This window comes from Lithobates pipiens, unplaced genomic scaffold, assembly GCF_037356315.1.
Source record: "Lithobates pipiens isolate NorthernLeopardFrog02 unplaced genomic scaffold, aLitPip1_a1.2 Scaffold_8, whole genome shotgun sequence".
NCBI lineage: Eukaryota > Metazoa > Chordata > Amphibia > Anura > Ranidae > Lithobates > Lithobates pipiens.
Genome location: NW_027507903.1, coordinates 214412073 through 214484161, shown reverse-complemented (window position 1 = coordinate 214484161; position 72089 = coordinate 214412073). Strand labels below are relative to the sequence as shown.

Sequence of the window (72089 nt, the reverse complement as noted above, 5' to 3'; positions counted from 1 at the left end):
AAAGTGGCATGCTTGTGTAATAGCTGTCCAGGTACAAGTGACACCACTTTCCAAATAAAGGTGACAACAAGTCCCAAACAATCTTGCCAGCACTCCCTATGTAGTCTAGGCAGTTGGGGGGCTCCACAGTGCTGTCTTTCCCATTAAACCCTAAAACTATATGTATAGCCTGTTGCCCTGTCACAGAGCTTATACAACTTGACCCCATAACTGGCACACTTGCTGGGGAGATACTGTTTGAAAGACAAGCGGGCAGAAAATGTAATCAGGGATTCATCAACGCAGACAACTTGACCAGGAATAAACAAGGCTGCGAATTGATGAAGTGGTTAACAAGGGTCCAATTTTGTGGAGCCAAATTTTGATTTTGATTAAAATGCATGAACCGCAAGATCTGCTCGTATCTAGTCCTGGCAATGGAAGCAGAGAACATGGGCATATGATGAATTGGGTCAGTGGACCAAAATGACAGCAACCTACTCTTTTTAGTAATGCCCATTAGGAGAGATAGGCCCAGAAAGGTCTTAAATTTGAAAACTGTAATACATTTCAATTCTCTAGCAAGGGTCAAATGGGGATTAGCGGCAATGAATTGACTAGCATACAAATTGCTTTGGCCCAACAGTAAATAAAAATTAATTGACGTAAAATCAACTGTTTCCACCTGAATTCCAGGTTGGCCAGTGAATGGGGGGGGGGGGGTACGGGTGCTGCAGAAGTGGTGGGCTCCCAATCAGGATTGGCATATGCAACGGGAAGGGCACTATGGGCTCTACGGGCCTGTGTTTGAACTCTTGGTGGCTACGGGGCACTACTTGTGCTAGCCACCGCACCAGCTTTAACTGCACTTATGGGACTTGTCACTTCACCAAGCGTTACTGCAGTGCTGGGGTCAGGTGTGAGTATGGAGATTGAGACGCTAAGAGTGCTCCCCTTGTGGCTAAGCACAGCGCACCCCTAGAGTTGACTTGCTTGTAGTCAGATGAGCTGGTCACGAAGGGATGACTGTAGCAGGCTGGCAGCAATAGCTATACTTGCAGTGCTTGGTAAGAGAGGAAACCAGGAGCAAGGCCAGAGGTCATACAGGGTAAATCAGTCCAGAAGCATAAACGGGCAAGCCAAAATGTCAAACACAGGAGACAGGAACAGAAGCAAAGTCCAGATGCAAGCTCGAGGTCAAGCCAGGATATCAGGGAGCAAGGTCAAGGCAAGCCAGGTCGATAACGGGTAGTTGACAGATCAGGATACAGGAATCACAAGGAACACAGAGAAGCTGAAATAATCCAGCAATGTCCTGTCTTTAATGGCTGGTTTAAATAGGTTAGTTGGTGCCATCATCTATCACGCCACTTTCGCATGCACCGATCTGTGGCACGCACCTAGTCTGTGGGCGCCCATGTTGGATTTGGGCAACATTGCCAGTCCTGCGACTGCGCCATGTCCCTGACAGCTGGTTTGTCTATGACCAGGATGTAGTAGTAAATAAAGAAAAAGCTGCGCTGAAACCTACAAAGTATATGTGATAAACTATATACTTATATATATATAAATAAAATAAATACTACAAATTCAACTGCAGCATATTTGCTAATACACCTATCGTGCAATAAAAATGTATCAGTCTTAATCACTTATGTATTTTCCAAAATCAATGACCAACATGATGTTAATTGTGATTTAACAAACTATCAGTGAAAAAAGAAAATATCTATTAAATAAATGAAAAATATATAAATAGTCCACAACTAAAGTAGAGAGGGGAGTCTTCAATCTTCAATAGTGACGCCGCACACAACACCCTCAAAGAAGTGACAGGGTACACCAAGGGAAGATCCTCCACCAATAAAATTAACGCCACTTACCAGCTGGCTAGATCTCTTTTTAAGGAGATCCAGCGTGCCTGTGGCTTATCCCCCAGCCTGGGTTTCTGTACAGAATTGTATGCAATGTGTCCTGATGTTCCACTTGAATCAACACAAACACTCACGTTTTAACCTCTCCTCTCAACCATATTGACAAGTGCTCATTAAACGGATAAAAACAAAAAGGGATCCCATAGCCTAATTCCATAAACCAATTTTAATAAAACAAATATGCGTCAATCATGCACTTACATTGTTGCCGTATATACAAAGCGTGCATCATATATTCTCTCTCGCTGCCCGTTGCTTCCTGGGGACAGACTGGGACTAGTGGTGATGTCAGCACGCCGCTCAGCCCTCCGGCGTTTTGTCAAAAGATGACTTCTTCCTGGGGCATGTACTAGGCCTCTGGTGCTTGCCATACGAGAGCCCTGCAGTTCTTGCACCTCAACAGAACCGTTTCAGGTACACCTGGCCTTAGCAGGGACCACTACTCCGTCATCAGAGCTATCTGTTAGGGTGCCACTGCTCTCTAGCGATTCGTATACTAAGCCTGAATCTGACAGTGAGGCTTCCCCTGCGCTCTCTTAACTCTCTTATTAGCTCCCTTATTAACTGTAAAAAATAGGATTTTTAAAACAGCTTACCTGTAAAATCCTTTTCTTTAATGTACATCAGGGGACACAAAGCCATAGCAATTACTACATGTACGATATTATATATCGGACCGACAGGTGCTGGACACTGGCATGCCCCTAAGGTGTGTACTTCCCCCATATAACCCTTCCCATTATTGGGAGTCCTCAGTTTTGTAGCCAAGCAATACAAGTGTATAAGAAGAAGGGAGGGACCTCTGTGTCCCCTGATGTACATCAAAGAAAGGGATTTTACAGGTAAGCCATTTTAAAAATCCTATTTTCTTTTCTTACATCAGGGGACACAGAACCGTAGTAATTACTACATGGGATGTCCCATAGCAATGGCAACTGAAGGGGGAGAGACAACAAAAAGAAAGGAAGTCAGAGGACTCATACTGCAGCACACTGCGCCCAAAGGCAGTAACCTCATGAACCTTAACATCGATTTGATAAAATCTGGTAAATATATGAACTGAAGACCAAGTCGCGGCCTTACAGATCTGAGCCATAGAGGCCTGATGATGCACCGCCCAAGAGGCTCTAAACGCCCTGGTTGAGTGTGCCTTAACATGAAAAGGAGGAATTGTCTTCTTTAAACCATAAGCCTCAATAATGACCTGACGAACCCACTTGGAAATAGTGGATCTTGACGCTGCCTGTCCTCTCTTTGGACCATCTGGCAGTACGAATAACACATCTGTTTTAGGAACCTGAGCGGTCGCCTTTAAATACACTCTGACCGCTCTTACTACATCAAGGAAATGTAGTCCCTAGAGCGAGGCTCTGGGAAGAAAGAAGGAAGAACTAGATCTTGGTTTAAGTGAAAACCTGTCACCACCTTTGGCAAGAATAGAGGATGAGGGCGTAACCCCACCTTATCCTTATGCATGATCAAATATGGCTCCTTACAAGACAGAGCCGCTAGTTCTGATACTCTTCTAGCAGAAGAAATGGCAACCAGAAAGACTATCTTTCTAGTCAAAAGAACCAAGGGAATTTCACGTAAAGGTTCAAAAGGCTGTTTCTGCAAAGCCGACAAGACCAAATTCAAATCCCAAGGATTTAGAGGTGCCTTGATAGGAGGATTGATCCGTGTTACCCCCTGAACAAAGCTACGCACTAAAGAGTGAGAAGCTAAGGGCCATTGAAAAAATATTGACAAGGCCAAAATCTGGCCCTTGATAGTATTCAAGGCCAGATTCATTTCTAGTCCCATTTGCAGGAAATAAAGGATTCTACCTATGACATATTTCCTGGGGTGCCAACCCCTGCATCCGCACCAGGAATCATATGCCTTCTAGACGCTATAGTGAATTACCCTGGAAGCCGGCTTCCTGGCATCAATCAAGGTAGAGATTACTGAAGGAGACAACCCACGATCCTTTAGAATGCGGGACTCAATAGCCAGACAGTTAAATTTAGCATCTGTAAGATAGGATGGAATACCGGACCTTGCGCGAGAAGGTCTGACCGTAATGGCAGAGTCCAAAGAACTCTACTTCTGCCATTGTTATGATCTCGGCAAAACAAGACCTTCTGAGCCAAGCTGGGGCCACTAGAATCACCTCATTTTGTTCCTGCTTGATCCTGCGAAGAAGAGGCGGAAGAAGCAGAACTGGAGGAAATGCATAGATCAGAGAAAACTGATCCCATGGGAAGACTAATTTGTCTGTTCTGCAAGCTAGCGGATCCTTTGTTCTCGACAAAGTTGTAAACCTTGTTGAATCTGGACGCGAAAAGATCTACATCCGGAGTACCCCATCTCTGACATATCGCAAGGAAGATGTCGGGGTGAAGAGACTGTTCTCCCAGAAATAATTGTTGGCGGCTCAAGTAGTCCGCCTGCCAATTCTCTATCGCGGGAATGAATATTGCCGATGGGCAGAACACAACGTCCCTTGCCTAAGACAGAACATGATTCACCTCTCTTTGGGCTGCATGACTCCTCGTGCCCCCCTGGTGATTAATGTAAGCCACAGCCGTGGTGTTGTCGGACTGAATCCTGACAGGACAGCCTCGCAGTCTGACCGTCCAGGCCTTCAGAGCCAGACGAATTGCCCGAATCTCCAAAATGTTGATGGTCCAGGTTGGAAAGGACCTTGTCTACTTCCCCTGGACAGAATCCTCTTCCAGGACTGCTCCCCAGCCTAGAAGACTGGCATCCGTAGTCACCACTTTCCAAGTGACTGGTAGAAACGACTTTGCCTTTTGAAGGTTGCTGGATATCAACCACCAATTTAGGCTCTGACGTATGTTGGGAGCCAGATGAATTGGAAAATCTAAGGCCTGAACCTTCTTGTTCCAGGCTGACAGGATTGCGCTTTGTAGCAATCTTGAATGAAACTGTGCGTAAGGGACGGCCTCGAAGGAGGCCACAATCTTTCCCAATAGTCTCATGCACAACCGAATGAAAGGCTTTTTCTTTGCCCTGATGAGCTGAATTAGTTCTACAATGAAACTGATTATTTTCTGAGGTTGAAATACCTTTTTCTGCATGGTATCTATGATCAGACCCAGGTACTGTACTCTCCTTGATGGTTTTAAGGGGGACTTTTCTAGGTTGAGAATCCAGCCTAAAGATTTCAGGTAGCTTACCTTCGTAGCCCTGAAACTGAATGATCTACTAAAAGTAGATTGTCTAAGTAGGCTAGGACCGTTATGCCCTGAGCCCTTAATCTGGTTAAAGGAGGAGCCAGAATCTTTGAGAACACTCGTGGAGCTGTGGCTAGACCGAATGGGAGAGCCACAAACTGAAAATTATGATCTTCTAGTTCGAAGTGCAGAAACTTCTGGTGACCGGGAAATATTGGCACTTAGAGATATGCATCCTTGATATCGATTGAAGCCAACTATTCCCCTCCTTGGAGGATGGCTACAACCGACCGGATTGACTCCATGCAAAAGGATCGGATGTTCAAGTACCGATTCAGATCTCCGAGATCTAGAATAGGTCTTACTTCCCCATTTGGTTTCAGAACCGTAAAGAGGTTTGAATAAAAACCTGTGCCTTGTTCCTCTAAGGGAACTTCTGTTATGACTGATTTGGATAGTAGATGATCCAGTGCTAGAAGGAGAGCCGCCTTCTTCTCTGGATCCTTGGGAACATTTGATCTTAGAAACCGAGGAGACGGCAAAATTCGGAACTCTAGTTTGTAACCTAGAGAAATGGCAGAAGACACCCATCTGTCTTTACATTGCTCCTGCCAGATCCTTGAGAATTGCAGAAGCCTTCCCCCCCACCTGAGCGAGTGGGGGCGCCCCTTCATAAAGAGGCTTTAGCACTCTGCTTTGTGGGCTTTCCCCCCCCACCAAGATCTCTTCTGACCTTGGTGCTGCCCCTGGAGTTTTCACCTTGAACCTGACGGCTGAGGCCGTTGAGACTGCCCAGAGGCTGATGTCCCTGGTTAAGCAGAAGAGGCCCGCTTAAAAGGAGAAATGTCTGAATTTCTTCTTTACTGGTAAAAGAGAGCTTTTGCCATTAGAAATCCTTTGTACGTATTTATTTAAATCATCTCCAAATAGCCATAAACCATGAAAAGGGAAACTAGCTAGGAGCTTCTTAAATGGCGCTTTGGCTGACCAACTCTTCAGCCAAAGAATTCTGCGAGAATGCACTAGTCCAAGCAAAAGGCATGATATCTGAATGGACACATCTCTCATAGCGTCTACTGCGAAACTCAGCACGTCTGATAAAACAGTGCAATGTTGGGCCTGTTCATCAGGCAGAAATTTAAGCATCTCCTCAAACTGTTCCTTAATGGACTGGGATACGCCCATTGCGGCAAGAACCGGCTGCACTGCTGAACTTGCTAAAGCCATGTGGTTTTTAGAAAGGAGTTCCAACTTTTTATCTGCTGGATCCTTTAACATGAGTGCATTATCAACCGGACATGTGGGGTGCTTATTCATTGAGGTAATCACAGCATCAACCAATGGAACCTCCCCATTTCTTATAGAAATCCTCTTCCATAGGATACAGTTTGGAGAATCTCTTAGGCGGATAACATTGCTTATCCGGATGTTCCCATTCAGCATACATAAGCTTCCTTATGCCGCATACACACGGGCGGACTGTATGGCATACTTAGTCCGTTGAAACACATTTCAGCGGACAATCCGCTGGTGTGTGGGCTTCAGCTGACTTTTTCAGCGTGCAGTCCGGCGTACTAAGAATTTCGTTTTTTTCGAAATTCTGTCCGTCGTACTCGCATTTCGGCGGACAATCCGGCCGTGTGTATACCAGTCTGCCGTACTTTTGAAATGAGCGGACTTTTCCCACCCGGAGAAAAGTCCGCTCATTTCGAGCGGGTCTCCAGGTAGGCGGGGCCCGCGAAGGAGACGTCGCTGGCCCCGCCGCCTGGTATGAACTTAAAGGGGAACCCCAACGCCAAAAAAAAAAATCGGCGTGGGGGTCCCCCCTAAGTCCACAACAGACCCTTGTCTGAGCACGCTACCCGGCCGGCCAGGAAAGGGGGGCGAGCGAGCGCCCCCCCTCCTGAGCCGTACCAGGCCGCGTGCCCTCAACATGGGGGGGTGCCTTGGGGAAGGAGGGGGCCGCGCCCCCCCCACCCCAAAGCACCTTGTCCCCATGTTGATGAGGACAAGGGCCTCTTCCCGACAACCCTGGCCGTTGGTTGTCGGGGTCTGCGGGCGGGGGGCTTATCGGAATCCGGGAGCTCCCTTTAATAAGGGGGCCCCCGGATACCGGCCCCCCACCCTATGTGAATGAGTATGGGGTACAATGTACCCCTACCCATTCACCTGTAAAAAAAAAAAGTACAAAAAAAAACACAACACACGAGATAAAATACTTTATTGCACAGCTCCGGGGGTCTTCCGTCTTCGGGGGTCTTCTCGCCGGACTCCTCCGCTATCTTCTTGTAGCTCTTTTGCTAGCGGAGGAGTCCGGCTTTCTTCCTCGCCGCAGGCCTCTTCTCCCGACTTCGGGGGTCTTGTCCCCCTCTTCGGTTCTTCTGCCGGGCCACCGCGCCTTCTTATAGCTCTTTTACAGGCGGTGGCCCGGTCTTCTGTCGCCACCGCCGCCGCCTTCCGTTCTTCTTCTTCTTCTTCTCCAGGAGATGTTGACTCGACGCTCTCTCCGGCCACAATGCCAGGCATGCACTGCGCGGCCACTTATATAGGGACAAGGGGCGGTGTCACATGGCTTTATGTCAAATGGGTTGGTGTCACATGGTGACCCCGCCCCCTTAGGATGTCACAGTCCCCATGTGACATCAACCCATGTGACATAAAGCCATGCGACACCGCCCCTTGTCCCTATATAAGTGGCCGCGCAGTGCGTCCCTGGCATTGTGGCCGGAGAGAACGTCGAGTCAACATCTCCTGGAGAAGAAGGAGAAGAAGAAGAAGAAGAACGGAAGACGGCGGCGGCGGTGACAGAAGACCGGGCCACCGCCTGTAAAAGAGCTATAAGAAGGCGCGGTGGCCCGGCAGAAGAACCGAAGAGGGGGACAAGACCCCCGAAGTCAGGAGAAGAGGCCGGTGGCGAGGAAGAAAGCCGGACTCCTCCGCTAGCAAAAGAGCTACAAGAAGATAGCGGAGGAGTCCGGCGAGAAGACCCCCGAAGACGGAAGACCCCCGGAGCTGTGCAATAAACTATTTTATCTTGTGTGTTGTGTTTTTTTTGTACTTTTTTTTTTTTTTTACAGGTGAATGGGTAGGGGTACATTGTACCCCATACTCATTCACATAGGGTGGGGGCCGGTGTCTGGGGGCCCCCTTATTAAAGGGGGCTCCCGGATTCCGATAAGCCCCCCGCCCGCAGACCCCGACAACCAACAGCCAGGGTTGTCGGGAAGAGGCCCTTGTCCTCATCAACATGGGGACAAGGTGCTTTGGGGTGGGGGGGCTGCGCGGCCCCCCCCTTCCCCAAGGCACCCCCCATGTTGAGGGCACGCGGCCTGGTGCGGCTCAGGAGGGGGGGGCGCTCGCTTGCCCCCCTTTCCTGGCCGGCCGGGTAGCGTGCTCGGACAAGGGTCTGCTGTGGACTTAGGGGGGACCCCCAGGCCTTTTTTTTTGGCGTTGGGGTTCCCCTTTAAGTCCATACCAGCCGGCGGGGCCAGCGACGTCTCCTTCGCGGGCCCCGCCTACCTGGAGACGCGCTCAAAATGAGCGGATTTTCCTCCGCGTGTGTGGGCGAGTCCGTTCATTTCAAAAGTAGGGCGGATAGTACGGCGGACTTAGTACGCCGTATTAGTCCGCTCAAAAAGTGCCGTGTGTGGGCAAGTAGCCCGTTCGGAAAGTCCGACGGACAGTCTGGCGGAAAGTACGCCAGACTAAGTACGCCATACAGTCCGCTCGTGTGTACGCGGCATTAGCCATGCATGAATAGGAAAAGCATACCCAGACTGAGGTTTTAATTACCCTAATTTAGAGATGGGATCATCGAGAGCCTGCGCTGCAGGCAGCAAAAAAGTTGAACGAACTAACTTAGTAAGAGAGTGCACAAGCAAGCTGTCTTGTGGTGATACTCCTTCTGTATTAGGATCCTCAGAAGAGGATAAATCAGTATCTTCCAAATCTTTGGGAAGATCTACCTGATCTCCAGCATCCTGAACCTCCAAAGGAGGATCTTGACCACTGCTTACGTTTAACCCCACTCTGGAGGGATAAAATGGCATCAAGCTTCTTTTCCAAACCAGCAATGGTAGAAGACAAAACCTCTCGTGTAACATACTCAGTGGCTGAAACATCTTGTGCGACTGCAAGCACAGTTTTCCCTGACAGCGCAATCTAACCAGCCGCAACACTCTTAGGCCGCGTACACACGCGGGGACTGTTCGCCCAACTTTGTCCGCTGAACAGTGTTTCGGCGGACAGTCCGCTCGTGTGTGGGCTTTCAGCGGACAGTTTCAGCGAACAGTCCGCTGAACAAGGTTTTTCGGAAATTCCGAAAAACTGTCCGCTGAAACTTTGTTTCAGCGAACAGTCCCCTCGTGTGTAGGCTTGTTCGTCAAACTAAGTTCCGCGCATGCTCAGAAAGGATTTACACGCCGAAAGTTATAATGCAGTGTATAGGACGTCGTATTTTTCGTCCCGTCGTACGTGCCGTTCACGTCATCGCGCACGGTTTCAGCAAACTGTTCGTTCGTCGTGTGTGGCCATGTCCGTCCATGCTAATTTTGAGCGGACTGTTTGCCGAAACTGTTTGACGGACAAAGTTGGGCGAACAGTCCCCGCGTGTGTACGCGGCCTCAGAGGAGAATGACATTCTTTTGGAAAGGGTTTTAGTTTGTTGTGACCCCTTAGAGGAGTTCCTGGTCCCTTTGCCACTCATAGCATACAGTACAAAACGGAGGCACTACCAGCAAAAGAATGTAAACTTGCTAGGCTATAGTACAGTGCAATAGCTGCTATTAAACCTAGCTTCATAAAGTACAATGTGTCAAAAGGGAAATGCCTGTGTCACCAAACCTGCTCCAGTCAACCTCTCTGCTCTGTCCCTCCACCGCCAGGAAGCAGCTTCATTCACAGTGCTTTAAAGGCTTTAAAGACTTCCTGGACGTTTTATTTTTTTTATTTTTTATTTTTTTAAAACAAGGGAGATCTCTGGCATGTCCCCTGAAGACAAATAACGCCAAACTGGGGGCACAGGAAGAGAACAGATCCCCTTTTTCTTACCAGAGGGTCTGTGCCGGCTGAAGGAGAGGAGAGTGAAGGCTTCTGCCGTTTCCAGCGTCAGGATGGTGAGTGCTCAATACAGCCCCCAGTGGTGACACAGATATGACAACACTATACATAGAAGGAGAAATTCCTGAGAAAATCTCCCTTACCTTATCCTCGCAGCAGGGTTTTATCAGAGATAAAAACCCAATCTTCACGGTAGGCCCCAAGACCTTAAAGGAAACCTTCAGGAACCGGGGAACTCTCAGGTTAACCCACAATCCTGGACCTGCGACAGCACCCTGCCAGTAAAACTTTATGGCCTTGCTACCAAAAAGTACTGGATCCCAGGGCCCAGCTCTCAAAGAGAAGCATTCGAAAGCAAAACCTAGTTTCTTCGGATCACGGGGCGCAGGTACCATTTAGCCCATGAAAAAGACATCAGAATGGATCCAGTCAGCATGGCTGGCTCTCATCAAGGATTACTGCCTGTGGAGCTCAGCACAGCACATCTTTACTTGTGCCCAACACCTTAGACACTGGCGAAAAAAAACTGAGGACTCCCAGTAATGGGAGGGGCTATATGGGGGGGGGGGGGAAGTACACACCTTAGGGACGTGCCAGTGTCCAGCACCTGTCGGCCAAATATATAAACACATGTAGTAATTACTTCGGCTCTGTGTCCCCTGATGCAAGAAATAAATAAAAACTACTGACACCATCCACTGCCCTACTGACACCATCAACACCACCTAATCCCCACCCCTTTCCCAGAAGCACCGTGAAAAAAAATATTTAAGAAAAATAATAAAACAACAAAATGTTAAATAATAAAAACAAAAAACTACTGAGACACTGCTATACTGACACTGTCCACTACCCCCATGACACCCACCCCCCCCCCCCAAATCATTGTGAAAAACAAAAATTTTAAATTGTAATAAAATAAGAAAATATATTTTCAAAAAAATAAAATACTGACACCATCCTGCACATACTATCCACAGCCATGCCCATCTCCCTGAAATTAATTTTTGCAGGTTGAGATGTCTGGGTTAATGGGGAGTACCCTAAACCTACTACTAACTGCCATAACGTTGTTTAGTGTGACAAGTGACACCAGTGCAGTGATCAGTGAAAAACCCTGAAAACTGCACTTGGTGAGCCAGTGACAGGGAGCGAAAGGTTTAACTGGGGAGGCGATCAGGGGGTGAAAAGTGTGCCTACGTGTACAGGTGTTAGCGCAGTGTTGGTGCAACTCACGGTTAGATGTACTCTCACTGGAACCGAAAAGGGCTTCCCGAGAGGAGGAGACATCACTTCCTATGCCTGTGTTTACATTACACAGGCAGAGGACAGTCACTCATTCGCCAGAACAGATCACCAGCTTCAGGCCAGAAATCATTGGCCTGGGCCTGGAGACTGATCAGTTCAGGAACGAATCAAATTGCCGCGGGTTCGGCGGTTGGACGCATCCCAGACGGCAATTCGCCCAAGAGAGCCACTCAACTGCAGCAGGCAGTCCTTAACTGGTTAAAGTGCTTTTCCGGCTTGTTCAAAATATTTAAACACCTTTGTATGCATAGCCTGGACACAGGTTGACTTTAAAGTGGTTGTAAAGCCTTAAAGCGGTAGTAAACCCGCATTTTTTTTTTTTTTTTTTTTAAACCTGCAAAGCAAAAGGCATAATGAGCTAGTATGCACCGCATACTAGCTCATTATGAAATACTTACCTTAGAACGAGGCCCCGACATCTCGCCCGATCCACGCCGAGGAAGCCGACATGCTCCCTCGGCGTCTCTTCCGGGTATCGCGGCTCCGGCGCTGTGAGTGGCCGGAGCCGCGATATCGTCACTCCCGCGCATGCGCGCGGGAGATTTAAATCCGGCCGGACGAGCGCTGCCGGATTTTCGCGGAGAGAACCCCCTTGTGCGCATGCGCCGCTGCAGTCAGCGGCGCATACCGAGGGGAATATCTCCTAAACCGTACAGGTTTAGGAGATATTTTTTTTACCTACAGGTAAGCCTTATTATAGGCTTTCCTGTAGGTAAAAGTTAAAAAAGTGGGTTTACTTCCACTTTAAAAGTGATTTTAAAGGTTTTGTTTTAAATATGTTACACTTACTTCCTCTGTGCAAGGGTTTTGCATGAGGTGATCCCAATCCTCCTTTTCTGGGGTCCCCCTCGGCACTCCTGGCTCCTCCTCTTCTCAAGGGCCCCCATGGAGAGATTCTTTCCAAGGGGGCACTCGTGCAGGCATGCTCCTGAGTCGTGCTGTTGCATTCATTGACACAGACAGCAGGACTCTGCCCCGTCCCCGATTCCCGCATCACTGGATTTAATCCATCCAATGAGGACACAAGATATCACGGGGGGGGGGGGGGGGGTGGTTGGCTGGTGTTGTCTGAGGAAGGGTGCTGCAGTTTTCACTGAGGGTTTACAACCCCTTTAGGTTTTTTAACCTATGCTTCAGGGTGAAATGACTTCTGTGCTGCAGCTACCCCCCCCCCCCCATCTTACCTGATCCAATCTGATCCAGCGATGTGCACGAGCGCAGTGGCTCCAGCCGTTGATTAATAGCAGCAGGAGCTATTGGCTCCCACTGCTGTCATTTAAAAGCTGTGACACGGGAGCGGGGGGCAGGGTCAAGTCCCACTGTTTGTGCAAATGGAAGCAGCATGGGGACTTGGGAGCAGGCCCGCACGGGTGCCCCCATCAGCTGCTGCTGATCATTCATTTTCACATAATGTATAATTGTTTTGTTAACTCTTTCACCCAACCCTACTTTTACACATCCAAGCCCCATCCTTTGTCTGACTGGGATCTCTATATTATCCTTCATCGCTCTCATGCCTAGTACACACAATGAGAATATCGAAAAATGCAGCTTTAGGAGTGATCGTCCGATAATCTGATCGTTAGTGCACAACTTTCAAGAGCCAATCATGACAGTTCATGCTAAAATATCTGAAGGAACAAGCATGAACATCATATGAAAACTGAAAAATGGCCTGGTAATGAAGGGGTTCTACAAACTTGTACTCAAATCGTTAAGTAGACATGCCTCGCTCCCAAGTATCTCCCCCATGCTGAGTGGCAAGTATTTGCAGTTTCTGACACTGCATACAGACAAACCCTATTTAACGGTTTTCCTCTATGAAGTAAAACAGTATTCCTAACTTCAGATGTCTTGGTGTAGTAATAGAATACATTTTCCCTGCTGGGCTCAGCATAGGAGCAACACACCAAGACCTTCACCTTACTATTTTTGTTGCCTTGGAAAAGCTGTACAGCTATATTCCTAGCTCTCCATCTTACAGACAAATGTTCACTTGTACAAGAGATGCAGATAACGCATGTATTAGCAGGATAGCCTATTATAATCATTATAGCAGAAGGGTTGATTAAGGGTTAATTGGTACAGAAATGAAATCAAAACGGAACATATTTTTTCAACAAAACATATTTAATTGGATCAATTCTCAAATTTTATTGTAATTTGGTATTAAAGGATAAATCATATACTGTACAAGTCAATTAATCTTTTTAGGCAATTAAACTGGCCATTAATATTACATTCCAAAAATGCTAATAAAAATAGACCCCTTCCCAGGTAATATGAGGAGACCGAGAAAAATGCAAAAAGTGCAAATAAATAGACTACAAAAATGTTAGGGCCGCCCATCCCTGCTTCTGGCATAGTACCCCAAACATGCACAAAAACAAATGCCTGTAAGTACTAGACCAAGCAGGACTGCGATTACATTTCCTTCATCTGTTGCTTCTACCCCTGGAAGCACAAAAAACAGACATATACAAACAGATAAGATAAGGTAGATCCTTCCAAGCAAAGCCATTTAGTACAGGTGAATTCAATTCTTTCTGTAAAAAAAAAAAAAAAAAAAATATATATATATATATATATAATTACAATAATAATAATAATAATAATAATAATAGGTACACTTGCGTATGCAACAAAGAAGTCAAACATTTATTTAGTATGTGGTCCTTCAGCTGAATGTACTTTGACTTCCTAACCTTGTGCAAGTGCTAAGAAACATGCCCAGCACATTAATCTGCAGTGGGGGGGCTATCGAGGACCTGACCTGGTTCATCCACAAACCATTCTGGGATGGACTGGTTGCTAAGGAAAATAATGATATTTCTCAAGAGCTAGGTCAAACGTCTTCCCTGGAAATGGCTACTAATGCCGCGTACACACGTAGCCGACTATCCGACGGACTTAGTCTGACGGACTTCCTGCCAGACTGTCCATCGGACTTTCCGAACGGGCTACATGCCCACACACGGCACTTTTTCAGCGGACTAATACGGCGTACTAAGTCCGCCGTACTATCCGCCCTACTTTTGAAATGAACGGACTGGCCCACACACGCGGAGGAAAGTCCGCTCATTTCGAGCGCGTCTCCAGGTAGGCGGGCCCGCAAAGGAGGCGACGCTGGCCCCACCACCTGGTATGGACATAAAGGGGAGCCCCAACGCCGAAAAAAAAATCGGCGTGGGGGTCCCCCCAGGTCCACAACAGACCGATGTCTGAGCTCGCTACCCGGCCGGCCAGGAAAGGGGGGGGGGGGACGAGCGAGCGAGCGCCCCCTCCTGAGCCGTACCAGGCCGCGTGCCCTCAACATGGGGGGTGCCTTGGGGAAGGGGGGCCGCGCAGCCCCCCCACCCCAAAACACCTTGTCCCCATGTTGATGAGGACAAGGGCCTCTTCCCGTCAACCCTGGCCGTTGGTTGTCGGCGTCTGCGGGCGAGGGGCTTATCGGAATCCGGGAGCCCCCTTTAATAAGGGGGCCCCCGGATACCGGCCCCCCACCCTGTGTGAATGAGTATGGGGTACAATGTACCCCTACCGATTCACCTGTAAAATAAAGTACAAAAAAAAAAAACACAACACACAAGATAAAATAAATAGTTTATTGCACAGCTCCGGGGGTCTTCCGTCTTCGGGGGTCTTCTCGCCGGACTCCTCCGCTATCTTCTTCTAGCTCTTTTGCTAGCAAAGGAGCCCGGCATTCTTCTTCGTCGCTGCCTCTTCTTCAGATTCGGGGGTCTTGTCCCCCTCTTCGGTTCTTCTGCCGGGCCACCGCGCCTTCCGTTCTTCTTCTCCTCCTTTTCCTGGAGATGTTGACTCGACGCTCTCTCCGGCCGCAATCCCAGGGACGTGGTGCACGGCGACTTATATAGGGACAAGGGGCGGGGTCATCGGTTGATGTCACATGGGTTGATGTCACATGGTGACCCCGTCCCCTTACGATGTCACAGTCCCGGAGGATGCTGGGACTGTCGCCATGTGACATCAACCCATGTGACATCAACCGATGACCCTGCCCCTTGTCCCTATATAAGTCGCCGTGCAGCGCGTCCCTGGCATTGCGGCCGGAGAGAGCTTCGAGTCAACATCTCCAGGAGAAGGAGAAGGGAAGGCGGCGGCGACAGAAGACCGGGCCACCGCCTGTAAAAGAGCTATAAGAAGGTGCGGTGGCCCGGCAGAAGAACCGAAGAGGGGGACAAGACCCCCGAAGTCGGAAGAAGAGGCGGCGACGAAGAAGAATGCCGGGCTCCTCCGCTAGCAAAAGAGCTAGAAGAAGATAGCGGAGGAGTCTGGCGAGAAGACCCCCGAAGACGGAAGACCCCCAGAGCTGTGCAATAAACTATTTTATCTTGTGTGTTGTGTTTTTTTTGTACTTTATTTTACAGGTGAATGGGTAGGGGTACATTGTACCCCATACTCATTCACATAGGGTGGGGGGCCGGTATCCGGGGGCCCCCTTATTAAAGGGGGCTCCCGGATTCCAATAAGCCCCCCACCCGCAGACCCCCGACAACCAACGGCCAGGGTTGTCGGGAAGAGGCCCTTGTCCTCATCAACATGGGGACAAGGTGCTTTGGGGTGGGGGGGCTGCGTTGAGGGCACGCGGCCTGGTACGGCTCAGGAGGGGGGGCGCTCGCTCGTCCCCCCCTTTCCTGGCCGGCTGCGTAGCGAGCTCGGACAACGGTCAGTTGTGGACCTGGAGGGACCCCCACGCTGATTTTTTTCGGCGTTGGGGTTCCCTTTTAAGTCCATACCAGGTGGCGGGGCCTGCGATGTCTCCTTCGCGGGCCCCGCCTACCTGGAGACCCGCTCTAAATGAGCGGACTTTTCTCTGGGCGGGAAAAGTCCGCTCATTTCAAAAAGTACGGCGGACTGGCATACACACGGCCGGATTGTCCGTCGAAATGCGAGTCCGGCGGGAAGATTGGAGTGCAAAACTACTTTCTAAGCCCGCCGTACTTTCGGGTCAAAAAAGTATGCCGGAGGCTACACATGGGGGGGATTGCCCGGCGGACTTCAGTTTGCCGGACTTTTCCACCCGCTTGTTTGATCGTGTGTACGCGGCATTAGAAAGCTAGGGTTTGGGCTCACACAACACTCGACTTGAAAACGAACTGTCAAGTGTACCCCAATTACAACGATTTATTCAAATGGTTTTATGGAAGGAATATTACCAAAAGTGTTGCGCAAACTGTTGGCGCTATATAAATCCTGCATAATAATTACCAACATTCATGGGATGTAAAACTTTAGAACAAAAGCACTTATCTGCTCCCCCCCCCAGGACATTTGGCACCTTTGGGGGGGGGGGGGGCGGGTGCAGCACGCTTCACACAGGTGCAGTAGTGGACCAGCTGTGAAACTGTGAGGCTTCACTGCCAGTTTCGCTTACAGGCAATGGTAATGGCAGCACCAGAGAGCCGACTGTATACATCAGCTGGGGTGTTGACATCGCTGGATTCCAGGACAGACAAGTGTCCCAATATTAAAGGTTATCATGACTTCTTGTTACAGTGGAAGTAAACCCTACTGGCCTCTGTTTAATCTTCAACTGCCATGATGCTGCACATGTGATCAGTTGACACCAGCCATTGGATGGTTTGTTTGACAGTTTGGTTGAGGGCCTAATCATTTTTTATTAAATAAATGAGAAAACAGACCGGAAAAAAAAAAAAAAAAAAAAAAAAAAAAACTGCTATAAAACATATGCAAAAAAAATAAAATAAAAAATAACTTTTTAGGACAAAATGTATTCAGGCTACATCATCCCAATAAATGTATATTGATTGGTTTGCATCTACAAAATGATAGTATATATAAAAACACTGGAATTATTATTATTTTTATTTTTTTTAAATACTAGCAATGCCAATGATCAGATGATTTATATTGGGGCTGCGGGCAATCTGACTGCCACTCACATCAGCAGCAGGGGTATTTGAAGGAATATGAGGGCCCCAAGCAAATGGACATGGAGCCCCCCCCCCCCCCAACATGCACATAAGTACAGTGGACACAGTATATCTAACGATATCTAGTGAACAAAAAAATATATAACTATAGCTTTCTTTCTTTACCATCCCATTTCCATCTTATTGCTTCTTTTTTGAACCAGGTAATGTTTATTAAAGCTTTTTGAAAACATTTACAAAGCAGAGAAAAAAGACTCTACAGTAGACTCTACTACTCTACTTAAATATTACCTTATTCAAAAAAGAAGCAATAAGATGGAAATGGGATGGTAAAGAAAGAAAATGGAAAGAAAGCTATGGTAATTGTTTGGTTTAGGATACATATCATTCAGGTAGGTTATGGTCAGCAAGCTACCATATTTTTCATACTAAAGTAATATTATTCCTGCGCTACCAAGTGTAAATGCAAATTAGATGGTGGAACTGCTGCAGACACCGAAAAAAGGGTCAAACCATACCTGAAAAATTATTGGATAAAAGTGGGGGTGGTGCTTTGCTGTCCCTGAGGGGTATAATGCCAATAGGCTATTTAAAGGATAGAGGAGATAGCACTCCTAACGTAGAGGTTACACTACTCCTAATGGTTAAAATGTCAAAAGCTTGAATAAAATTAATATCACAGTACACTCCTGGTATAAAAGTATAAAAAACAGTGCATAACATGCTAAAGTATACTTCTAATAAACAGAAGAAAAAAAAATAGAATAAAAAACAGTGCATGGCATGCTAAAAATACTGTAAAAAATATATAGTGCAACATGCATAGAAAATTATATTATATTATATATATAAATATAAATGTGCACTGTTATAACCATCACAGATTTATCCCATCTGGTGCAAATAACAAATAAACGATAAAGTGCAAAGTCCAAAGAATGCTATGTGTCACATGAACTAAAAGAAAATGCATGGGCAATAAAGCAGCAAATCCTGGTGCAAAGTGCAATGTAGTCTGTGTGAACACAGTGGCAAATGCTATATATAACTAGTGTCAGCATATATGAATACAGTCCATGAAATAAGTCCAAAAATTGCAATATGCAAAGGAAATCCAATGGTGTCTAATCAAGCTGTGAGTAACAGGTCTTGATGACTGCCCCCCCCCACCACGTACCGCGCGGCAGGAGATTCAGTTTGCTGTTCCCGGCTGGCCGGACTGAAAGGAAGTGAGCACTCACTGCGTTCACTTCCTGTCAGTTCAGCCAGGAACAGCAAACTGAATCTCCTGTACCGCGCGGTACTGGCCGGACTGCAGGAGGAAGGAACAGCCACGCTACAGGCCGCAGCATTTACAGGAAGCGGCGGTGTGGCACGGCAAGGGCCCCGCCCTCCTGGGGCCCCAAGCAGTTGTTTGGTTTGCCTGTCCTGTTGCGATGGGCCTGATCAGCAGTGACACTAATACAGTGATCACCAACAATACATCACTGTACTAATGACACTTTCTGGGAATAGGAAAACATCTAGGGATTAACTATGTACACTGCTGCTGCTAAAGGGATGTTTAGGAGCAGTTGGGTGTTATTTTTTCAGCTGCCCCTGAACTCTCCTCTATGTTATCTTATCAGTACATGTACACAGGGATCGTTTACAGTCGTTTCTAGGCAGGTGAGTTTAGAGGCATTTCTTAGAACGAAAAAAAAATGCGTTCAGAAGCTGAGTTTGCAGACATTTCAAGCCCCAAATGCAGTAACTCGCATTTAGCCGCATTCCGTTTACAGGCTTTTTTCATTTTCGGCTAGTAAAAGGGCAAAAAAACAAAACAAAACAAAAACCGCTTTAAGCTTTAAAAAAAAAAAAAAAAAAAAAACACACACACACACAACACTTCTAAAAGCAAACGCGGCAAAATGCTGCTAAACGCGTCATGTAAACACAGAAAAACTGATGTTTTAAACGTCAGTTACTATCTGTTAAGTTAAATTGTTCAGGAGAGGTTGTAAAAATGTCCCATTTACATGAAGCCTTACAATGTGTAATGTGTGCAATATGTGCCGCTTTTACTATTCAATGTGGCTGATTTTTCTCCCTGCAAAAAAAAAAAAAAAAAAAAAAAAAAAAAAAAGCCACATTACTGCTTCGTCTACAGAGATCTGTGTTTTTAGTAAACACAGAGCTCTGTACTGTGATTTGCTAAGCCAATCAGCAGGTCCCGGTTATAAATCATTGGCCAGAACTTGGCTGACAGACTTGTGCTTTACCAAATCACAGCACAGATCGAGTGGCCAGATCACGTACATGTATGGTATCCGACGCAAAGTGGCTGCCCCGTCGTCGGTGGTTAAAGGAAAACTTGACTCTGCTTCCTTCAAAAAAAAAATAGAGCATATAACATTGCTACACAAGGCATTTTGTACTAATAGTTTATAAACAAATTTTCTTTCCATTTCAATCTGAGGTTGCTGTAATTTTCTAAAGCTGTAAAAAAATAAATACAATTTGGCAACCTGGAGGTGTTCTATATACCTTTGGTGCACAGAATGCTCATAGAAAACGGCATTTACTGCTGGTGTGATCATTCTACTTATTTTCTTGGAAGTCTGAACTTAAAATTTTAGTAACCCCTGCAATAAGAATTTCATTTTTGGTGAAATACTCCCTAGGTCCTGTCTACTAAAGAGAAGCAAATACTGAGCTTTCCTCACTTGAACACGGAGATTTGCTTAGTTGATTAGAATGAAAGGAAGGAGGAGTAGAAGGCTTAAAGTGGTTGTAAACCCTTACAAACCACTTTGACCTACAGGTAAGCCTAGATTAAGGCTTACCTGTAGGTCCAAGCAATATCTCCTAAACCTATATGGTTTAGGAGATATTTGCCCGAAAACGGGCACCGCTGTCTACAGCGCATGCGCCGTAGACAGCGGCGCACAGGCGCACTGAGCGCGGCATTTCCAAGAATGGAGCTGCCGCCCGTGTCAACTCCCGTGCGCATGCGCGGGAGTGACGTCATCGCGGCTTCGCCGAATGACAGCGGCGGAGCTGCACGACCCCACCAACAAGATGGATGCGGCGGACTACAGGGGACAGCGGCGACTTCGCTGGCTCCTGTGTCAGGTAAGTGACACTTAATGGGCTACTATGCGATGCATAGTAGTCCATTATGCTTTGCCTTTGCAGGGAATGAAAGAGGAAGTAAACTCATCAGGGTTTACTTCCTCTTTAAGCAGGGGAGTGCCTTGCACCCAGTGCAGGGAGACAACTCTGCTTCATTATGCAAGGAGCTACTGTGAAACAGGAAACTTGGGGCAGTGGTCATGTCACCAGCTTAAAAATTAAACTTAGGCAAGGGTTAAAAGATAAGGAAGATGATAAAAGTGCTTAAAATGGAGGGTTTAATATAATTTTAAGATTTGGAGACTGGTTTCAGTGCAGTGGATCATTTTGGCCTGTACAAACTGTGCTTGATCAGTTTGTTCCCCACCAAGGGTAGCCAGGGTTTGTAGCTCTTCTTCTAGATGTGCTCAGATCTGGGCATCTCAGTGTTCATACTACCCAGGAAAGATTAACAAATTCACATTTGACAATTTTCCACTGCTCTCCATTCTGACACCCACCATGGAGGGCATGGATACCCAGGAGGGACAGGCGAGGCAGAGACACAAGGCCGCTTTATTGAGATAAGCAATGCATGCCAAGGATCATCCCACTAGGGGTAAGAGAAAAAAAAAACACAACGTGAAACTACACTTTGGAGAATATTTTATAAAGAATGCCAGATTTAAATCTTTTTATTGCAGTATGTTGGAGAAAAACAATACATCTCTCACTTGTAGTAGTGTAGCCTGCTAGGAGCATGTGTATTGGTTGCTTCTGGGTTTTGAAGCATACTGAGATAAATATAACTAAATAAACAGCTTACTCCAGGAAATAAACGTAGGTGCAAAGATGCCGAGATGAACCTTTAGGTCTCACGCCCACTGTTTTTACAGCTGCTGTTTTTGGCTTCGGCCATATTTTTGCTGCAGCCAGTAAACTCCCCAGCACGTTATCTTACGTGTCCATGCACACATAGGCAGTTTTTTGGCAGGGGCATTTTCTGGCTGGAAAAACCCCCCAGAATTATTGGGTTTTAAGGCCTCATACACAGGGCGTTAGAAAAAACGAGCTGCAAAGCCACGACCAAAGCCAGGAAAAAACGGCTGTAAAAAACGTGCTTGTAGCGTTTTGCATTGGCATTAATGCACGTTTAGCCATGCTAGCTTTTAGAGCGTTCTCTGCCTCTATCCAAAATCAATGGTTCCCTCATGATGATCAGACTTGCGATGCGGCTTGTGCACTGAGGATCTTGAAGGGGAACTCTCACCAAATGGAAAAAAAAAAAAAAAAAACACACACACACACACACACACACACACACACACACACACACACAAACAATACTTTGCGTGGGGTCATCCCCAAAATCCATACCAGGCCCTTATCCGAGCATAGAGCACGGCAGGTCATGGAAAAAAAAAAAAAAAAAAAAAAAAAAAACACACACACGCCCTCAAAATTGGGGGGTAGGTGCTGTCCAAAATAAAAAAAAAAACAGTGCACAGGTTTTTGATAAAGTCATTTATTAAAGCAGCTCTGGCGTCCCTTTCGATGTCTTCATCCTCCAGTCCTTCTGCTGAGGTCTTCTCCCGCTACCAGTTCTCCCCTCCTCGCTGTTTTCTACCGCTGCTGGTTCTCCTCTCTCCGCTGTCACCTCCCATTGTCTTCTCCCGCTGTTCTTCTGACACTCCCTACCGCTATAATGCTGGATCAGTCATGTGCCATTACTTATATAGCCATGGGGCAGGGATACCCTGGTGACATCATTCGGAGGCCTCACTCCTTGTGACATCACCACCTGGGGCATGATGGGGCAGTGATGTCACAGGGTGCGGGCCTTCAGATGACATCACTGGGTGGCCCCGCCCTATGGCTATATTAGCAATGACCGCCCCATGGCTATATAAGTAATGGCACACGGTGGACCCAGCATTACAGCAGGAGGGAGCATCAGGAAAACATTGGAGGAAGAACAAAAGGGAGAAGACAGTGGAGAGAGAAGAGCTGGCAGCAGCAGACAGCGCAGAGAGAACTGGCGGTGGGAGAAAACATCAGCGGAGGGAGAAGAACTGGAGAATGAACAATTGCCGGGGGGGGGGGGGGGGGGAAGAAATCAGAAAGGAGACGAGACGCCAGAGCTGCTTTAAAAAATGACCTTTATCAAAAACCTGTGTATGGTTTTTATTTTTGACACTTTTTTTGGGTGAATAGGTAAGGGCACAATGTACCCCATACTTATTCCCATAGGGTGGGAGGACGGTATTCTGGAGGCCCCTTGTTAAAGGGGTCTTCAGATTCTGATAAGCCCCTGCCTGCAGACCCCAAAAGCCAATGGCTATAGTTGTCAGAAAAAGGCCCTTGTCCTCATAAAAGTGGGGATAAGGTGCTTTGGGGTTGCCCCTCCTGCCCCAAAGCACCCACCCCCACGCACATTGAGGGCACGTGGTCTGGTATGGTCCAGGAGGTGGGGGGGGGGGGGGGCGCTCGCTTGTCCCCCCCTCCCTTTCCTGACCTACCAGGCTGGGTGCTCAGATAAGGGTCTGGTATGGATTTTGGGGGGGACCCCAGGACAATTATTTTGGCATGGGGGTGCCCCTTAAAATCCATACCAGACCAAAGAGCCTGGTATACTCTTGGGGGGGGGGGGGGGGGCACACTAGTTTTTTTGTTTTGGCATGGATTCCCCTTCAAAATCCTCAGATTCGACATCTGGTGCGACTTCTATTCAAATCAGTTGACTCTCATAGGGAACCATTGATTTTGACATGGAAAAACCCCCCCCCAAAAAAATTGAAAAAAACCCCAAAAAGATAAAAACATTTGACAAGGCTTAATGCAGTTGTTTTCAGCGATGAGCCACGTCTAGCAGCTTTTATCAGCGTCAGACGTTTTTGCAGGAAGGAAAAGAAAAAAGGTCTGACGCTGTCAAAAGCTTTTGAAAAAAAGTCATGTGTGCATGAAGCCTAAGGAATTTGAATCTAGGGCGGAATCGCTGCAATCCTGGCCACGGCAAAACACGGGACACGTTTGCGATGCTATTATTTTTCAATAGCAACCCAAATGTGGTGTGTTTTTGCTGCAAAGCAAAAACACGCAAACAAAAGTCCCAGAACTTCTTTTGGGCAACGTGCGTCCAGCGATTTTGTTTTAGCGTTTTTGTCATGATTTGAATTGTCCAGGCATGAATGGAGCCCAAGAGGAGTTTTCAGCTGTAAAAATGCTCTAACTGTGAAAAACATGGATATTCTGTGTGTTTTTGAGACATAAGGTATGTGGGGGCATAGTTTTTTTTTTTTTTTTTTTTTTTTTTTTTTTAATAGCAAAACACATACAAAAAACAAAACAAAACAAAAAAAAAAACGTTTTTACAGCTTAGAAAAAGATTCCTGTACTACTTTGTAGTGACTTTGAAGCAGCTTTCTTGGACTTCTATACAGAAGTTGTTTTGCAAGCCACACTGAAGTCTCGCTGTATGGGGTATTTTGTTTGTATTTTTTGTTTTCCCTTTTTATTGGTTGAACTGGATGGACTTGTGTCTTTTTTTCAACCAGACTATGTATGATTAGGAATATATAAATAAGAATAGGGACCCTGGCGCTACCTCAAGAATGTATAAATATAGGGTACACCCTTATCGCATGTGGTGATCTGAGATCTACGGTATATGCTAGATTAGTCCTATATCCTGTGGGTAATAGGGGAAAGATCCCAGTGTGAACAACAAGGAAAAAGACCAGACTATATAGTGCAGACCATCTGAAGAAATTCTCTATACTTCGGAGTATGATAACAGGCACAGGGTATGGTCCAACCACCTCCCTATTTTCTGTATACACCTGCTGAGTATATAAGGGTACTATGTGGTAGGGATAATCCAAATTAATAAAAGGTATATCACATCATAGACACATAATTGGACGTGACCAAACAAAAAAATAAATATAAAATTGAAAGATAAAATGATAGGAAGCTATATAAAAGTCAATCATCGTCCTATCACTTTCCACTTATCTAGCTATATATAATTTGTACAATCCTTATTATGTAGATACAGGTAGGCAAAGTGAACATCACAGAAAATTGTGGCATGCAACAATCAAAACAAGAAATACATTACAGCCACTCAGAGCACAATCTTACAAGAAGGTAAAACATGCAGTGCTATACTCAACCAGTATATGTTCCCAAACAAATACACCTCTCTGTAGACAGCAACAGGTGTCAGTGGGAAGATGTCATAAGCTGTATCTTTACGCTTCTGAGGGAGTCCTGTTGTGAGAGCACTTATTGTGAGCACTGCAAGAGTGCAATAAGATAAGAAGAGTACGTGTGGATTGTCATATTTATACATGATCTGGGAATTTTTTTTATCACTTTTTTTTTTGTTTTTTTGTTTTGATGGTTGAAAACCATGTTATTACCTGCCCACCCACCTAGCAAAAGGAAACACATGATTCGCATTATAAAAGTACAAACACATGCAATAGCCCTAGGGTTTAAATAACCAAAGGCTTCAGAATAAGCAACCATTAAACCCTCTCATTAGCGTAGCTTTATTTTATTTTATGCTTTACATTGCAAATCCACCAACAAAGAAGGGAGGGAACTGATGCAGTCCTGGAAGATTCCTGGAAAAAGTAATTAACAGGTAATAACAATGTTTTTCCAAGTCATCTACCAGGACGGCTTACAGAGAGGACAAAAAAATAGGACTACCTGATCAGGGCGGGACCACAGCCTGCAGCACTTTCCTGCCGAAAGACTGGTCTTGGCTGGCAAGCAGGTCCAGTCTGTAATGCCTTACGAAAGTCTGGAACCTGGACAAGGTTGCGGCCTTGCAAATCTAGAGGGGAGACGCTCCTGCCCTTTCAGCCCAAGAAGTGGAAACCACTCTTGTGGAATGAGCATTTATTCCCAACGGTGATGTCAAGGATGATGCTTTGTATGCCTCTGCGATGGTTGACTTTATCCACCTTGCAATGCTATTTTTAGATGCCTTTTTACCCGTTTGAACCCGCAAACAACACAAACAAGCTCGGTGGAACATTGCCATTCCTTGGTGCGCTCTATGTAAGCGATCAAACATCTGCTTGATTAAATGTAGCCTCCTTGTCATTTTTAGGATCTCTGCAAAATGAATGCATCACAAACTCTTTCGCTCTATGGAAGTTAGACAGTACTTTGGGGAGCAATGCCGGGTCCAGAGAGAGGATTTTTTTTTGCAAAATGATGCAGAAGGACTCAGCCACTGAGAGCGCCTGTATCTCACTAACCCTACTAGCGGAGTCTAGGGCCACTAAAATCACTGTTTTCAGGTTAAGAGCTTTAGGGGCAGTTCCTCTAGTGGCCCAAACAGTGTTTTACAAAGACTTGTAAGTCCCAGGAAGGGAACCTCCTTGACTTAGGGATGCGCTTACGGCTAATGGATGTAAAGAAATCTCTTGACCAAGACAAAGGTCTCTTCTGCCAGCCTTTGATTTAAAAATCTAGACAGAGCCGATACCTGTACCTTGAGGGTACTGACCGCAAGATTTAGTTCTGCTCCAGCTTGGAGGAAATCTAGGACCTTCAGGATTATGGCTCCTGACACTCTGTTATTGAACATGCCCCAGGCTCCAAATTTCTTCCAGATTTTATTGTAAATTGCGTTAGTGGGCAGCATCCAGCTGCTAAGGATGGTATTGATTACTTTTACTGATAATCCTCTCTGCTCTAACAGATCCCTTTCAATAGCCAGGCTGTCAGAGAGAGAAAGAGAGCTCACTTCTGGATGATTCACCTCTCCTCGATATACAAGGTCTGTCCTGTAAGGCAGTCTCCAAGGCTCCGTGATACTGAGTCTTAGTAGTCCTGAGAACCAAGGCCTCCTTGGCCAGAATGGTGCGATCAGGATAACTTTCGTGCTCAACACTTATCTTCCAGATGATCTTTGGAATGAGGGTAAAAGGTGGAAACGCATACACCAGGCTTGCTTCCTAGGATTGGGATAGGGCATCTAGGCCCAGACTGAGGGGGGGGGGGGGTTGGGAAATGCTCCCCCTGCCTGTTCTGCCTTGTATCAAAAAGGTCTATCTGTGGGACTCCCACTTCTGCACTCTCTGTTCGAACACCGTTTGATTCAAGCACCATTCTGTCAGACAGAACCTCCCTGCTTAGGACATCCACCAGAGTGTTTAATTCCCCTTTTAGCTGAATTGAAGACAGGGATAGAAGATTTGCCTCAGCCCATTCAAGGATTTCTGTTATCCTTATAAGACCTGCAACTCTTGTACCTCCCTGCTTGTTGATGTATCTTACAGTGGTAATATTGTCCGAAAAGGACCTGCACGTCTTCCCCTCAGAGTCGGACCAAAGGCTACTAGAGCCTTTAGAACTGTTCTCAGCTCCCTTGCATTAGAGGAGAGGGTGGCACTCCTGAGTGGGCTCCCCACCCCGACCACTTGCATCCATGGTAACCGTCAGAGGGTTGTGTTGGGACCACAGTCGACCTCCAGAGAGATTTACGGGAGTCAACCATCACTTGATTGAGAGTTTTACTCCCTGTGGGATCTCTGTATGCCTCTGGGTGGAAGGAAGGAATATCTTCAGAGAGAAAGCATGAATGCCTGAAGTGCTCGGGTATGGAATTGGGCCCACCGGACTCCTGGGATGGCTGCAGTCAAACCAAAGACCCTCATTATTCCTTGAATTGAGGTCTCTGTACATGTGCAGAGGCTGTTCACCTCTGCAGTTATTGTTGTCACTTTTTCTTTTGTCAGAATTTTTTTTGGATGTAGTCGAGTCTATCAAGTATCCTAGGAATACTATACTTTGGAGTAGGTACTAACTGTGACTTCTCCTGAGTTAGCAGCCACCCCAGCTGCTGAAGGTGTCTGATAGTTCTGCTCAGGTTCTGTTTCACTTTGCTGACTCTGCAAAGATCAGCAAGTCATCCAGGTAGGGAATTATGCGAATCCCCTCCAATCTCATTGGTGCTGACGCCAATCCGAAGGGCAGAGCATTGAACTGAAAGTAGAGGGTCTTGAACCCATTCTTCATTGCAAACCTGAGATATTGGTTGGACTCCTTTCGAATGGAGACCTAGAGATTGGCATATCTTAGGTCTAATGAGACCATGAAGACCCCAGGGGTTAACAAATCTCTGGTGGTGTATATTGACTCCATTTTGAATCGTTTGTACTTTACAAACATGTTTACTTGCTTTAGGTTCAAAATAAGTCGGAATTTTAATTATAAAAACGTGAGAATAGAACCCCTCTTTTCTTAGAGTTGGAGGGGGGGCGAAGCGTATCACCTTCTCCTCCAGCATACTCTGGAGGAGGGTAGACATAGCTGTTGATTTCTCCACATCTTTCGGAAGAATTGTTGGGTGAACAAGCCCACTAGCTCTATCCTGTACTCTGACTTGATCAGATCCAGGATAAAGCCGTTGCTGGAAATAGCCTGCCGCTGTGGGAGGAATGACCCCAACCTTCCCCCCCACATGGTCGGCTGAGTCACTGGGAAGGGTCTTTAGGCTGGAAGGGTTTGAAAAGGTAGCCACCTCTGTCCCTTCCCCACCTGTACCGCTACCCTCTTTTCTGGTCTTGCGTAGCTGCAAAACTCTTGTTATGCTGCCGTCTGTCCCACTGATTGTTTCTTTCTCCTGACCTCTGGAAGGGACGAACATTTATTTTTTTTGTTGTCGTTGTTGTTTTTTGGGAAAAGGAAACTCCTTTTTAAATCGGCCAAACTCTCTAGAACAGATTCTAGCTCTTTACCAAAGAGAAAATCTCCAGAAAAGAGGAGGGGGGCAGAGCTTGGTTTTTGACACCGTGTCATCTCCCCAGGACTTCAGCCACATAGCCCTCCTGGCTTCATTAATCAATGCTGTAGACCTGGCCGAGAACTTTACAGACTCTGTAGACGCATCTGCCATTTAGGCTACTGCTTTACTTAGAGTTGGCAAAGCATCCAAAATCTCTTCCCTGGGAGTGTCGGACACAAATCAAGGGTATGAGCCACGCATGTAGCGGCTAGGGCTGGTTTAAAGTTAGCGGAGCAGGCTTCCCACGTTTTATTTAAATACCCATCCACCTTTCTATCCATTGAATCCTTTAGGGTGGGTGCCTGTGTCCACAAAAGGAGAGCTCTGAACTTTTTGAAACTTTAGATAGGGAAGCATTTAGTCTGGGACACTTTTCCCACAACTTTGTATCCTCCTCCTTGAAGGGAAACCTTCTCTTCCGATTCTTAGGGAAGAAGACTTCTCCAGAGTCTTCCACTCTTGAAGTACGGTCTCTTTTTAGGGACATATGCACCAGAAAGGTTCTGGTCTGCTTAGGCTGGAAGCCTTCATATAAATGGTCATGTACAGACGACCGTTGGTTTCTGGTTCTTCCAGATCCAGGGTGTCGTAAATACCCTTTAACAACTCCTGCGTTTCCTCTGAAGGAAAAATAAATCTTTGGACCTTGCTGGGTTTTTCCTTATTAAGCTCCCCTTCCTCAGAATCTGAGCTCTCTTCCAGTAGTCTCTGCTGGTGGGCTGCCTGTGCCTGAGCAAGCACTAGCACCGGAAGTACAGGGGATAAGTTCAACAAGAGCTTCCTGCTCTCTAACGTTAAAGGACTGTAAAGTCTGTTTCATCTCCTTCTTAATTGAGTCCATAAAACCCTTGGAGGACAAGTCCTGTCTCTCCCTTGATGAGTTTATCTATACAGTCCTGACATGCACTTTTCTTCCAACCATAAAGCATTTTCTTGGTGCACATTGGGCTCCTTTTTCTGGGTGTCTCTGTTTTGTTACCTTTAGGCTAATGGGCTTTTTCCTACAATGAATCAGATGACCAACGCCAGCACATTACTACCACTGAAGTAAATACTAATTATCAAAACACCCAGTGGATAACAATTCTATTCTAAGAATCTTTAAAGTACCCACCACTAGAGCATATGCTAGTATGTGCAACACCTGTCCACCATAAGCATAAACAAAATAGGCTCTGGAAAAAAACGCCCCCTGTGCCCCCACCACAGGAGGATAAGAAAAGGAAATGAGCAGCCTGCCCCATATTTTCTTACCTTAGGGCCGGATTCAACCGGTGGCGCCTCCAGACCTTCTTCCATGGATCCTGGCATCTCCATGCTGCTCCTGGAAGCACCATCTTCTTATTCAGATCCCTATTTAAGGAGGTGTGGAGAATCCAGGGAGGCACTGTGGATCCGATGCCACCCTCCAACACAGCACGCCTGTTATCTATTAATTACCCTTGCTAGGGCTTCATTTCCTGGAGTCTGGGTGTATGAAGAGCGCCGGAAGTGACATCATCATTTTGCGCCCCCCGCGCGGTCCACACGCCGAGGATAGAGAAGCCCTGAAACATTGGGATCTCTGTTAACGAGCAGTAGAGAAAAGCACCTGGAACCACGTGGTAGAACATGCCTCCACCAGGAGAGCACCCAGCTGTGCTATTCCAGATGGACCCCACTGGGCCACCTCCTCCACTCCTATCAGGTACCTCATTGAGGCTACAACCATAAAGTGGGTACCTTCACCACAGACCACTTTTCCAGGTCTTTGGGTGGCCCAAGCTGACTCATACCCCAGGAGTACTGCCCCTGTTACACTGGGTTTGGACGCTGGGAGGTCCCTGCCACCTAGCACGAAGACCGGACAAAAAAATAAATAAACATTGTTTGGAGCTCCTATCTGGCCAGAGGAAACAAAAATACTGAGGGGCTATTGCCTGTGTTCTACTTTTATAATGTGGATAATGTGGATCATGCGTTTCCTGTGCTTCCTGCAAGCCATCCTGGAACTTGGAAAAAAAAAAAAAAAAACTACTGTTTTCTGTGATGTTCTCTTTGTAAATGCAAGATTGTATTCAGATGTCACGAATTATCTTTATATAATCTTTGCTATTTATACTTGATTGATTTTTGGACAGCGTTGCACTGGTTTTGTTATTCAGTAACATACATTTTTTTGTGTTCCCACTGCACTATATTATCCCAGGAAAGATTACATTACACATACAGCTGAATGATCAGAGGAGAAACAGACATTCTCCCATCCTCTCCTGGCAAACATGGGACGGTCTTAAAACGTAAAGTGTATCTAAAAGAGAAACCCTTATTTAAATAGGAGTTCAGCTCCCACCCCCCCCAAAAAAAAATTAAAGTTAGTAGCTACAAACACTGTAGCTGCTGACTTTTACTATTAGGGCACTTACCTGTCCAGGAATCCAGCGGTGTCCTCGCCCCAGTCGATTCTTGAATCGGCTCTCAGGTGCTGGCGCCGCCATCTTGGCTAAGGGAAACTGGCAGTGAAGCCTTGCAGCTTCACAGCCCATTTCCTACCCAGCATACATGAATTGTGCAGCACTTTGTGACCAGGCCGACTGCAAGGAGAAGGAGGGGGCGCAACTTCCTGCTCACTTTGCCACTGCGAATTAAGCTACAAGTGGGTGTTGAAAACCAGGTACCCAGCCCCCCCCCCCCCTCCCTAAAGGGTGTCAAATGTGGCAGTGGACGGGGGTAAGAGGCAGACTAGCGGAGCTTCCCCTTTTAGGTGGAGCTCCGCTTTAAGTTATGCACAGCGTAGAGAATTGTTACAATTCAATTCCTGAGTTTTATTGTGGTCTATGTCTCATTGGGGAGATTGCCCTTCAGTTCCTGTTCCATAAACATGGGATGTGAGAAGAAATATCTCCAATGTAGGGGAAATCCACTCTAATGCCCCGTACACACGGTCAGATTTTCTGAAGGAAAATGTTAGATGGGAGCTTTTTGTTGGAAATTCCGACCATCTGTAGGCTCCATCGAACATTTTCCATTTCCGACACACAAAATTTGAGATCTGGAGCTAAAAATTTTGCGACAACAAAATCCGTTGTCAGAAATTCCGATCGTGTGTACACAATTCCGACGTACAAAGTTCCATGCATGCTCGGAATCAAGCAGAAGAGCCGCACTGGCTATTGAACTTCATTTTTCTCGGCTCGTTGTACATTACCGCGTTCTTGACGTTCCCAATTTCCGACCAACTTTGTGTGACCATGTGTATGGAAGACAAGTTTGAGCCAACATTCGTCGGAAAAAAATCCATGGATTTTGTTGGCGTAATGTCAGATTGTGTGTACGGGGCATAAGGCCTGCCTTACACAAGAGAAAGAAATTTGCTTGATTCCCCCATCAAACACTTAGTGTTGATGCAGGAATCTCTCCTGCTGGACCGTTGTCTTCTTCCCCGGCGGGGAAGCCGTCCCTGCTGGGAGAAGACAGCAATTATTGCTAGAGATAATCGCAAGAGAATCCGGCAGCCTGGTTGTAACCAAGTTGATTGTCAACTTGGTACATTCAGCCTGCCCATTAACGGTCCGAATCTCAGCCAGTTTATGCTGAAGTGGCGAAGATTCTAACCATATACAGTAGCTCACAAAAGTGAGTACACCCCTCACATTTTTGTAAATATTTTATTATATCTTTTCATGTGACAACACTGAAGAAATTACACTTTGCTACAATGTAAAGTAGTGAGTACAGCTTGTATAACAGTGAAAATTTGTTGTCCCCTCAAAATAACTCAACACACAGCCATTAATGTCTAAAACACTGGCAACAAAAGTGAGTACACCCCTAAGTGAAAATTTCCAAATTGGCCCCATTAGCCATTTTCCCTCTCCGGTGTCATGTGACTCGTTAGTGTTACGAGGTCTCAGGTTTGAATGGGGAGCAGGTGTGTCAAATTTGGTGTCATCGCACTCACTCTCTCATACTGGTCAATGGAAGTTCAACATGGCACCTCATGGCAAAGAACTCTCTGAGGATCTGAAAAAAAAAAAAAAAAAAAAAAAAAAAAAGAATTGTTCTACATAAAGTTGGCCTAGGCTATAAGAAAATTGCCAAGACCCTGAAACTGAGCTGCAGCACGATGGCCAAGACCATGCAGCGGTTTAGCAGGACAGGTTCCACTCAGAACAGGCCTCACCATGGTCGACCAAAGAATATGAGTGCACATGCTCAGAGTCATATCCCAAGGTTGTCTTTGGGAAATAGACATATGGGTGCTGCCAGCATTGCTGTAGAGGTTGAAGGGGTGGGGGGGAGGGGGAAGCCCGTCAGTGCTCAGACCATACGCCACACACTGCATCAAATTGGTCTGCATGGCTGTCATCCCAGAAGGAAGCCTCTTCTAGATGATGCACAAGAAAGACTGCAAACAGTTTGCTACAGACAAGCAGACTAAGCACATGGATTACTGGAACCATGTCTTGTGGTCTGATGAGACCAAGATGAACTTCTTTGGTTCAGATGGCGTCAAACGTGTGGCGGCAACCAGGTGAGTAGTACAAAGACAAATGTGTCTTGCCTACAGTGAAGTATGGTGGTGGGAGTGTCATGGTCTGGTGCTGCATGAGTGCTACCGGCACTGGGGAGCTACAGTTCATTGAAGGAACCATGAATGCCAACATGTCCTGTGACATACTGAAGCAGAGCATGATCCCCTCTATTTAGAGATTGGGCCACAGGGCAGTATTGAAACATAACCCCAAACACCTCCAAGGTGACCACTGACTTACTAAAGAAGCTGAGGGTAAAGGTGATGGACTGGCCAAGCATGTCTCCAGACCTAAACCCTATTGAACATCTGTGGGGCATCCTCAAATGGAAGGTGGAAGAGCGTAAGGTCTCTAAAATGCACCAGCTCCGTAAAGTCATCGTGGAAGAGGACTCCAGTGGCAACCTGTGAAGCTCTGGTGAACTCCATGCCCAAAAGGGTTAAGGCAGTGACCACTTTGGGCCCAATTTGGACATTTTCACTTAGGGGTGTACTCACTTTTGTTGCCAGTGGTTTAGACATTAATGGCTGTGTATTCATTTATTTTGAGGGGACAGCAAATTTACACTGTTATACAAGCTGTACACTCACTACTTTAAATTGTAGCAAAGTGTCATGTCTTCAGTGTTGTCACATGAAACAATAGAATCAAATATTTACAAATATGTGAGTGTGAGGTGGGTACTCACTTTTGTGAGATACTGTATGGCTGGCTCAGCTTGTATGAGCTTTTCAGTCGCTTTTGAATCGCTTTCCATTCATTTCAATGGAGAGGGGAGTTTTTTCACCACCCTGCCAGCGCACTGCCCCAGTGTGAAAGCATTCATTGATTTTAATGAAAATGTTTTTGTGAGCTTTTCAGGCACTTCTTTTAGCGTGAAAGCGCCTGAAAAGGTGCCTCAGTGTGAAAATAACCTTAGGCACACATTTAACCCACTGATTGCCCTAGATGTTATCCCCTTCCCAGCCAGTGTCATTAGTACAGTGACAGTACATATTTTTAGCACTGATCACTGTATTAATGTCACTGGTTTCCACAAAGTGTCAAAAGTGTCACTTAGTGTCCGATTTATCCACCGCAATATTGCAGTCCCGCTATGAGTCGCTGATTGCTGCCATTACTAAATAATAAAAAAAAAAAAAAAAAAAAATGATGTCCCCGGATTTAATTTAAAAAATCTGGTGACCTTACTGTAAAAGTGTGGCTCAGCTGTGGGATTTTACCACCTTAAAATGCCCATGTGAACGAGCCCTTAGGCTGGATTCACACCTATGAATTTTTAGTGCTTTTTGCAGATTTGCACTACAGAACGTGTTCCATAGGAAACCATGGTAAATGGACTGCAGTGCAAATCTGCAAAAAGCACTAAGACCCCTTTCATATCACACCGCCCTTTGCGACGGCGGTAAAACGCCGCTATTTTTAGTGGCGTTTTACCGCTGGATTTGCGGCGCATTTCGGCCGCTAGTGGGGCGCTTTTACCCCCGCTAGCGGCCGCAAAAGGGTTAAAACCGCCAGCAATACGCCGCAATAGCGGCGTTTTGCCGGCGGCATTACAGCGCTGCCCCATTGATTTCAATGGGGAACAGCGGTGGAGGAGCGGTAAACACACCGCTCCTTCACCGCTCCAAAGAAGCTGCTGGCAGGACTTTTTTCTGACGTCCTGCCAGCGCACCACTGTAGTGTGAAAGCCCTCGGGGGTTTCACACTACACACAATGGTGCAGCTTCTTTAGGGCGGATTGCAGGCGCTATTTCTAACGCTACAGCGCCTGCAAAACGACCGGGTGTGAAAGGGGTGTAAAACTGCATAGGTGTGAATCCAGCCTTACTAGGCTACATTGACATGCGTCTGCCTGATTTTATGTGCCTTTTCAGTGCAGTCCACTACAGAAAGATGCAGAATGCTGGCGTTTTATTTTTTATTTTTAAATGCACATAAAAAGGAGCACAATGGTGTAAACTAGGCTCTCCGAAATACATTGATCTTAGTTCCGCACGCATTTGTACTGCATTTAAAAACGCACCCAACTGCATATGGTGTAAACCAGCCCCAATGGCTGATTCATAACTCCTGTATGGTGAAATTCTGCGTTTTACGGTGTATAAAGCATTGGTTCTAGTCGGTGGTGGCTGCTCATTTAAAATTAAGGATGAGCTCTAGTGTGTTCGCACAGCTCACGTGCAGAGCCCGCCAGGAAGTGGGCACTGCACTAATCACAGGCAGTGAGACATTGTCCTGATGTGTGGCTGCAGAAATCGGGAAATGTCTCACTGCCTGTGATTAGCGCTGCGCAGACTTGCTGGCGGGCTCTGCACGTGAGCTGTGCGAACACGCCGGAGCTCATACTTATTTAAAATGAAGAGCATTGTTTATTTAATTTGTTTAGTTTAACTTAATTAAACAGTGTGGCATTTCATTAATTTCTATGTACTGCAGCTCAGCAGCGTAAAACACAGGAACAAAAGACATTGTGGGCGAACTGCAGATTGTCGCATGGCATCGCAACTCACTTAAAAGGTTACGTTCAAGTGTGAACATGGCACACAGTAAACAACTGTTTGTTTTCTGTGCCTTTGCAGAGAGCTGCCTATTTCTAGTGCAGAAAAACGTGGCTTCCCCTGAGGCACAAGTCCTGACGTTACATTTTACAGACATCACATCCCACGCCCTCGTATGCTGGACAGATTTTTTGTGTTGTATAAACACAATTGTATTTTTTATCAGCATACTACCTACCTTTGTTAGTGAATCTTGCCAACTTCGGCTCACGTGAAGTGCGAAAGAGACTACGATACTTGCTGTAGGAATGAGAGAAAACAGCAACCATGAGATATTTGCACACACATTTAATCTGTATTTCAGACACAGAACAATAATCTTACCTGCTGTAAATACTTGGGTTAGCCTGATGGAACTTCCTAGGGAATAACTGCACTATGCAGACAGCACACACTTCCTTGTTATGGGCTACACATCAGGAAGAGATTGTAAAGAGGAAGTGCTGTAGACTACAATTCCCATGATGCCTCATGTTTACACTGCACAAGGTCACCAGGGTGATGTCACTGCGTGTAAATGACTCATTGCTGTAGGCAATGACACCGCTTAATCCTGTCACATGAAATATGAGTGCCTGTAAATAAACCAAACATTCTCGCTCTTTCAGAATCTAGTGTGGCATTGAAGGGACAAATTACTAAGGGAGCTACACATATATATATATATATATATATATATATATATATATATATATATAATATGTATTTATTTATTTTTTGACAAACATCATTTGCTTTGAAGTGAGGATAATAGGGGGTTGCTCCTGCACAGCCCTGCAATCTCCTCCATTGTGTTGGATAACATGCTGTATTTAGAGGAAAAGGCTCCCAGACACAGCTGCTGGAAGTCAGCCCTATTCAGCTGTTTAATGATCTGGGAAGTGCACAACCTCTAATGTCACAAGGTTTGCCAAAGCCTGCTACACACCATCAGATTTTCAGAGGACCGTTCGCCCGTTTTTTTTCTTGCTTGCTAGTCTCGTGTAGAAAGTGAAGAGGTTACCCACCATACGAAAATTCTTATATGACAGAATTCAACTTCAGAAGTGACGGAATGTGTTGACTAGTTTCGTATGTATTCTTTCGTTTCTAAGCATGCGTAGTCTTGCTCTTAAGATCTCCAGATTTATTTTTGCATACCAGACGGAATTCCATGTGCTTTTTTTCTGCAGTAAAAATGCATGCACAGTGTTTTCCATGTATTCCAATGGCTCTAGTTCACACTAGGGATGAGCTTCGTGTTCGAGTCGAACGTACGTTCGACTCGAACATTGGCTGTTCGTCCGTTCGGCGAAATCCGAACACTTGGTCCGTTCGCGTCAAAATTCGCATGGCGCTCACGGCCCACAATGCACTGCGATGGCGCAGTGCATTGCTGGCTCATGATTGGCCAAGCATGCACTGTGACCCCGCATGCTTGGCCAATCGCAGCGCCAGCAGCGAGGAGAGCCATGATTGGCCACAGGCAGGATGCCTGTGGCCAATCATAGCTGAGGCTGTGTAGTGCACGCCCCACACTATATAAGGCCGCCATTGAGGCGGCCTCGTGTAGTGTGTTAGCATCTGAAGCAGTGGGTGTTCTGTGTACCTTCAACACAGTACACACCGATCGTTTTTGGCTGATTTCCTATCTTGCTGTTGTGTAGTGGTTATTGTCTGTGCCCTGACCGCAGTATACACCACTATATTCACTATTCACTTCACTATATTTATATATCTTTAATAATAGAGCTTGCAGTCAGTAGTGTTAGGAGATAGTGCGTGCTGTCTGCGTGCTCTGTACCCAGTACATACCGCTATAATCCACCTACATAGCTGTTCTCTATTTGAGCCCAATTGCCATCTGCAGGAGTTATTGAAAGTTGTGTGTGCCTCCAGCACAGCACAGTATACATCTGTATATACCCCTTTATCTCTGCTGTTTTCTGGTTATTTTCTGCGTGCCCTGACCGCAGTATACACCGCGATATTCACCTAACCTATATAGCTAGTGATCTATCGTTAATAATAGAGCTTGCAGTCAGTAGTGTTAGGAGATAGTGCGTGCTGTCTGCGTGCTCTGTACCCAGTACATACCGCTATAATCCACCTACATAGCTGTTCTCTATTTGAGCCCAATTGCCATCTGCAGGAGTTATTGGAAGTTGTGTGTGCCTCCAGCACAGCACAGTATACATCTGTATATACCCCTTTATCTCTGCTGTTTTCTGGTTATTGTCTGCGTGCCCTGACCGCAGTATACACCGCGATATTCACCTAACCTATATAGCTAGTGATCTATCGTTAATAATAGAGCTTGCAGTCAGTAGTGTTAGGAGATAGTGCGTGCTGTCTGCGTGCTCTGTACCCAGTACATACCGCTATAATCCACCTACATAGCTGTTCTCTATTTGAGCCCAATTGCCATCTGCAGGAGTTATTGGAAGTTGTGTGTGCCTCCAGCACAATATAAACTACCCAACTGCTGTTTTACCCAACTCCCTTCAGGCCATTACCATGTCTGGAAGGCCAGCAAGGAGAGGCAGACAGGCGCGAGCCGATAAAAGAGGGCAAGCAGGCTCTGTGTCTAGAGACAACAGTGCTGGTCGTGGACGCGGTGCATTGTCATCAGCACGTGGCCATGGGACATGCTTGTCCTTCTTTTCGGCAGCTGGACATGTTGAACCGCAACATGCCAATGACTTGGTAGAGTGGATGACCAAGCCCTCTTCATCCTCCTCATCCTCTCTCACCCAGTCTCAGGGTAGTCGCAAAGCAGCTGCCAACGCATCGTCTTCCCTCCTCTCAATGTCATTATCAGTGACTCCTTCCCTAGACCCACCACGTCCTCCTGAGGAGTCTCCTGAACTCTTTAAGCACAGTGTTGGGTACATGCTCCAGGAGGATGCCCAGTGTTTGGTGGGCTCTGATGATGACACTCAGCTAGAGGAAGGCAGTAGCGTGAGCGCAGAGAGAGGGGATGCTCAAGAAGGACAGCAATCTGGCAGTCATGTTCCACAAGCTGCAGCATACTGCCAAGTTTGCTACAGCGATGAAGAGGGAGGGGATGATGAGGGCACTGACTCCACGTGGGTGCCTGGAAGGAGGGAGGAGGAGGAGGAGGAGGAGGAGGAGGCACATGTCCAACGAGGCAGGATGCCCTCCGGGGGCCAGCTTAGGGGCAGCACACCGACTGAATCACACCGCAGAGCTCCGCCTGTGCAGAGCGCTGCCTCTGCGCGTTATTCTAAAAGTTCTTTGGTGTGGGCCTTTTTTGAGACGAGTGCATCAGATCGCACCGCTGCTATTTGCAACGTATGTCTCAAGCGTATCTCACGTGGCCAAAACATCAGCCGCTTGGGCACCACATGCTTGACCAGACATATGTTGACCTACCATGCAGCTCATTGGCAAGCGTACCTCAAAGACCCACACCAAAGAACAAAGCGGACCTCTCCTTGCTCCTCATCAGCTGGCATCTCCAACCCCACTAGACCTTCAGTCCTCTCTGAAACCTGCTCTGAGAGGAATGAAGGTGTAGAATTAGGTGTGTCACAGCCAAGTGCTTCCGGGAACTCTGCTAGCGGTACACCCACGTCCGATTATAGCAGGCAAATGTCCCTGCCCCAGCTGCTGGACCGGCGGAAGAAGTTTACTCCCAGCCATCCACATGCCCAGCGGTTGAATGCTAGCTTGGCTAAATTGCTAGCACTTCAACGGCTGCCTTTTCAGTTGGTAGACTCGGCCCCCTTCCGTGAGTTTGTACAATGTGCGGTTCCTCAGTGGCAGGTCCCCAAACGCCACTTTTTCTCATGGAAGGCGATTCCGGCTCTCTACCGGCATGTGGAAGGCAATGTCCTTGCCTCGCTGGACAGGGCGGTCAGCGGTAAGGTGCATATTACCGCTGACTCATGGTCCAGCAGGCATGGACAGGGACGTTACCTGTCTTTCACGGCCCATTGGGTCACTCTTCTGGCTGCTGGGAAGGATGCAGGACAAGGTGCAGTAGTGTTGGAGGTTGTTCCGCCACCACGCCTCCAAAATGCTACTATTGGTTGTGACACACCTCTCTCCTCCACCCCCTCCTCTTCTTCTTCCTCCATGGCCTCTTCCAGTGCTCTGTCCTCAGAACCAGCGGTGCTCCGTAGGCGTTCCAGGGGCTACGCAAGTACGCAGGCAAAACGATGCCATGCCGTGCTTGCGCTGGTTTGTTTGGGGGACAGGAGCCACACTGGGGCGGATGTTTTGTCAGCTCTGCAGGGGCAGGCCGAGAGGTGGTTGACGCCACGCCAGCTTAAGCCAGGAATGGTGGTTTGCGACAATGGCACCGACCTCCTCTCCGCCCTCCGACAGGGACAACTGACCCATGTGCCCTGTGTAGCTCACGTCCTTAACCTGGTGGTGCAGCGGTTCTTGGGCAGGTACCCCGGCTTACAGGATGTCCTGAAGCAGGCCAGGAAAGTCTGTGTGCATTTCCGCCGATCATTTAATGCCTGTGCTCGGCTGGCTGAGCTCCAAAAGGAGTTGAACCTGCCCAAGAACCGCCTTCTATGTGACATGCCCACCAGATGGAACTCAACATTGGCCATGCTGCAGCGGCTGCACACGCAGCAGAGGGCCATCAATGAGTACCTGTGTGACTACGGCACCAGGACAGGGTCAGGGGAGCTTGGTTTTTTCTCACCACGCCAGTGGGGCATGATCAGGGATGCATGCACTGTCCTGTCACCGTTTGAGGAGGCCACAAGGATGGTGAGCAGTGACAGTGCATGCATCAGTGACACTGTACCTCTTGTCCACCTCTTGGAGCATACGCTGCGTGGAATAATGGACAGGGCACTTGAGGCAGAACAGAGGCAGGAAGAGGAGGACTTCCTTGCCTCTCAAGGCCCCCTTTATCCAGACAGTGTTCCTGCTGTGCCACCCATCACACAGGAAGAGGATGAGGAGGAGGAGGAGGATGATTGTGTCAGCATGGAGGTGGAGGCTGGCACTCAGCATCAGCAGCAGCAGCAGCAGCAGCAGTCTTATAGGGATGATTTACAGTCCCAAGAAATACGTGGACTTGTACGTGGCTGGGAGGAGGTAGCTGCGGATCATGTTGTCCTTAGTGACCCAGAGGACTCCGGACCGAATGCCTCAGCTAACCTATGCTGCATGGCCTCCCTGATCCTGCAAAGCCTGCGGAAGGATCCTCGTATTCTTCGGATCAGGGAGAGGGACCATTACTGGCTGGCCACTCTCCTTGATCCACGGTACAAGGGTAAGGTTGCCGACCTTATCTTGCCATCGCAGAGGGAGCAGAGGATGAGACATCTCCGGGAGGCCTTGCAGAAAGCTCTGTGCAACGCGTTCCCAGAGACTGGGAGGTTACAAACTCCTGGTTCTGAACAACGTGTTGCTGAGGCATCGGTCAGAAGGAGCGGTGGAGAAGGTGGCCGTCTGACTGATGCTTTCAGACAATTTTTTAGTCCGCAGCCCCAAGGTATGATTGGTTCCAGCACCCATCGCCAGCGTCTGATTTACATGGTGCAGGAATACCTAGGGGCAAGGTCAGACTTGGACACCTTTCCCACCGAAAATCCTCTGGCTTACTGGGTCTTGAGGATGGATCACTGGCCAGAGCTTGCACAGTATGCAATTGAGCTACTGGCCTGTCCTGCATCCAGCGTTCTTTCGGAACGCACCTTCAGTGCTGCTGGTGGCTTTGTTACCGATCACAGGGTGCGCCTGTCCACCAAATCAGTTGATCGACTGACCTTCATCAAGATGAATCAGTCTTGGATCACCCACAGCTACCAAGCACCTGAAGCTGATGTAACCGAATAATTTTTTTTGAAATACCACATCCCTTCAAGACTGCCTATGCTGATGCTGAGTGACTGTCCTGTTATGTTGATTGTCTATCCTATTCCTCCTCCGCTGATATGTTGGAAGAACATTTTTGGTTCTGGGTGATGCCAGCAGCCCAATTTTTCTGCCCCTGTTTAACAGGGGCGTTTAATTACAATTTTTGATGCAATGCTTTGCAGCAGGGCTAATTCCTGCAATAAAACTAGAGTATATGGCAGAGGTTGCAGTGTGGTGGCACCAGCACCAGTGCCTTAGGCCCAATTTTTCTGCCCCTGTTTAACAGGGGCGTTTAAGTACAATTTTTGATGCAATGCTTTGCAGCAGGGCTAATTCCAGCAAAAAAACTAGAGTATATGGAAGAGGTTGCAGTGTGGTGGCACCAGCAGCAGTGCCTAAGGCCCAATTTTTCTGCCCCTGTTTAACAGGGGCGTTTAAGTACAATTTTTGATGCAATGCTTTGCAGCAGGGCTAATTCCAGCAAAAAAACTAGAGTATATGGAAGAGGTTGCAGTGTGGTGGCACCAGCAGCAGTGCCTAAGGCCAAATTTTTCTGCCCCTGTTTAACAGGGACATGTAATTACAATTCTTGATATAATATTTCACAGGAGGGCCCCTTCCTGTGCCCACCCAGAGTAACGGTGAGGACTTATAGTGTTGTGGCACCAGCACCACAACCACCAAAGGTCAATTTTTCTACCACTGTTCAACAATGGCATGTAATTACAATTCTTGATATAATCGTTCACAGCAGGGCGCTCCAGCGCCCACCAAGAGTCACTTTGAGGGCTTACAATGTTGTGGCAAAACCAACACCTTGTTCCGCCATTTCTGCAGAGCATATAGGGCAGGCCCCTACTTTCAAACATCCAACTTACAAACATCTCCTACTTGCAAACGCAAGGAGACAGCAGCAAGTGAGATGAAAAAATATGGACGACAAAACAAATTATACAGGGGTGATAACCCTTCCCTATGTTTTCCAAAAAGCTTAAAAATCGTTTTTTTGACTGGAGCTACACTTTAAAAATGTACCAGTTGAAAATTACAAACAGATTCAACTTAACACAACAAACCTACACATTCCCTGTCTTGTTTGCACCGCCTGTATACTGCTGTTCTGAGTATATAGGGCCTGGGGGCCACACGCATTTCCTTTTTTTAATATGGGTACAGGGTTCCCCTTAATATGCGTACAAGACCCAAATAGGCTGGTAATGGGCAGGGAGGGCTACCCATGCCATTTTTCTGAATGATTTTCAACCATATTGCAGGAACCAGATATAACATTAAAACCGCAAGCAGTTTTAAATGGTGTTATTTCCGTTTAATGTCATTTTGTGCAGGGACTGTTCTAAACACGGGAAACACGTGGCACTTCACAGGCATACTACAGACACCCCCCAAGCACCATATTTAAAGGAATATTTCACTTTTTTTTTTCACTTTAATCGTCAGTAAAATCAGTGCTCCCGCCAAAACGGCCATTTTTAAAAACATTTTAGGCATTTACCCATGTCCCCTGGGGCAGGAGCCAGGTCCCCAAACCCTTTTTAGGACAGTATCTTGCATATTAGCCGTTAAAATTAGCACTTTCCATTTCGAACGTTCGAGTCCCATAGACTTCAATGGGGTTCTAACGTTCGTAACGAACGTGGGGTCCGTTCGAAAGTTCTGGTGCGAACCGAACCGGGGGGTGTTCGGCTCATCCCTAGTTCACACCATGCAGACAGTTTCTGGTACAGAAACTGACCGGAAACTGACGGGAACTGACTGTATTGGTGCAGAAAAAAATGGAACTGCATCTGGTGAACTGGCCCTAAATGAAAATCGGATGTTGCGTTCTCATCCACCAAAAATGTTATAGTCTACACTAGGGATGAGCTCAGGTGTGTTCACATGGAACACGTGCAGAGCCCGCCAGGAAGTCGGTGCTGCGCTAATCACAAGCAGTAAGACATTCCCCCCAATGTGCGGCTGCAGAGATCGGGAAATGTCTCACTACCTGTGATTAGCGCAGAGCTGCGCTGACTTCCTGGCGGGCTCTGCACGTGTTCCATGCGAACACATCTGAGCTCATCCCTAGTCTGCACATCCAGCTTTTGTCATACAAAAAACTGCAATCGGCTGTCTAAAGCACCGTACTAACGATCCAAAAATCATCAGATCGCTCGTCAGCCTTTAGAAATGCAGACTGATTTTGATCTGTACTTACCTTCTGCAAAAAAAATACTAAAACTTATCATTCCTTTTTTTTTTTTTTTTTTATGGTATACATGAAATCACAACTTTTACATGGGGGGAAAAGGGACACTGTTTAGTACCAGCCTATTTAACAAAAGATCTGCTGCCAGTCATACACATAAATAGATATTTTGCACGTTTTGTGTATATTTTGAGACACCTGTAAACATAAACAGCGGGTAAACAAAAAATCTGGCTTCTAAAAATAACGCATATCACTTAGACCGCATGCACATGGCCATAAATAAAACTGCGTTTTCATAGGTTTTGTTATTAGGAATCTGAATGCGGTTCTATTGTTTTCTATGGGTTCGTGCATGCAATGTGTAAAGATTAGTAAAACTGTGCTGTTTTCAAATCTGTAAAATCCCAATAATAAAATCTGCACCGAGGTCGGGAATCTACGCGTAGACACATATAAACGCATATGTGTGCATATGTGTGCATATGCATATACATGCAATTAAAATCTTAAATCGCTAAAAAAAAATTGTATAAACGCATGCTCAGGTTTACACATCTGTACATATGTAATCGCATGCACTTTACGTACATATTTCCTGCCAGCAAGATTCCGCATTTATTATCAGTAATTTTTTTACAGTCATGTGCATGAAGTCTTAAAGCTGAACTTTACACGTTACAACTTGATAAAAAATAATGTTCTTTAGTAAGGAACATACATTCAACATTAATAATTATGCTTCCAAAATTAGTGTGTGCTATAAATTGCTGCTGATTCTTCTTGCTGGAGGCTGCCATTTTGCCAAAGCCCAGAGCCCCAGCTGTACATCTAAACCCATCGATTTGGTGGTTTAACCACTTGCTGACCAGCGCACGACGATGTACGTCGACAGAATGGCATGGGCAGGCAAATGGGCGTACATGTACGTCCCTTTAAATATGCCGCCCTGCCATCGGGAGCGCGTCACCGGCGGCGTGCTCCCGCGCTGGTCGGGACCTCCGTGAGTCCGGTCGCGGGACCCGCGGACTCGATCGCCGCGGGCATCCCCGCGATCGTCTCACGGAGCGGCCAAATGAAGAAATGCCGTTGTAAACAACATTTCTCCATTCAGCCTAGCAACTAGTGACGCTGATCTCTGCTCCATGTGATTGGAGCAGAGATCAGTGTTCACTAAATGAAAGCCCAACCCCCCCACAGTTAGTAACACACCCCTAGGAACACTTAACCCCTACACTGCCACCCACTGGTTAACCCCTTCACTGCCAGTGTCATTTACACAGGAATCACTGCATTTATATAGTATGTATAAATGACAATGGTCCCAAAAATGTGTCAAAAATGTCCGATGGGTCCCCCACAATGTCGCAGTCACAATAAAAATCGCTGATCGCCGCCATTACTAGTAAAAAAAAATAATAAAAAATTATTAATAAAAATGCTATAAAACTATCCCTATTTTGTAAACGCTATAACTTTTGCGCAAACCAATCCATAATCGCTTATTGCGATTTTTTTTAACCAAAAATATGTAGAAGAATATGTATCGGCCTAAACTGAGGGAAAAAAATGTTTTTTATATATATTTTTGGGGGATATTTATTATAACAAAAAGTAAAAAATAATGCGTTTTTTTTCAAAATTGTCGCTCTATTTTTGTTTATAGCGCAAAAAAATAAAACCGCAGGGGTGATCAAATACCACCAAAAGAAAGCTCTATTTGTGGGAAAAAAAGGACGTCAATTTTGTTTGGGAGCCACGTCGCACGACCGCGCAATTGTCAGTTAAAGCGACGCAGTGCCGAATCGCAAAAAGTGGTCTGGTCTTTGACCAGCAAAATGGTCCGGTCTGAAAGTGGTTAAAAAAAATACAGATACTTTCCTGGAATGCCTGGATTGCTAACTGTCGCATTTGTTTGTGTCCTCAACTAAACTGTCAAACCATCAAATGGCTGGTATCATAACTGATCACATGTGCAGTCGCAGATCAAACAACAGCAGCTTCCTTGGCTGTAAAGGATAGGAGGCTGTCAGCAGATCGGCATCTACAAATTTAGCAGTGCGTAAAAATAGAGAGCAACTGAGCATGTGCAGAGCAGGGTGAGACCGTGTATTACTGGATTTTAAACAGTATAGACATTTATATTTAACATTATTTTGCATTTTACATTAAACGAATAGATAAGCACCTGAATGACCGAAACATACAGGGCTATACAATGTAATACTGACATATAATGACACACATAGGTTGGGCTTGTGTCCTTTTGCAACCTCGCCTATGTAACTACTACTATGTAACTAGGTAACATAGCTATGTAATAAAAAGGGCCAACCTGAAGTGATCTAGCAGGATTTAATTTTCTGACTAAAGTTCCACTGTAAAGCAAAAGTAAACCCATAGATTTAATTGTTTAAAAAAACTGTTACATTTCAGGCACGGGAATGTAACTGTCACACTGGATGTGCTCTCCACCAAACTGTCAAATCTTCCAATGGCTGGTGTGAAAACTGATCACATCTGCAGCACCATATGGCAGTTGAAGCTTCGTTGGCTGAAATCGATAGGAGGGTCTACCTCCACTTTAACCACTTGTCCACCAGAATATTTAACCACTTTAACCACTTGCCCAACCACCTTCAAGACCAGGCTATGTTTCACTTTTAGGCACTGCGTTATTTTAACTGACAATTAAAATAAAGATTTATTTTGGTGGTATTTGATCACCACTGGGGTTTTTTTTTTGTGCTATAAACGAAAAAAGACTGACGAAAATTTTGAAAAGCAAATAATATTTTTTATTTTGTGCTGTAAAACATATTGAATAAAAACATCTAGAAAATCAATTTTTTTTCAAAAATGTAGGCTAAAGCTGCGTACACACGTAGCCGTATGTCCGACGTACTTAGTCTGGCGGACTTCCCGCCAGACTGTCCGTCGGACTTTCCGAACGGGCTACTTGCCCACACACGGCACTTTTTCAGCGGACTAATACGGCGTACTAAGTCCGCCGTACTATCCGCCCTACTTTTGAAATGAACGGACTCGCCCACACAGAGGAAAGTCCGCTCATTTCGAGCGCGTCTCCAGGTAGGCGGGGCCCGCGAAGGAGACGTCGCTGGCCCCGCCGCCTGGTATGGACTTAAAGGGGAACCCCAACGCCGAAAAAAATCGGCGTGGGGGTCCCCCCCAAGTCCACAACAGACCCTTGTCTGAGCACGCTACCCGGCCGGCCAGGAAAGGGGGGCGAGTGAGCGCCCCCCCCACCTGAGCCGTACCAGGCCGCGTGCCCTCAACATGAGGGGTGCCTTGGGGAAGGGGGGGCCGCGCGGCCCCCCCACCCCAAAGCACCTTGTCCCCATGTTGATGAGGACAAGGGCCTCTTCCCGACAACCCTGGCCGTTGGTTGTCGGGGTCTGCGGGCGGGGGGCTTATCGGAATCCGGGAGCCCCCTTTAATAAGGGGGCCCCCGGATACCGGCCCCCCACCCTATGTGAATGAATATGGGGTACAATGTACCCCTACCCATTCACCTGTAAAATAAAAGTACAAAAAAAACCACTACACACGAGATAAAATACTTTATTGCACAGCTCCGGGGGTCTTCCGTCTTCGGGGGTCTTCTCACCGGACTCCTCCGCTATCTTCTTGTAGCTCTTTTACTAGCGGAGGAGCCCGGCTTTCTTCCTCGCCGCCGGCCTCTTCTTCCGACTTCGGGGGTCTTGTCCCCCTCTTCGGTTCTTCTGCCGGGCCACCGTGCCTTCTTATAGCTCTTTTACAGGCGGTGGCCCGGTCTTCTGTCGCCGCCGCCGCCTTCCGTTCTTCTTCTTCTCCAGGAGATGTTGACTCGACGATCTCCCCGGCTGCAATGCCAGGGACGCGCTGCGCTGCCACTTATATAGGGACAAGGGGCGGTGTCACATGAGTTTATGTCACATGGGTTGGTGTCACATGGTGACCCCGCCCCCTTACGATGTTACAGTCCCGGAGGATGCTGGGACTGTCGCCATGTGACATCAACCCATGTGACCAACCCATGTGACATAAACCCATGTGACACCGCCCCTTGTCCCTATATAAGTGGCAGCGCAGCGCGTCCCTGGCATTGCGGCCGGAGAGATCGTCAAGTCAACATCTCCTGGAGAAGAAGAAGAAGAAGAAGAACGGAAGGCGGCGGCGACAGAAGACCGGGCCACCGCCTGTAAAAGAGCTATAAGAAGGCGCGGTGGCCCGGCAGAAGAACCAAAGAGGGGGACAAGACCCCTGAAGTCGGAAGAGGAGGCCGGCGGCGAGGAAGAAAGCCGGACTCCTCCGCTAGCAAAAGAGCTACAAGAAGATAGCGGAGGACTCCGGCGAGAAGACCCCCGAAGACGGAAGACCCCCGGAGCTGTGCAATAAAGTATTTTATCTCGTGTGTTGTGTTTTTTTTGTACTTTTATTTTACAAGTGAATGGGTAGGGGTACATTGTACCCCATACTCATTCACATAGGGTGGGGGGCCGGTATCCGGGGGCCCCCCTTATTAAAAGGGGCTCCCGGATTCCGATAAGCCCCCCGCCCGCAGACCCCGACAACCAACGGCCAGGGTTGTCGGGAAGAGGCCCTTGTCCTCATCAACATGGGGACAAGGTGCTTTGGGGTGGGGGGGCCGCGCGGCCCCCCTTCCCCAAGGCACCCCCCATGTTTAGGGCACTCGGCCTGGTACGGCTCAGGAGGGGGGGCGCTCGCTCGTCCCCCTTTCCTGGCCGGCCGGGTAGCGTGCTCGGACAAGGGTCTTTTGTGGACTTGGGGGGACGTCTCCTTCGCGGGCCCCGCATACCTGGAGACCCACTCAAAATGAGCGGACTTTTCTCCGGGCGGGAAAAGTCCGCTCATTTCAAAAGTACGGTGGACTGGCATACACACGGCCGGATTGTACGCCGAAATGCGAGTCCGGCGGGAAGATTGGAGTGCAACACGGCATTCTAAGTCCGCCGTACTTTCGGGTCAAAAAAGTATGCCGGAGGCTACACACGGGGGGATTGTTTGGCGGACTTCAGTTTGCCGGACTTTTCCACCGGATTGTTTGATCGTGTGTACGCGGCATAATATGTATTCTGCTACATATTATTGGTAAAAAAACAAAAGTCATAATAAGCATATATATTGGTTTATGCAAACATTATCGCATCTACAAACTATTGTATGTATACTGGATTTTTTTTCTTTTTTTATACTAATAATACTAATGGCGGCAATCAGCGACTTATAGAAGGACTGTAATATTGCAGTGGACAATCTGACACTAGCTGACACTTTGTGGGAACCAGTGATCAGTGCTAAAAATATGCACTGTCACTGTACTAATGACACTGGCTGGGAAAGGGTTAAAGATCTAGGGTGATCAAAGGGTTAAATGCGTTCCCAGCCAGTGTTTATGTGTGTACTGTAATGTGCTTTTCCTAAGGGATGTAACTGTCTTTTAATAAATGTAACTGTTTTATTTTGTTTTGCAGGGAAACAAAAACTGCCACCTCCTCACTGACAGGACAGAGCTCTGCATTGTTTACATGGGGTTCTGACCCGTCTTCTACCTTGTCGATCAGTGGATGACAATGGACGACCATTGGCTGGCACCCTCTAATCGGTTTGTGTTGTGTCTAATCATAGCACAGCTGCCGCACCCAAAAGTGCCAGATCACATACTAGCTACGTGATCCGGCACAGAAGAGCCCCTTTGATGCCATATAACAGTGTTATGCGATCAACAAGTGGTTTAAAGTCTAACTAAAGGTAACACTTTTTCCTGGTGCCTCCATGGCAGCATACCTGTGACAAGCTCCGCCTTGGCTCCTCCCTCAGGACCAGTGAATATTATAAAAGAAAAGGATTAGTGCACTTCCCCCCCCTCCTTTTTTTTTTTTTTTTTCCTGATACCTCATGGTCAGTGAATGGTGGTCGAAAATCCCTTCCAGCTGGGTTCCAGCTTCTCCCAGGTGCTATCCCTGTTCTTGGGCAGCTAAATGCGTTAGTAAGATAGGGAGTCCCTTCTGTGGGCCTTTTGGGACAGCAGTTGTCTCTTAACTAAGAGCTCCTATGTGCATTTATATACTGCCATTTGCTCAAGCCTGCAGCAGAGAAAGCAGCTATATCTATTTTTCACTTAGCTTTATCCTTCCATTTCTCCCTCCTATCATCTATTCTCTCTCACTTTCCTTTCCTTGTGTTCCTCTCTCTCTTTTTCGCTTTCTTCCTCTCTTACCACCTTCCCCTCCTTGTGATTTTGTACCTTCATTCCTGGTTACTATAGCGGGAGGCAGGGAGGCACGCACCTCGCACCGGCTTTTCTGAGTCCCTCAGCATCTTCCTGCCTGCTCTGCACATGCGCAGACGTCAGGAGTCAGCTCAGTTGGCCGGGCTGAGTCGGGCGGGCCACATAGGTCCTAGTGCATGGTTTGGCCTGAGGTTGTGGCGGTCATCTTGAATAGGGGCACATTTTTTATTTTTTGCCCTTGTTTGTCAAAGAATTTGTTTTAGAGGGTTGTATCTTCCACGTACCTTCTAAATTTTTTATTACTGGGGGCTTTCAACATGGCATCCTGTTGCCATCGGAGGAGGTTGCCTATGCGGGGAGCTCCTGGAAGGGACCCTGTTTTTTGTGGTAAATGTAATTTAGATTTTTTTTTTTAACCTAGGAATAGCGTTTCCTTGCTCCAGCTGAAATACCAGTCGCTAAGGCTACTTTCACACTGGGGGCGTCGGCGGTAAATCACCGCTATTTTAAGCGGTGCTTTACCATAGTTTTTCGGCTGATATCGGGGTGCTTTTAACCCCCGCTAACAGGCGAAAAAAGGTGCAGCCCATTGATGCAACAGCGCTTTGCTGTTGATTTCAATGGGCAGGGGTGTATGCACCACTCCTACAGCACCTCAAAGATGTGGCTTGCAGGACTTTTTTTGGCGTTCTGCCAGCGCACCACCCAGTGGAGTGAGAGGGGAGGCTTTGTAAAGCGCCTCAGTGTAAAAGCAGCCTTACTCCTTTATCTATCTCTAGCTGCTTTTTCTGTCTGCTGCTTAAAATAAGCAGTACGCCACCCGAACAAGACCCTCTATAACATTTAAGGTAGGGATCGTCGTTCAGGTGAGTAAAAAAAAAAAACGCTGGTATGTTTATGCTGGTATGTTTATGTATTTCAGCCTTGTACACCAGGAGAAGTTAAAGCGGACATCAAGGTGGCATAAACAAACCTATGAAGGCTCCAACCAGGGCACTCCATTCAGATCAGGATACCATGCAAGCAGAGAGGGTTCATCCGTGAAAGACATAGTTCTTCACATTCACCAACTCATAAAATCACTAAATGCTGAGCATGCGGGGTCATCCCATTACCAGCCAATTGGTCTGCAAAAGCTGTCCTACTCAAAAGATGGGCAGGCGTTACATAGCAGAATGAGTAACAGCAATTCCACTGCAGCAATTAGCTCAACCGCCTCCAGAGAAGTTAACTCTTCTGAACCCATTCTCAAGAGAGTTCTCTCACCACACAGCAAGTTTTCCTCCTAGATATCTGGATGATAGTGGGCTATCTGAGGATACCTCAGAAGAGTTCGGCCCTTGGACTTCAACCATTTCCTAGTTCAGCCCTATGTCCAGGCTGTAAAGTCAGCTATTGGCTGGGAGGAAGCCGACACTACATCTGAGAAGTCAAAGATATACTTCCCATTTCTAAAAAAAGCAGGTTTCCTTCTTTTGGCTCTTTTCCACTAGGGCAACTTATCATGCGACTTGGGACTGCAAAGTCGCATGACAGGTCATACCCCATGATTTCCAATGAGTACCGTTCATATCTGTGCGACTACAAGTCAAAGTACATCTACATCAAAGTAGTCCCTGCACTACTTTGGTCTCACTTTGATGCGACTTGAGGTCCATAGGCCTCAAGAATACACAGGCATTGTTTCAAGTCGCATCAAAATCACAGCACAAATCGCTGCAAAATCACGCAACTTTCAGGTCACTATAATGGAAACATAGGCTTACTTAAGTTTTTTTTTCCCCTCTTAATTGCCTAGGAAAACGTTATTCACTGTCAGAACAAGATTCTGCAATGCCCGATGGTCCACCTGAGGTAGAGGTGGCATAACAAAGAATTTCATCTCACCAATCAATGATTCAGCCTCAATTGAGGATCCTTTAGACAGACAACTAGTCCCCAACTTAAAGGAGCTTATCAAATGGTGGGTAAATACCTGGAAGTCAGCAATTGCCTTCTCTGTATCGAAAGTCCTGCAGGCGTGGACTGAAAACATGGAAACACTGATTCATCCAAATGTCCCTAGAGAAAATATATTCAAGACTTTGGACGAATTATGGCTCTCAGCAGACTTCACCAGTGAGACGGCGATGGATACAATTTGATACTTTGCAAGATCAATGTCACTACTTGTGATAGCCATATGGGTATTGGGCTCAGAACTAAAGGCAGCTGACACCGTGTCAAAACAACATTTCTCAAGGCATCTTCCAGGATGGCACACCTGAGAGATGAGAGGCTCCTCCCTACAGGAAACACAATCAACCGACAGCTGTCCCTACACAGCGAAACTGTTTGTTTTTTTCCAAATGACCCGAAGCCTGGGGTTGGTGGTCTCCCCCTGGGAGCCGGACTACAAGCTTGGGAAGCCTCTGGGTCTGGTAGGATATTCTTATCCTTCCTGGGGGGTTCCCCTATCTTTTCCTCAGGGGGGGCAGCAGAAATTGGAAGAGCCCCCTGAGAGCTGAAGGACCCTGGGTACAGTGGTGTACCCAGAACTTCAGGGGCCATTATCCTGTCTCCCCTCCTTACCTGTCCAGGTGGCTGTTCAGACGGGGGTGCTGGCCATCAGTTCTTTCCAGGGTACGGTGCCCCTGTGCCTGGATATGCAGGTGTCACATCATCCGCCCCCGGCCAATCAAGACAGCAAAGACCAGCACCCAGAAGAAGCCCAGGGGTGGGGGGTGGAGAAGAGAAGAATTTAGCACCCAGCAAAGGGATTGGTCACATCAAATCGCTGGAACAAAGGTGGGTATCTGTGGACTTCAGTACAGCACACCATAACACAAAGATGCTCTGTGAATTGTAGTGCAGTGGGCTTTGGGCAGTGTGCTGGGGTGTGCAGGGCTCCTTACTTGTTCCTGGTTTACCAAGATCTTGGCTGTGCAGCCTCCTAGCTACCACAAAGCCTCATGTTCAATATCTTCACTGCTTCCCCTCCCGAATGCACACTGTGATCTCTCTCATTGCAACCAAACATTTGTACTCTGTAAGGATGAACAGTATTGGAATGCACGAGGACAGCATGCATGTGCAAGTGGAGCTAGACCTGACATTGAAGAGGCTCTGTACAGCCAAGGGCTGCACAGTAAAGATGCCAGTTTAGGGACAGGAAGGTGTTTGGCTTTTCAGAGCTGATAAGGGAGAGCATCAGAGGCCACTAAAAGTGAACTTATACTTTTTTGAAAGCTGGCTGGACTGAAATAGCCATCTTTTTAAATGGAAACTCTCCCCCTTCCTTTCAGCTCATCAAACCTAATAGGGGAAAAAGACCATTTGTACACGGCTCCAGACTTTATAATAGCTTCCCAGCCAACATCTGGGCACACCTTCCCAGGGATTGGCTGGGCCCTACTCAATATTTAGGCTGATCAGACTAATGCCACGTACACACGACCGGACTTTGTCAGAAAAGGTCAGACAGCCTTTCAACTGAGTTACGGCGGCCTTCCGAGCTAACAGCCTTGCCCACACATGAATGGACTAAAGTCTGTTCATTTTGAAAGTGATGACGTACGATGGGACTAGAAAAGGAAGTTCAATAGTCAGTAGCCAACAGCTGCCCTTGTGTTGTATTTGGTCCGTCGGACCAGCATACAGACGAACGGTTTTCCCTATAGTAATTGAGTCCATTGGACAGATTTGAAACATGTTCTATTGATCTGACTATCCCACACACGATCGGACTATGATTCCTTCAGACCTATTCTGAGGGAAAGTCCGGTTGTGTTTACAGGGCATGAGAGTCATCGGCTCCCTGCAGCCTGAAGACTGAGAGCTTAGTAATCAGTGGTGTTTGATCGCTCAGTTCTGGGGCTGGAGCTGGCGGGGGACAGATGCGGATCAATGCTGCATCCACCTAGGTGAGTATAATTTAGTTTTTTTTCCACAGATCCCATACTTCGCTTAACTTTTTTTGTTCACTTTTTAAATTATTACAAGGTTTTTTTGAACATCTTTCAACACCATACGTATTTTATTTGCTATGCTTTATTATATTACATGTATTAATATCTGCTATGGCAATTATGCAGATTGTGTAGAATATTAGAAAACACATTTTTCCTTATAACACAAGCCTTTATTTTATGCATAGATTATTAAAATAATAATAGTGACATTTGGGTGGACCCTGACTTCTAATGACAGCCTCCAGCCAAAGCATTAATGTTTCTTGTGCTCAATTTATGAAATGTGATTGCTTGCTGGAGTTATTTCACATTTTGCTATGTTACATTTTAAAATTATTTTGAAAATCCTGAGAACATTTTCATTATTTTTACATCAACATCAAGCATTGCTAGTAATTGTATTTGACGCAATAGTAAAGGTAAACAGCAATCAGTTTTGCTGAATTTACTTTCAATCTGTATTATGAGCGTAAAACATTGATTTTATTGCCTTATGTTTTAAAGGGAAACTACTGTGTATAGCTTTAAAAAATGTTTTTATTCATTTTAGCATAAATCTAAATACCTGTTTTAAATAACTGTTTTCTATGTGATCATGTGACTACAAAGCCCCATCTCCTCTGTGCAATGGGCGGCAAGTAGGAAGGACTCTCCTCCCCTCTGACAATACCTAAAGTAGTGGATGCCTTTGGGTGATGTCACTGCTCTATGGAATTCTGCCCCATTGTCCACCCTGTACAATAAAAGGGGAGGAGAAAAAAAGGTTTTTAAATTATGATTTTTGCTAAAATATATGAAAGGCAATGGGATGAAATAGGGAGGCAGCATTTAAAAGATGGAGTATTGTACAGCCTAAACTTCTACCCTATGTTGTCATTGTAACTATGATGGGAGTCACTTTGGGCAGGGTGGCCTGTGGAACCCAGCTTACCTTAGAGAGGTTGGGAAACTCCTTTTTCAGCTCCCCGGAAGTTGTAAGCGGATCTCCAGACTGTACAAGACTTCCTACAATCCCTAGGCTGGTTGATAAATGTAGAGAAGTCATCCTTAATTCCGGCCAAGAAAGTGACATATCTGGGTTACGACTTTTGCTCAGTAGACCAAAAATTCCTTCTTCCTCAGGAGAAGATTACAAAAGTGATTCAAACTATGTCAGCTTTGCAGAAAAACCAGTCGGTCTCGCTAAGACAGGTTTCAAGGACAGAGGGTCTGATGACCTCATGCTTTCCCACAGTACCATGGGCAAGATTTTATCAACGTCCATTACAACTGTTTCTATTAAGAAACTGGGATGGAGACGCAAGGTCCCTGGAGTCAAGGATCTGGCTACCTGCCAGGGTAAAGAGAAGCTTGTGGTAGTGGAGGACAAGCCTGCCTATAACCAGAGTTCTCCCAAGGTCCATTCAGATATCCTAAAGAATCACTACGGATGCGAGTTCCTGGGATTGGGGGGCCCACCTCAGCAATTCAGTAGCCCAAGGAGAGTGAAGCAAGGGCTTCATCCAATCAAAGAGAGCTGTTAGCAGTTCAGAGAGCCTTACAGTCATTTCAGATGGAGATCAAGGGTCACAATCTCCAAATCCTTTCAGACAATATTGCGACAGTGGCGTACCAAAAAATGTTAATAAAAAAAACACAACACAGGTTTTTAAAATAGATTATTAGACAGCTTTGGGGGTCTTCTTCCGACTTCCGGGGTCTTCTCGCCGGGCTCCTCTGCTTTCTTCTGCTCTTTAACCGCTCTTTAACTAGTGGGGGAGCCCAGCTTTCTTCTTCGTTGCCACCGTCCGGGGGTCTCCTTCCGACTTCGGGGGTCTTGTCCCACTCTTAGTTTCTTCTGCCTGGCCTCCGCTATCTTCTTCCAGCTCTTTTACTAGCATTAGCCCGGTCTTCTCGTTATTCGCTGGATGTAAACAGCTCCATTGGGAAAGCATTTTATCACAACGATATTGGTGTGGTCAGATGCTTTGAGGGCAGAGGAGAGATCTAGGGTCTAACAGACCCTAATTTTTTCAAAAAAGAGTACCTGTCACTTCCTATTGCAATCATAGGGGATATTTTCATTCCCTGACATAACAATAAAAATGATAAAAAAATATATAAATTAAAGTTTAAAAGTAAAATAAAAAAGCAAAATAAATAATAAAAAAACCACAAAAAAACCCCACCCGCAAGCGTCGGTCTGGCGTCATATGTAAACAGTAATTGCAACATGTATGTGAGGTATCACCGCAAAGGTTAGATCGAGGGCACTCATTTTAGCAGTAGACCTCCTCTGTAAATCTAAAGTGGTAACCTTTAACGGCATTTAAAGGGTTTTAAAAATGTATGTAGTTTATCGCCTGCTGCACGTTCTGCGCACTTTTAAAGCATGTCGTGTTTGGTATCCATGTACTCGGCCTAAGATCATCCTTTTTTATGTCATCAAACATGTGGGCAATATAGTGTGTGTGAGGGGGTTCGCTCGGTAGCGGGTGTGTGTGACCCCCTGGATGGGTTCACAACACAAAGTCAGGCACAGCAGACAGCGGTGTAGGTGCAAAAAACAAAAGATCCGGTTTATTTAGGCTACATGCAGTGATACATATAACAGCCAAACAAAATAAAACAAGCAAATAAATCCTGGTCAGCTTGACCTCTAACTACACACGTAGACTCCCTGTCTAACAACTGGGTGTAGCCTTGTGCTGCCCCAGTCCCTGTCTCTATTGTAGGGGTTTGCCACACAGGCGTTAACTCACCGCACAGAACAGATCTCAGACTCCCCAGTCTATACACACAAAACTGGTTCCAGGATGGAGCATCTCCCTATGCATGCTGGGGTTTTTTGTAGAGGTCTTAATGAGCCCACTTACTACAGCTGGGCTCATTAACTCTTCCCCTCTAATTGTAAAAGTCTGCATAAAGCCTGAATCTAGGACACACATATTTCCCATCCTGAATACAACCAGGTGATTTTACCTGCGTGCTGCCACATACCCCCCCCCTCTTGTTTCAACCTTGGGGTTGTAACACAAGCAGCCAGACACGCATGTATCCGAGACAAAGCATCCACATTCCCCATTTTAACACCAGGGCGATGCTTAACTGTAAAGTTAAATTCCTGTAGGGCCAGGAACCACCTATTTACCCTTCTATTGGTCTCCTTGTTTTGAGCCATCCACTTTAAAGGAGCGTGATCAGTCACCAGGTCAAAGTGCCTACCTAGCAGATAGTACCGAAGGGAATCTAGAGCCCACTTCACTGCTAAACATTCCTTCTCAATCGTGGCGTAATTTACCTCATGGGACTTCAACTTCCTGCTGAGGTAAATGACTGGGTGCTCTTCCCCGTTCCAGACCTGGGATAACACTGCTCCTAACCCAACGTCTGATGCATCAGTTTGTACAACAAAGTCCTTAGAGAAGTCTGGTGAGTACAACACTGGCTGGCTACATAAGGCTGTTTTTAAGGACTGAAATGCTTCCTCAGCCTCTGGGGACCATTTAACCATAACCGACTCTTTCCCTTTTGTCAGGTTGGTGAGGGGCACAGCCTGAGAAGCAAAATGGGGAATGAATCGTCGATAATAGCCAGCGATTCCCAGAAAGGCTCGTACCTGTTTCTTGCTGTTGGGACGTGGCCAACTCTGTATGGCCTCGACTTTATTGACTTGGGGTTTTATCACCCCCCTCCCAATAGTGTACCCAAGATATTTGGCCTCCTCCTGTCCAATGGTACACTTCTTTGGATTGGCCGTAAACCCAGCTTCCCGGATAGAGTCTAGGACTGCTTGTACTTTTGGCAAATGTGAGACCCAGTCTGTGCTATGGATAATCACATCATCCAGGTAAGCTGCAGCATATTTATGATGGGGCCTCAGAATCTTATCCATTTTCCGCTGGAATGTTGCCGGTGCATTCTGTAACCCAAACGGCATTCTCTTATATTGGAATGCCCCATCTGGGGTTACAAACGCAGTTTTCTCCTTGGCCGACTCGGCCAGGGGAATTTGCCAATACCCTTTGGTGAGATCAAGAGTTGTCATATATCGGGCTGTTCCCAGCCGGTCAACCAACTCATCTATACGTGGCATGGGGTAGGTGTCAAATTTTGTAACTTTATTTAATTGTCTAAAATCGTTACAAAACCGCCAGCTCCCATCAGGTTTGGGCACTAGTACAATAGGACTGGACCAGTCACTCTGGGACTCCTCTATCACACCCAATTCCAGCATCCTTTGAACCTCCCCACGTATTGCCTCCCGTCGGGCCTCTGGTATTCTATAAGGTTTTCGTTTTACCCTTTCTCCTGGCGGGGTGATAATGTCATGCTCTACGCCAGATGTTTGTCCCGGAAGCTCAGAGAAAATCTCTTTGTTACGAAGTACAAACTCTTTAACCTCCTGTTGTTGGGGTTTCGATAAGGTGTCTGCTATCCCAACCTCAGGAACTAAGCAATCAGGCTGTACTTGTGACAAAGTCTCTGTGACTAGGGATTCCCTATCCCTCCAGGCTTTCAGCAGATTGACGTGATAGATCTGCTCCGGCTTTCGCCTTCCTGGCTGTCTAACCCTGTAGTTCACCTCACTAATTTTTTCAATTACTTCATATGGACCTTGCCATTTGGCCAGAAATTTGCTTTCAACCATAGGGACTAGCACCAAGACCCTATCCCCCGGGGAAAAAGTACGTGTCTTGGCCCCACGGTTGTACACTCTCTGCTGTGCTAACTGCGCTTGGGTTAAATGTTCCTTTACAATTGGCATTACCTGTGCAATTCTATCTTGCATCAGGGCGACATGCTCAATCACACTCCTGTGAGGAGAACTCTCATTTTCCCAAGTTTCCTTGGCGATATCCAGCAGCCCTCTTGGGTGTCTCCCATAGAGCAACTCGAAGGGTGAGAAACCCGTAGAGGATTGGGGTACCTCCCTAATGGCAAACATCAGATAGGGTATTAGACAATCCCAATTCTTTCCATCTCTATCCACCACCTTCTTTAACATTTGTTTTAGGGTTTTGTTGAATCTTTCAACCAACCCATCTGTTTGGGGGTGATACACAGATGTACGCAATTGCTTCACTTTGTACAACTTGCATAATTCTTTCATAACCCGGGACATAAAGGGTGTACCTTGGTCCGTAAGCAGTTCCTTACAAATACCCACGCGGCTAAAAACAAGGGATAGCTCTTTGGCTATGGTTTTGGCCGAGGTATTTCGGAGAGGAATTGCTTCCGGATAACGGGTGGCATAGTCCAATATAACCAAAATGTACTGATGCCCCCTAGCAGACTTCATTATCGGACCTACCAAATCCATTGCGATCCTCTCAAAGGGGACCTCAATGATAGGAAGAGGTACCAGTGGGTTACGGAAATGTGGCATAGGTGCCGACTTCTGACACACAGGGCAGGAGGAACAATACTTTTCTATTTCCTTCATGACCCCAGGCCAATAGAATCTCTGCAATACCCTCTCTCTGGTTTTCTCTGTCCCCAGATGACCTCCCAGAATGTGTCCATGAGCCAATTCTAACACCAACTTCCTGTAAGGTTTGGGCACTACAAGTTGCTCAATGGTTTCTTCTGCCCTTTGAGCCACTCGATATAGCAGGTCCCTTTCCATAGTGAAGTAAGGATAAGGGCAAGTCTTATCTGGGTTCACTAACTCGCCATCTATTTTCACCACATTTTCCCGTGCCTTTATTAGGGTGGGGTCTTTTAACTGTTCTGTGGCAAAATTTTCCCTGTGAACCTCAAGATCCGAAAACTCCACAGACGGCATGTTTTCATCTGAGGATGTTGGCTCCTCCCCAGTTTCTCGAGTTTCCCCCGCCAATACCGACAAGGGAAATTCAGGAGAGTCCTCACCACTCCCAGAGGAATTCTGGTCATCTTCCTGGTTTATAGGGGCACCAATGGGGGCCTCAGGACAATCCCAGAGTTCCCAGAATTTTGGAAAATCCCTTCCCACAATAGCATCATGTGGTAACTGAGACACTAACCCCACCTGATGAGAGAGGTTACCTTTGGGGGTCTCAAAAAACACTGAAGTTACAGGATACTCTCGGGTGTCCCCATGCACACAAATAACAGCCACCCTGTTCTTCCCAGAGACCTCTGTAGTAACTAATTCAGCTTTTATCAATGTTACCAGGCTACCTGAATCTAGCAACACATCAACATGTCTACCATTAATACACATTTTACATAAATGTTTCTCAGGTCCCCGAATGGCAGTGCATGCAACTGTCGCAAACAGCGACTGACGTCTCTCTCCCTTATAAAGTCACATTGCATAGGCTCATCCACAACTGGGCAATTGGCTGCAATATGTCCCTCTTGCCGGCAGCGGTAGCAAATAATTTTTTTCGCTGCCTCTTGCAGCATGGGCTTCCTGGGCTGCTCCCGCCAGACCTTAGGTAGAACTCCCACCCTCTCACTCTCTCCACCCTCACCCCTTGGAGTCATCTTACCCGCCACTGGGGATGATCTGGTCTTAGGGGGGAAAGTCCGTGAGTCCCTGGAAGAGGTGGTCAAGTTCTCTGTAGCCAAGCACCTCTCAACCAGATCCACAAGTTTATCTGCATTTTCTGGGTCTCCATGGCTTACCCATTTTTGGATGGCAGTAGGAAGAGCTCTCAGGAAACGATCCATAACCACACGTTCCACAATGTTTGGTGCGGTCAAAATCTCTGGCTGCAGCCACTTCCTGCTCAGGTGAATGAGATCATACATTTGAGACCTGGGAGGTTTTCCAACCTGAAAAGTCCAGTTATGCACACGCTGAGCCCGGACTGCCAGGGTGACACCCAGCCCTGCCAATATTTCTGCTTTTAGCACCACATAGTCTTTTGCTTGGTCAGGCTCTAGGTCATAATAAGCTTTCTGCGATTCCCCAGTTAACAGAGGGGCCACCAGTCCAGCCCATTGCTCCTTAGGCCACTTTTCCCTTTCAGCAGTCCTTTCAAATGTGGTCAAAAACACCTCCGGATCATCCTCTCCAGTCATTTTTGTCAGTAAACGGCTCACACCAAAGGTTGCGGTATTATTGTACCCACTTGCTTCATTGGTCTGCGGACGTTGCTGTATCAATGTCTCTATTTGCTGTTGAAAATTCTGCTCTTGCTTCTGCAACAGGTCTATGAAGCGGGCTTCAGATCGCTGCTGGGCTTGTTGCTGAGCTTCCAAACTCTGCTGCAAAGTTGCATTTGTCTGCTGCTGATTTGCATTTGCCTGCTGCTGGGCTTCCAAACTCTGCTGCAAAGTTGCATTTGTCTGCTGCTGATTTGCATTTGCCTGCTGCTGGGCTCTTTTGTAAAGCTGCATTTGCTAGAGCCAGCTGTCTCAGTATCTCCTCCATGCTGGCCTTAACAAAAAAAAAAAAAAACTGCCAAAATTCTCCACCAACTGTGAGGGGGTTCGCTCGGTAGCGGGTGTGTGTGACCCCCTGGATGGGTTCACAACACAAAGTCAGGCACAGCAGACAGCGGTGTAGGTGCAAAAAACAAAAGATCCGGTTTATTTAGGCTACATGCAGTGATACATATAACAGCCAAACAAAATAAAACAAGAAAATAAATCCTGGTCAGCTTGACCTCTAACTACACACGTAGACTCCCTGTCTAACAACTGGGTGCAGCCTTGTGCTGCCCCAGTCCCTGTCTCTATTGTAGGGGTTTGCCACACAGGCGTTAACTCACCGCACAGAACAGATCTCAGACTCCCCAGTCTATACACACAAAACTGGTTCCAGGATGGAGCATCTCCCTATGCATGCTGGGGTTTTTTGTAGAGGTCTTAATGAGCCCACTTACTACAGCTGGGCTCATTAACTCTTCCCCTCTAATTGTAAAAGTCTGCATAAAGCCTGAATCTAGGACACACATATTTCCCATCCTGAATACAACCAGGTGATTTTACCTGCGTGCTGCCACATGTGTTTTAGTGCATTACAATTAAATAAAGTGTGTTTTTTCCAAAAAAAAGCATTTGAAAAATCGCTGAGCAAAAACTGTGTGAAAAAAAAAATGAAACGCCCATTTTAATCTGTAGGGCCTTTGCTTTAAAAAAATATATAATGTTTGGGGTTCAAAGTAATTTTCTTGCAAAAAAAAAATATTTTTTTCCTGTAAACAAAAAGTGTCAGAAAGGGCTTTGTCTTCAAGTGGTTAGAAGAGTGGGTGATGTGTGACATAAGCATCTAAATGTTGTGCATAAAATGCCAGTTCAAAACCCTCCCAAATGACCCAATTTTGGAACGTAGACAAGTAGAAACCACTGCCTACAATTAGCAAAGAGAACTGGAATTCAGTAGACACGTGCAATTCGTTTCATTCCGAATTTTTTTTGTCGACGAAATTTAACAAATTGGTTAATTTGGAAATATTCGATTCCCAAAACGTAAATTTGAAATTTGAAAATAAGAATGAAGATCCGAAGATTTGAAAACCCAAAAATTTGAAAATCCGAAATAATACCTAACTAATTAATAATAATAATAGAAACTATTACTAACTATTCAATTATAGGTAGTGGAATTTCCTTTCAAATTTGTCTGTTAGTGAACGTAACAAATACGTACAAATTATCCAAAATAATGAATGCCGCATCTAAACGAATGGAACATAACGAATTAATAAAAGTGTTTTTATTATTATTATTAATTTGCTGCATTCCATTTGTTTAGATGCAGCATTTATTTCGGATAATTCGTAACTTCGGATAAAATTGTATGGGTTTATATGCCTGTATTTCTCTTCAAATTTAGTAAATTTGCAGGGGGCAGAGGACAGGGGACACATTTGCAACTGGGGCTCTTTCTCAAAGTGGGGCTATTTCTATAAGTGGGAGCACTTCTGACTCTGCACTCATCATTATCTGATTGTCTCATCTGAAAATCTCCTCTCTCATTCCACAGGTATGTGCTAACTGAACCATCTCCATCCAAAAATTGAAACGCTGCTATCTGCATTGCTTATGTCTATTTAATAATTGCTGGTATTATTGCTGTTGTTTTTGCTTAACCATCTGTAGACCTGTCCACATTGTAATGCTTTATTATCTCCCTTGTCTTACCCAAAATTATGGCCCATTAACTTTAGTGCCCTCTTGCTAGTCTGTTTCTGAAGTAAGAATTGTGCCCTGTTAACCAGCAAACCTTTATTACCTCCTGATTGCTATTTGTAATCCACCCACCCCCCACCCATATCAGTATAAATATAAGCTTCTTTTGGGTTAAGCATTTGCAGGAGGCACATTTGCAACTGGGACTCTTTCTCAAAGTTGGGCTATTTCTATAAGTAGGAGCACTTATGACTTTGCACTTCAGCAAATGCACAAAGTGAAGGGACACAAGAAAATACTTTGAAAAACACCACACAGACATCAGGTGACCTTGTTTACCCCTTCAGCTCATATATATATATATATATAATCACCCTCACTTCTGTCCTCTCCTTTTTACTGCACCCACCAACTCCTGCTAATTCTAAAGACACACACACTAAAAATCTCCAAGACCTTGGGGCATGTCCCTTCATATAAATCCCACTCCCATATTACCTCCCTCACCCTCCTGCTTCTCCTAACCTCCTGGAGATATTTCCCCAAACCCCAGGCCTCCATCATATAACTGTACCCCATGCACCCATCACCCATCACCCTCTGGCAGCATCCAGGATCAACACAATTTAGTTTCTATTTCTCCTCTTCCCAAGATCAGACTCCTTTTCTCTTGTGCCCTTTGGAACTCCCGCTCTGTCTGCAACAAACTCACCTCTCTCCATGACCTCTTTATCGCCAACTCATTTAACCTACTTGCCATCACAGAAACCTGTCTCCACAAATCCGTCAGTGTGTCTTCTGCTGTCCTATCCCACGGTGGTCTTCTCTGGACTCCCTCCCCCAGATCCAGTGGACGCAAGTGAGGAGGTGCCGGAATCCTTCTAGCCCCACATAGCACCTTTCAGGTACTTCAGCCACCTCCCTCTCTGTCACTCTCCTCTTTTGTAGCACACTGCATTTGTCTTTTCACTCCAGTTTCTCTATGGATAGCTATGATCTACAGGCCCCCTGGACCAGTATCAACCTTTCTCGATGACTTCTCTGCCTGGCTACCCTACTTTCTTTCTTCTGAAGTTCCCATAATAATTTTCTGGGACTTCAACATCCCTATTAATACTAACACTCCTGCCACTTAAACAAACTTCTCAGCCTAACCTCCTCCTTTGACCTGAAGCAGTGGATACATGCTTCTACTCACTCCAAAGGCAATACCCTTGAACTCGTTTTCTCTCACCTTTGCACTCCATGCAACCTCTCTCACTATCCATTCCCTCTCTCTGATCACCACCTTATTAGTTTCACTCTCTCCCTCTCCTCCACCTCCAGCCACCTAAGAGTTACCTGCAGAAACCAACGTCATTTCAACCCTTCTCTTCTCTACCCTGCTATCGACAACGTCTACGACAAAATCTCACGCCTATCCTGCACTAACATAGCCACTTCTGTCAACAAGGCTTTGCTTCTAGCCTCACTGGACTCGCTGCCCCCCCTCACTACACACAGAATCAGACCCCCACCCCATCAACCTTGGTAAATAGATGATACTAGAAGTCTGAAAAAATGTAGTGGTGCTCATGAGCGCCTGTGGCAGTCACGAGATTTCTCAGAGAGATTTCAACCAAGTCTCTCTGAAGTCCCAGAGAGATTTCAATCAATATAAATCTGCCCTCCAAAAATACAATTCCAGCTTCCCCACTGCCAAGCAGACCTATTTTATCACTCATTAGCAACTTATCATCCCGTCCCCATCAACTCTTCTCTGCCTTCAACTCTCTACTCTGTCCTCCACCTGCCAATTCTCTCACTGCCCAGGAGATCGCCAATCACTTCAGACAAAAGATTGATAAAATTTGCGAGGAGGTCTCTACTGGTCGATACCCTTCATGCTTTACACTTCATGCCCACAAGCACAATCATTACTTCCTCTTTCAACCCCACCGCTATAGTCGAGGCTGCTAAACTACTTGCTAATGTCCACCTTACCACCTGCCCTCTGGATCCTCACAAATGCTGCGTTCACCTTCTGGCTCTATTCTACACTCTCTAACCCACATCTTCAATCTCTCCCTCTCTTCTGCCATCTTCCCCAACGCTCTAAAACATGCACTTGTCAGACTCCTGCTTAAAAGCCCCCACTGGACCCATCCAATCTTACAAACTATGCCCCATCTCCTTGCTCCCCTTCTTATCCAAACTCCTCAAAGGTCTGGTCTACAAGCGACTGAGCGTCCACCTCGCTGATAATAGCCTTCTTCATACCCTTCAGTCTGGATTTCATCCTCAACACTCCACAGAAATTGCTCTCCTAAAACAAACTATTTACTAAAGGCCAAAACCAATCATCACTATTCTGTACTCCTACTCCCGGGCCTCTCTGCTGCCTTTGATACAGTTGACCACCCCCTCCTCCTCAAAAAACTCCATGCCTTTGGTCTCCGTGACTGTACTCTTCGCTGGTTCTCTTCCTACTTTATCCAACCGTACCTTTTAGCGTTTCTTACAACTCTACTTTCTCCTCTCCTCTTCCTTTCTCAGTTGGGGTCCCCCAAGGTTCTGTTCTTGGACCTCTCCTATTTTCAATATACACCTCCTCCCTGGGTCAGCTGATAGCCTCCCATGGCTTCCAATACCACCTCTACGCTGACAACACCCAAATCTATTTCTCTACCCCTCAGCTCACTCCCTCTGTCTCCTCACGTATAACTAATTTACTATCAGATATATCAGTCTGGATGTCACACCACTTCCTCAAACTCAATCTATCCAAAACCGAATTTATAATCTTTCTACCGTCATATGCCCCTTCCCCTGATCTCTCTGTCAAAATCGACAACTGGTACAACTATAAGCCCATCCCCACATGCCAAGGTTCTAGGTGTAGTCCTGGACTCTGAACTCTCCTTCCTTTAAGCAGCACGTCCAATCACTGTCCAAATCCTGCCGCCTCAACCTCCACAACATCTCCAAAATATGCCCCTTTCTAACCAATGACATAACAAAGCTCTTAATTCACTCGATGGTCATCTCTCGCCTCGACTACTGAAACTCCCTTATCATTGGCTTGCCTCTATATAGTTTATAACCTCTTCAATCCATCATGAATGATGCTCCCAGACTCATCCACCTTATCAATCGCTCTCTCTCTGCTACCCCTCTCTGTCAATCCCTTCACTAGCTTCAGCTCGGTCAAATAAATACATTCAAAATACTAACAACTATGTAAAAAGCCATCCACAATTTGGCCCTCAGCTACATCACTAGCCTAGTCTCTAAATACCAACCTACTCGTTCTCTTCGTTCCTCTCAAGGCCTCCTCCTCTCTAGCTCCCTCGTCACCTCCTGCCATGCTTGCTTCCAGGACTTTTCCAAAGCCTCTACAATCCTATGGAATGCCCTACTCCAATCTGTCCGCTTATCTCCTACTCTATTAGCTTTTAGATGATCCCTGAAAACCCTTCTCTTTAGAGAAGCCCATCCTACCCACAACTGTTTTTTCATTTTCTCCATCAGCTCACTCCCCACAGTTATTACCTGTTTATTCCACTTCACTCTCCCTTCTAGATTGTAATCAGGGCCCTCTGATCCCTCCTGTATTGATTTGTATTGTAAGTGTACTGTCTGCCCTCATGTTGTAAAGCACTGCGCAAACTGTCGGTGCTATACAGTGGTGTGAAAAAGTGTTTGCCCCCTTCCTCATTTCCTGTTCCTTTGCATGTTTGTCACACTTAAGTGTTTCGGAACATCAAACCAATTTAAACAATAGTCAAGGACAACACAAGTAAACACAAAATGCAATTTGTAAATGAAGTTTATTATTAAGGGTGAAAAAAAATCCAAACCATCATGGCCCTGTGTGAAAAAGTGATTGCCCCCCTTGTTAAAACATACTATAACTGTGGTTGTCCACACCTGAGTTCAATTTCTCTAGCCACACCCAGGCCTGATTATTGCCACACCTGTTCACAATCAAGGCATCACTTAAATAGGAGCTGCTTGACACAGTAAGGTCCACCAGAAGATCCTTAAAAGCTACACATCATGCCGAGACCCAAAGAAATTCAGGAACAATTGAGAAAGAAAGTAATTGAGATCTATCAGTCTGGAAAGGGTTATAAAGCCATTTCCAAAGCTTTGGGAATCCAGCGAACCACAGTGAGAGCCATTATCCACAAATGGCGAAGACATGGAACAGTAGTGAACCTTCCCAGGAGTGGCCGGCCGCCCAAAATTACCCCAAGAGCGCAGCGACGACTCATCCAAGAGGTCACAAAAGACCCCACAACAACGTCCAAGGAACTGCAGGCCTCACTTGCCTCAGTTAAGGTCAGCGTTCATGCCTCCACCATCAGGAAAAGACTGGGCAAAAATGGCCTGCATGGCAGAGTTCCAAGGAGAAAACCACTGCTGAGCAAAAAGAACATCAAAGCTCGTCTCAATTTCTCCACAACACATCTTGATGATCCCCAAGACTTTTGGGACAACATTCTGTGGACCGATGAGACAAAAGTGGAACTCTTTGGAAGGTGTGTGTCCAAGTATATCTGGCGTAGAAGGAACACTGCATTTCATAAAAAGAACATTATACCAACAGTAAAATATGGTGGTGGTAGTGTGATGGTCTGGGGCTGTTTTGCTGCTTCAGGACCTGGAAGACTTGCCGTGATAAAAGGAACTATGAATTCTGCTGTCTACCAAGAGATCCTGAAGGAGAATGTCCGACCATCTATTCGTGTACTCAAGCTGAAACGAACTTGGGTTCTGCAGCAGGACAATGATCCTAAACACACCAGCAAGTCCACCACCGAATGGCTGAAGAAAAACAAAATGAAGACTTTGGAGTGGCCTAGCCAAAGTCCTGACCTGAATCCTATTGAGATGTTGTGGTATGACCTTAAAAAGGCCGTTCATGCTCGAAAACCCTCTAATGTAATTAAATTAGGACAATTCTGCAAAGATGAGTGGGCCAAAATTCCTCCAGGACTCTGTAAAAGCCTCATTGCACGTTATCGCAAACGCTTGGTTGCAATTGTTGCTGCTAAGGGTGGCCCAACCAGTTATTAGGTTTAGGGGGCAATCACTTTTTCACACAGGGCCATGATGGTTTGGGATTTTTTTTTCACCTTTAATAATAAACACCTTAATTTACAAATTGCATTTTGTGTTTACTTGTGTTGTCCTTGACTATTGTTTAAATTGGTTTGATGTTCCGAAACACTTAAGTGTGACAAACATGCAAAGGAACAGGAAATGAGGAAGGGGGCAAACACTTTTTCACACTACTGTATAAATCCTGAATAATAATAGTAAATATTTGCCTTTTTTTTTTTTTTCATTTTCATAATACATCTAGTGCTATTTAAACAATACAAAATGTATTATTACAGTTTCAGGACATTTTAGCCTGGCTTTATTACACATTCTCTCATTTGACAGTTGACACAATTTGTGATTGCCAATTGTATTAGAGCAATAGAAAAGAAAAGGAGAAAACAATGTGATAAATGACTGACTGTGCCTTTATCATAATCATTAGTGATGGCTGCCAGCAACTGCCCATCATTGCATTAGAAAAATATAAAAGCTATTTTGATATTTTCAGAAACAGTTATAATAAAACTCACAAGTAGCAGTAGATTTATGTGAGTAAAATTAAAGCCAACATTCTGAAGTTTACCTACCATAGCATTTTGGCTGGCCTTTTTTTTTTTAATAATAATAACGGGTAATGAACCGCAAAATTACAACTGATAATAAAATGTGGCATTAGGAATCTTTTGATGTTTAACGGGCTCCAGGACTTTATTAGATAGTGACTTCTAATTATACATTTTAAATGAAAAATGCATAGTATCCTTGTACCTATATACTGTATGTTAGGCCTTACCATTTGCTTTAGTAGAATATACTTGCATTTGTGCTGAATTCTATGGCATTTTTTTCCAGTAAAAAAGTATCTATCCCTTGAATATAAAAGTGCATTGATTTACTGCAGCAGTCTCCAAACTTTTTAGTATGATTACCACATTGTCTATTTTACAAATATTTACTGGCCGAAATAAAATTTGTTTTAGAAATGAACACAAACCTAAATGAAATAATAATTTACTTGGAGTTATTTCTTTGTAATCAGCATGATATGATTTAGAACAGCAGAAAAACTATTTCAATAAAACAAAGCAAAAAAATCCCAAATAAACTTGAGCCCATCGGGTCTCCCCTTACATCAGAGCCCCCCTACATTGGAGACCACTTTACATAAGACACTCCCTTACATGAGAATCTGCATTAGAATCCCCCCCCCCTTACATCAGAGGGCTGGATAAACTGTTGCAGTGAAACCAAAAAAGTGATAATTTTTGACCTGCACCATTGGAGTGTTTTTTGTTTTCCTTTTTGCACTTTTTTGTCTACCTATTTGGATTCCTGCTGGGCCATTCCACTGTGAGTACAATCTGGATGGATGGTGCTTCCCTGCAGGTCTATCGCATTACTAGGTCGATTGCAAGATCCTTTCCTAGCTGCATTTCCTGGATCTGGTCGGGTTTGTTCCTCCTAAGCGCAGAAGGCCAAGCGCTGTAAGCTCGTATGACACACCGCCATACGGTTGATGTGTCCAACAAATCTGGTAAGAGTTTGATCTCTTCATTTGAATATCATCTGTGAAGCTTTAAAACCCATTGAGATCCTGTGGATGTCATAAGCAACCTCAGATATTCATTATCCATTGGACTTTATGATTTGATCACTTATTGGACACTGTTATATGGTTTTAACATTAGGGTTTTAATATTATCTTGTCACAGGATAATGTCACTTTGTTTCAATTATGTTATTCATGTGTTTATTTATGCACGTTTAAATATTGTGGGTACACACTTTCAAGAGTGATATATATTTTTTTTATCCCTCTTAATTTTTCTGTGATTATCACTTTTTTGGTTTTACACTACCATAGAGTGCACAGATTGTAGTGCTACACTATTGTTTAGTATTTTGTTTGGACTTTGAGTGTTAGCAGCTGTTGCACTGGTTAGGTTTATCGCAGATTATTACCCCTAATTTCCAAACTGCAGTGGGCTGGATTTGGCTTGTGGGCCGTAGGTTAACCACTTGCTTACTGGGCACTTAAACCCCCCTCAGTCCCAGACCAATTTTCAGCTTTCAGCGCTGATGCACTTTGAATGACAATTGCGCGGGCATACAACACTGTACCCAAATGAAATTTTTATCATTTTTTTCCCACAAATAGAGCTTTCTTTTGGTGGTATTTAGTTACAGCTCGGAGTTTTATTTTTTGCTAAACAAACAAAAAAAGATGCAAAAAAATAAAAAAATAAAATCATGTTTTAATAGTTTGTTATAAAATTTTGCAAACGGGTCATTTTTCTCCTTCATTGAAGTGCGCTGATTAGGCGGCACTGATAGGCTGCATTGGTGGGCACTGATGGGCTGCATTGGTGGGCACTGATAGGCTGCATTGGTGGGCACTGATAGGCTGCACTGGTGGGCACTGATAGGCATAGTTAAGGCGGCACTAATAGGCACAGATAAGGCGGCACCGATGGGCACAGATAAGGCGGCACTGATGGGCAAAGATGGGCACAGATAAGATGGCACGGATGGGTGGCACGGATAAGTGGCACGGATGGGTGGCACGGATGGGCACTGATAGGTACCACAGATAGATGGGACTGATGGGCACTGATAGGTGGCACTGATAGGTGGCTCTGATAGGTGGCACTGCTGGGCACTGATGGGCGGCACTGCTGGGCACTGATGGGCGGCACTGGGGTGCAGCACCTGAGGCAGATTTTGGGTGGCACTGTGGGTGGCACTGCTGGGTGGCACTGTGGGTGGCACTGTGGGCACTGCTGGGTGGCACTGTGGGCACTGCTGGGTGGCACTGTGGGCACTATGGGCACTGCTGGGTGGCACTGACAGGGGGGCACTTACTTTATTTCAGGATGGCACTGCGGGTGGCAGGTGGGCACTGGCAGGGGGCAGGTGTCCTTTTAAATTGCTGGCCGTGATCGGGACTGATGTCCCGAACACGGCCGCCGGCGATCGGCTTTTTTTTTTTCTCCTCGCGCTGTCAGCGCGAGGAGGAATACTAGCCGATTACCGGCTCCGTTTTATCACATGATCAGCTGTCATTGGCTGACAGCTGATCACGTGATAAGGGGTCGGGATCGACCCCTTACACGGATCGGTGATCAGGCGAGTCTCACGGACTCGCCGATCACAGAGCGCGCCGCGCGCGCCCCTCAGGGGGCGCGCAGGCCGCTCGTAACCGGGACTACGTCAATAGACGTAGTCCCGAAAATGTGGGTCCGCGCTATTGCCGTCATTTTGCAATAGCGCGGATCCCAAGTGGTTAAAGAACCCTGGTTTATAGGGCTAAAGAGGGAAAGCCAAAAAAAAAAAAATTGTCTTACCTGCCTATTTTTGTAACATGTTTTTTAGGCTTCATGCATGCTAGAAAGCTAAAAACTGATAAAAAAAATTGGTGGTTAAAAAAACACTATTTTAGCAGAGTGTGTAAGCAAAGTTTAGTATCATTAGCATTAAGAAGCGGGGCCACCAGTATCAATCAGTGAATAGCTGTTTGTTAAGGAGTGGGCCAGCAAGCCAGCCACCACATGTTGTAAAGTGATCTGTAGTCATTTAATCTTTTTGTAGATATCCATGTGAAAGAGATTAGCTTAACTGCTTTAATACTGGGCATTTTTACCCCCTTCCTGCACAGGCCAATTTTCAGCTTTCAGCGCTTTTACATTTTGAATGATTATTGTGGGGTCACGCAACGCTGTACCCAATTTACATTTTTATAATTTTTTCAAAGAAATAGAGCTTTCTTTTAGTGGCATTTAATTACATCTGTTTTTTTTTTTGTTTTGCTAAAAGAAACAAAAAAAATAGAATTTTGAAAAAAAAAAAATTTCTGTAAGAAAATTTTGTAAATAACAAATTGTTCTCCTTCCATGATGTACGCTAATGAGGTGACACTGTTGGGCACTTATAGGCTGCACTGAAGGACACTGATGTGGCGCTGATGAGGAGATCCTAATATGCAGCACTGATAGGTGGGCACTTATGGCCAATGATAGGCAGGATGGATAGTCGGCACTAATGGGTGGCACTGATGAGCAGACACTGGTGGGCACTTGAAAGGCATCACTGATGGGCACAAATTTGCATTACTGATGGGCACAGATTGGTGTCACTGATGGTCACTGACTGGCATCATTGATGGGCACTGCTAAGGCTGCACTGATCATCGGGGCACTGATGATCAGTGCCCTGATTACCTGTACAGGTCTCCCCTGCGAGAAGATGCCACTGATCAGCTCTCCTCACACTCTCTGTCAGTGTGAGGCGAGGAGAGACGATAAACGTCACTTTAAACGGCACATAGTGCAGTGAGCAGTACGAGCCCAAGCATTGTTCTGGAG

The 72089-nt window shown here is 46.0% G+C and overlaps 1 protein-coding gene across 1 annotated transcript; it reads right to left on the bottom strand.

The window, feature by feature from the left end:
- Positions 1 to 13569: 13569 nt before the first annotated feature.
- On the bottom strand, positions 13570 to 35828 carry SMIM30 (small integral membrane protein 30). Its single transcript, XM_077473553.1, has 3 exons — positions 35676 to 35828; positions 35530 to 35591; positions 13570 to 14004 (listed from the first exon to the last, which is right to left on the bottom strand). Exon 3 carries the CDS (start codon positions 13977 to 13979, stop codon positions 13794 to 13796), a length of 186 nt encoding a protein of 61 aa, XP_077329679.1. The 5' UTR covers positions 13980 to 14004; positions 35530 to 35591; positions 35676 to 35828; the 3' UTR covers positions 13570 to 13793.
- Between the last annotated feature and the right edge of the window lie 36261 nt (positions 35829 to 72089).

Coding starts and splice junctions, on each gene's coding strand:
- SMIM30 (XM_077473553.1), bottom strand. CDS start 13,979: ATGGCTTTGCTTGGAAGGATCTACCTTATCTTATCTGTTTGTATATGT.